A 72,089-nucleotide genomic window follows, 5' to 3' on the forward strand; every position below is an offset into this window, starting at 1 on the left:
CAGAGTGTTGAATTGTGCTGCTAAGCCATTATTGTTACTGCTGCATTGACTGAACCATTGCATTGGAAGATTGGGCCGCTGTTTTGGGCCATTGTTTTAACATCAAGCTGCTGCAAGTGAAATTGAAGGCAGCGCTGGCCTGCTACAATGGTGCTGCAATTGGAAGACTACTGCTGATTGGATAATTGGGCTGCCAATGCTAGTATGGGCTTAAGTGAAACGGTGAGTTTCAATGGAGACAGCTTTTGGGGGTCATTGTAGAGCAGCTCATTTAAGAAAATAACATTCTCTCGAGCACATTCACTTAGAAGAGAGTAGAACCTTCGAGCGAGAGCAGAGAGCGAAGTGAAAAGAGGAGCACGGAGCTCTGACCATAGTTGACCGGAGAAGAAGAGCTGACCGATCCTAACCGAAGAAGGTGATTGGAGGGTTGTGAAGCGAAGTGAAGGTTGGTTGTCTAATCAGAGAGCTCAAAGCGTCACAGCAAGGTTCCCGTCTCCCATTTTTCGTTTCCCCCTTCCTTTTCTATTTTTCTTTCTTCGACCCTATATAAAGGGCTTTCACCATGTACACGAGACACTACTTCATACACTTTTGAGATGCACTTTACTTTTCGCTATAGTTTTACACTCTTTAGGTTAGGGTTCTTTTCTGATTTCGTAGAAGTAGAGTTCTCGACTTTTGGATTTCGTTGAGACAATCGCGAGGGTGACAGGCCGCGAGAGTCTTGGTGACTTCCGGTAGTGTGTAAAATTTTCTTTTCATATTAATAAAGTTCTTTTTCTATTCTCGTTTGTGTTTTGATTGTTCTTCTTCAATGTTTCTGTGTTTTTTTTGTGTTGTTTCATTGAAAATGAATTGGACTCTGATTCTCTGCAATTTTATGATTTCTTTTGAGTTAAATGTCTCCATAGTGAGCATTTCTCATCGAGATGTCTTCTCGAGACAGAGAAAAGTCCAATCCATAAAAAATTGATTCTGTTCTATGCTTCCTTTCATTTGTTTGTGAATTTTAGATTGATAAATAGGTAAATGAACATTGGTTGGACAAATTAGTGGAAAGAGTCATTTCAAGGTTTTGAAATATGAATTGAATACCCTGGATTGGGATTCACTTAACAGGATGTCTTCCTGAGAACTCTAAGCACTCTTTTATTCATATCAATATACATTCACCTATGAAATCAATTCTGTTTGTGAGTTTGTTATTTTGCTTTCAATTAATTAGAATTTAGGTACTGTTTCTTCATAGTTTAGTTTACTGTTATTTGGAAATGTTATGGATTTAGGACTTATTTTCCTTTAGTTTCTGTTTGAGAAAGTTCAATTTGTGAATGATAATAATGATGTTGATAGTGTAGGTTATTGTTTTTACAAGTGCTTAGATTTTTGATTCATGAGTTTCTTCCTTGATTCTTTGCTTTTGATCATTAGTTCTAGATGTTTCTTGTTGATTTTTCTTTACCTTAGATTGTACATATGTGTCTGCAACATTTAAGTTCAGTTACTTCATACATGAGTATATTCGTTTAGGTTTTAGGATTTGTTTAGCTTTTAAATTTCCAATTTGAGTTGCTTGTTTCCAGTTTTAGTTTTAAGTCATATTAGTTGCATGTAATTCTCATATTAGTTTAATTTCTATTTCTGTTTTAGGTAGTTTAGAGTTCCATTTTCTTTTATTTTTCCTTTTAGTTCATATTCTTTCTTTCCTTAACCAAATTTTCTTATTCTTTTTTTTATTTCATTGTTTCATTTTCTATTTCCCCACCTTGTTTCTATAGTTAAATAGTAAATAATTACAAGAATTAACTTTACACTCTTAAACTTAATCATAGTTGAGTCCTTGGATTGATCCTTGGTTATCCCTCTACTACATTAGTGGGGAAACTGAGTTTGTTGGCTTTGATGCGACTAAAAGCGAGTTTAACAGTAACACATTAAAATAACTACAAAGCGAATTGTTTAACCGATTATGAATCCGTTTAATCTGTTAAAATTCGTGAATATGATCAAATACACAGTTTTGATCTTTTAACCATTGAATATCAGTGTACAACCTACAAACACAACTTTCTCAACCATGTTGAGTGTTAGCATAGTGATAAACATTAATAGTTGTACAACAATTATAAGATCCATGAATGATTATGTGTAATGAGCAAGTGACAGTGTAAAATTATATTGCACTCATAACAGTTTTAACCATATAATCACATTCAATCATTCACCAATTGATTTCAATAAATCCAATATCAATCAATCAATCAAATTGCATTCAACCAATAAGCATAAGATATGGATTCAAAAACATAATGTCATTAAAACTGACATTATCCAAACAAGATAGAATAATAAATTGTTCAGAGCAGAAAGGCATTATGGCTAGATTACAACATTTAAACCAAAACAAAAAACTACTCAAATACAATTCTAAGTCATATCCCTAAGTAAAATGTCATCATCACTTTCGTGAGGTACACTCTCCTCTTCATCCTCATTTTCATCATCCTCATTATCCTCTTCTTCATTCTCATCATCATCATCATCATTCAGACTCTGGATTCCCAACTTCTCTTGGGTAGTAGTTATCTCCTTGTTGATCTTTTCAAACTAAGATGTGTAGAGAGAAGATAGAGAATGCATTTAGCTAACCATGTACTTCTCAAATTCTGATTTTGGCCTAAAGAGGCAGATGATGACCCTCTTGAAGCTTGTACTTCATCTTGATTCTCATCTTTGAATGTCTAGTCATTTACTCCATGCTGAAGTCCCATGTGATATAAGGCAACTTCATCCACAACATTCCTTTTGCCATATGTTTCACATGACTCTTCAACGCAGTCAACATGAAAATGATGAAGAATCTTGGGTATGAAAACAACATATGGCAGGCTAGCAGATTCAAGTTGTGTTACCTTGAACATATTATCATAAATAGTTGTTGCCCAATTAGTCTGAATGTTTCCCTTAACGGCACGTATTATGCATAAGTCTTCAATGGTTAACTGTGCATGATTGCTGCCCCTTGGGAGAAGAATCCAGGCAATGAGATAAATGCACAAAGGCGATCATCTCTCTTCATTCTGCCTATTATGTAGATAGAGTAGTCTCTGGGCTGGTTTAGATCCTGGAGAGAGTCTTGGTACACAGAGAATTTGTGCATTCCTTCAATCCCTAGATGACACTTTTCACCCCTTGAGCGAAAACGATCAATGGAAGTCCAAACTTCCTCTATCAGCTTGATGTCAATACCTTTTACTCTATAACATAAAGTTCCATCACTGATTTTCAGGTTAGAATAGAAGACCCTTACCAGGTCTAGATACCATAGTTCAACCATTTTAACAAAATGTTTTCAGTCCTCGTCATTCCAACCACTCTTGAAATGTGAATCCTTTACTCCTGAAGAAACTTAAAGTGGCGTATTTGTGAGGAATTACTTTCCTCATCCTCCAGTGATCAATAAAGTTTGTTTGAGTTTCTTCTTCACTTATCCATCCTTCCAGGTTGGAACCCCTTGCCCTGCTAATGAACAAATCTTTGATCCCCGAAAACGGAGTCAAAAACTTGTTAACCCTCAGCAAGAGTAACCGAATCGTATCAAGTAATAAAACATGGTAAGACCAAGTATTGTTTTCCTAAGAGACTCACGACACTAAACAGTTATGTGATTACTCAACTAATTAAGACTCTAAAGAACATATTTTTGAGATTTTGAATGCAAATGCAATAAAATAAACATGAATGCATGAATGCAATTTGATTAATTGAGGTTAAACACAAGAAAGAATGGATGAAGTTGATGATATTGTTGTTGGGGTTTAGATTTAACCTAATTTACTCTCATGCATTTATGAATTCGTCTTTCTTTTCATTAATGTTAATGCAACTCTCTAAATTACCTTAAACCCGATGTCTCGGTGAAGAAAGCATATCCTTAATTATGAGTTCATACAATTCCTAGCATCCCTAATAATTAATTCCGAAGCACAGAAGCTTAAAGGCAACCAACCCTCACATCCCTATGTCTAGGCAATTCTGCTTTTAGGAGAATTTCCCCAGTTCTAGATTTCCCCGTAGGTGTCCATATCGACAAAATCAATAATCATGACATCGAATAAGTTAAACAATGCATGCTTTGAGCAAAGAGGAAAAACCCTAACAATTAATGAAAGAAAGCATGTATCTTATAAAAGATCTTGAAGAAAAAATTCAATACATTAGAGTTTAAGAAGGTTACATCTTTCCCAACAACAATAAGGTTTAGCCCTCCATCGTCATGGAAGAACTAGATGAATAATGAAATAAAAGAATGAAAGAGATAGAAAAACCCGAGAAAGAGAAGAGGAGAGTCGTCACCATCCCCAAATCTACTCCCAAGGGGTGAAAAATGTGTTTATGTGCTTAAGCAATCAAAAGATACTAACCCTAGGAAGACTAAAGCCTTATATAGTCTTCTAAATATTACAGAAAATTAAGCCCAAGCCCATAGGAATAATAGAAAACGGGTCCAACCCCAAAACAGATCATAAAAATTACAGAAAATTGGCCCAAAGCCCAATAAAGTGGCACTCAGTGGTAATTACCGCTCAGCGATAAGTGCGTTTCTTCTATTTTACCCCTCAGCGGTGCCAACGGGTCCTTGAAAGTGCCGCTGAGCGGTACTTGACGCTGAGCGGTACTTGCGACTTCTCTTCTTTTGCACTTTTTGTGTCCTTTTCTGATTCCATCTCTGTCCCACTTTACTTCTTTCATCAAATTCATCTCAAAAACTTGCAAAAACAAGGAAATTAAGCATAAAACATGTCCAACTCTCTTATTTCCAAAAACATAAGCAAAAGTATGATTCCAAGCTAGTTTCTAGTCATAATGGTTGTTTTTTATATCAATTTTAAGTATAAAAATAACATTTTTTCAACTGTTATCACAACCCCAAACTTAGAACTTTGCTTGTCCTCAAGCAAAACAAAACCTGACTTAAATGAAATAATGATACTATACTGGTCTAGCACACTAAAAAGCATTTTTTCTCTTAGGAAAGGTAAATCACTCATGAATTCTCATCATAGAAAGATTAGTCAAGATATAATGATGCTTTAGCCAATCAAGCTTCAACTATGGTGCTCACATAATTAAGACATACGCAACAGATGCAAGCCTCATCAACAACTAAGCAAGAATGTTATCATAAAGTGCATGGAACTATTCCTCACCAAAGATAGTGTTTCACTCAACTCAAAGGTGTATAGTGAGGTGAGACTCTTACACTCTACTATAACAATGTCACATGAATCAACTTTGCCTTTCATTTAACCACATATCAAATACACTTACAAGCAAGTTATCATCACAAGAGATTTTCAAGGCTTGTATTGAGGCTGGGCTAAGAAGAAAATTGGTTTTTCTAGACAACAAAATTCCTTGAGTTAAAAGAGTGCATAATTCACTTATTCTCATTAAATCTCAACTCTCTTTCTTCTTTTATGTGAGAAACCAATATTCAACTCATTCCCAAACTTTAAATGCATTGAGCTTAACCTTTTCTTTTCTTTCTTTTCTTCTCCTTTGCTTTTTGCTTTCGCTTTTTGCTTTTGCCCAATGCTTTTTTAATGAATTTCACAAAGTTCTTTCCAGTTTCTCACCACCCCAAACTTGAACCATTCTCCATTACCACAAAACATACTCTACTTAACTCAAGGTAAGGATTTCAAAAAGGGTTTTTCCACTTTTCAAATTTATGCTCAAGGTGCAAAGGTTAGAGAAAACATTGATCTTTATTGGGTTCACCTATTGGCATTGGCTCTAAGGGAGAAGAAAACATGGCCTTGATCATATGTAACAAGCAAACAAGTGGTTCAATCATAGAAAATTAGGCAAAATCAATCATGCTTCCAAAGTAATAGCATTCAATCAATCAAAAACTCTGGAGTCCAATATCTCACAGGTTAACTCAAGTTCCACAATTTGATAAACATCCTGCCAAGCATATTAATCACAATCACAAGTCATCATGCATCTGTTTTTAACAAAACTATGAGCAACCACCATCTATGCTTAAAAGCCTCACCAATCATTAACTCAACATGCATCAAAGAACAATAGAGCAAACACAAGAATATTACTCATCATAAATGACATAGCATCAACAAACCATTGCATACAAATAAAGTTTTAAGCCAAGTACATCAAATCCTATACTAAAAACAGAAGCAAACAAAAGATAAGAAAAATCCTACTCTAGTGCTAATAGCATCCATCAGTAGATACTCTTCCACCTAACATCCATCAGTAGATGTAAACCCTTTTCATCAACACTCATCAGTAAGTGTCTGATAGAATAGTATCCTTCAGTAGATACTCAATCACCTAGCATCCATCAGTAGATGTTGTGCTTCTTCTCTTGATGATCTTGTGCTCATAGTATAGATTTTCAATTTTATCCTGCAAACACTAAAGAACACTGCACTAGAACACCTAATTAGCACAAAAGATAAAAATAAAAAATAAAAAGATAAAAGAAAATAAAAAGAAAACAAAAATAAAAAGATAAAAAGATAAAAAGGCAAAAAGAAAAATGAAAAATATAAAAAGAAAATAAAAAGATAAAAAGATAAAAAGATAAAAAGAAAATAAAAAGATAAAAAGAAGAAAAAATAAAAAGAGAAAAAGATAAAAAGAAAAAAATGAAAAGAAAGAAGATAAAAAGATAAAAAGATAAAAAGATAAAAAGATAAAAAGAAGAAAAAATAAACAGATAAGAAGATAGAAAGATGAAAAGATAGAAAGATGAAAAAATAAAATAAAAATAAAAGATAAAGTCTAATCAGTGAAGAATCACACAAATAGAATAGTTATACCAGGAGTCCCGGGCAACGGCGCTAAAAAGTTGATGAACAAATCTTCGATCCCTGAAAACGGAGTCAAAAACTTGTTAACCCTCGGCAAGTGTAACAGAATTGTATCAAGTAATAAAACATGGTAAGACCAAGTATCGTTTTCCCAAGAGACTCACGGCACTAAACAGTTATGTGATTACTCAACTAATTAAGACTCTAAAAAACATATTTTTGGGATTTTGAATGCAAATGCAATAAAATAAACATGAATGCATGAATGCAATTTGATCAATTGAGGTTAAACACAAGAAAGAATGGATGAAGTTGATGATATTGTTGTTGGGGTTTAAATTTAACCTAATTTACTCTCATGCATTTATGAATTTGTCTTTCTTTTCATTAATGTTAATGCAACTCTCTAAATTACCTTAAACCCGATGTCTCGATGAAGAAAGAGTATCCTTAATTATGAAAAATCTAATCGATTTTATAAGTTTTCTAACCGATTAAAACACGACTGATATAAGATTTTAAAGATAGATAAATCACTGAGAAAAGTCTAATCGATTATATTATGTATATAATCAGTTAAAATTTACAAACCAGATTTTTCACACAATTTTCACACCACTCATGCACAAATCATCACAAATATCAAAATGAATGTATAATGTAAGAATGATGCATGTTTTGACAGAACTAGATCCTGTTACCACAGTTGTAGAACTCGAGATATATGTGATTCATCATTTAAGCTTTCCTTGAGCCTTTGCTTCCAAATCATTTCAGTTCCCTACAAAATAGTCATATGGTTTTGTTGGAGGTACCCAAGTGAACTTAGGGTCTTTGTTGTTAGTGACAAGAGTTGGTTCCTTAAGAATCCATTTGAATTTTCCTTTTGGAATCTCAACTTTCCTATAATAACAAGATTTAGAAACATGTCTAATTATATTGCAGTAAAAGCATGATGCAGAAGAAGATTTGCTTAAATCAGAAAATTTCTTAGAATTAATTCTTTCGCTTTTAGCATAATAGTCTATTCCCTGTTTATTTATAACTCTTCTTTGAGATCCTAGCACAACTTCAAGATTAAATCTTCCTAGAGTGAATTTAGACAGTATACTCATTAAGATCTTCTCTAGGTGTGCAAGACACTCATTATATTCTTGAACTATTGTTTTAACTTCAAATTTAACCTTCTTTACAGATTCTAAAGCGGTTTCAAGATTAGTTTTGAGGCATTCATTATCATCTACCACATTATCAATCACATGTTCAAGATCTCTTTTCTCACTCTTTAATCGATTAACCTAGTATTACATTTTCATTGCTTCAGCATGTAATTCTTTAAATGCATCAAGGAGTTGATAATACATGTCCTTTATTGGTTCATCATCAAAGCTACAACCACTTCTTTCAGAACATACAGAGCCAGCCATCAAGCAAAGATTTGTCTCTTCCTCCAAGTTGTGATCATCATTACTTGAGGAGCTATTTGAATTATTGTTCTCCCAAGCTATGTAGGCTTTCTTTTGCCTATTCTTTCTCCTATCTTGGTTGGTTTTTTCATCAAATTTATGTTTCATCTACAAGACCGGACAATTTGGCTTGATGTGGCCTTCTTTTCCACACATAACATGTAGGAATTGCAACTTTGCTCCTCCTTTTGTTGCCTCTTGTATTACCTGCAAAATCAGAACCAGATTTTCTAGATTTCATGATCTTTGAAAATTTCTTTACCATTATATTAATGACTTCCAATTATGGAATTTTTGAGTCTGAATCTGCTTCTTCAGCATGCTTTCTTGAGGCAATTTTGCTCATAGTCTTGAGGGCTATTAAGTGTTTTTGCTCACTTTCTTTTTCTTCCCTTAATTTGTCCAATCCAAGTTCATGCTCTCTCAGCTTTCTAAACAAAGTAGCCATGTTCATTGTTGTAAGATCTCTAGATTTTGAGATAGCATTGACTTTAGGTTGCCAGCTTTTGTTGAGACTTTTTAAACCAGTTATGAAAGTGTAAGATCATAAAATCATGTTGTGGAGGAGAGCAATGCGTCTATTTATAGAATTTTCAAACTCTGACGCAATTTAATCGATTAAGCATATAATGTAATCTATTAAGCTTTTCCTTCTACTTTAAAACTTTTACATCTGTATCAGATTTAACATATTAAAAGCGCATGCAGTCGATTATGGTAAACATACAAGCCAACAATATTCAAAATATGACTGTTATTCATACTTATGGCTTTCCACGAAAATGGTTTTCACAAGTAATGCATTTTAATCGATTAGGAAAATATTATAATCGGTTAAATTTCATACTTAGGAAAATTTGAAAACATTTTTCATTCTAAACACTTCAATGCACTCAGCAAACATTTACTGGCACAACAACATGTTTTAGTCGAGTATACAATTAATGTAATCAGTTTCTGATACTCGAGAATACCAACTAGGGAATTTTATTCTCATAATCCAAAACATTCAACTATAGCATTCAAGAATTTAATGCAGACTATAAATAACTAAATTAAAACCCCCAAAATTTATAACCATAATATCTTATAAAATTGGAAAGATCAAATTAAGATTTCCACCAATTAATTACTAACATTCCTAATACTAATTTGTTAGAATTTATGATAGACAGATTAACAATTAATGAGTAATAAACCCTTTAATCAAATTAGTTCCAAATACCCGAAAGCGTACATGAAGGATTAGACATTGGGAACAATGAATAAGTAACCTGAATTGGTCTCTGATCTTCCTTCTGTAGAGCACCTTAGGTTCCCTCTGGATTTTCTCTTCTGATGGAGATAAAGAGAACGAAAGATGAATGATACAATGTGCTCACAGATAGGGACTATGACCCTTTAAGTAACCTTCTGACGGTTACTTTTCTTTAGTTTCAATAATTATAATTTGGCCCCTTCAACAAATTAAAATTATTGTTGTTCTCTACACAATATACCTTTCATGACAAATATACCATTAGCCATATTTATCTTAATTAGATCACTTTATAAAGTTGGCTAATAAAATATAATGGTTCTAACACATTTAATAATTGTTATATATATAAGTGACCCAAATTGCTAACAAGCTCTACTCACGACCTCCATGGCCATCTTCATCCTCTTCATTCCTTCAACTGCCCTTCAACTACCGTTCATCATCCACCTCCATTGTTCCACCCACATCTAACCATTCCATTCACTCTAGTGGGCACCATGGGCACCATTGATCACCTTCATTCTCCATCTTCATCATTCTCTATCTATCCTCACACACAATGCATCTTTACCTGCATCTTCATCGTTTTTTTCCTACATGAACATACAAAGGAAACAAGGAACAACGCCAACAACATTGGTGAGTTCTCTTGGTCATGTTACAATGGGTTGGTGGGGAAAAAATGTGACAACAATAGGGAGAGACCCATGCCTCATATCATTGGAAGAAGAAGAAGAAAACACTAGGAGAAGAGAGAGTCATTGGTGACACCAACAATGCCTCCAGTCACAGGTGTAGTGGTGAATGACGACGTCGACCAAAGGAAGAAACTAGATGGAAAGGGAAACCTGTGGGGTTGCAGAAAGAAGAAGAGGACTAACACATTTTTTAGTGAGGGAGAATGGAACAATGTTGGTGGTGGTGGAAGAAAGTATGCGGCCACCATGGAAAGGAAGAAAATGTGTTGTGGACATTTGAGGGAGAGCACGCATGGGTGAGGAAAAAGGATGGTGATTCCCATTTGTGCTAGACCCCATAATAACTTGGTGCACCCTGGTTTTTGCTTACTCCACCTCTTTTTTTGTTTTATTATTTTTTGGGAGGGTTCATTTACTATATGTACCTAATGTTTACAATCCCTACATCCCCTATTTTTTTATGTTCTTGGGCATCTTTATTTTTCTGTTTGCACCCCTGTATCTACTACACACTACTTTTTATTGATTGGATGCACCATGCATTTCACTTTTCACACCCCAGTTTCATTACACACTCCCCACGTCCTCTTATTTTATTCTTTTAGGTTGGTTCATTGTTTATTTCCTGCACCACATGCTTATTTCATGCACCCCGCCCATTTTATTCTATTTTTAGGCCTTTACAAATTGCATCATCCTTTACTCATACACCAATATTTTGAGTGTTACTCCTTACACCACTCTAGGTTTCTCCCTACACCCCCATATTTTTTTAAAATTTCAAAATTGTCCATATATTTCAAAAAAACCATACACCCCATTTTTTTTCTTCAACGGATTTCAAAATCCGTTGAACAAAAATTCCTTCAACGAATTTCTAGATCCGTTGAAGGATTTTCTAAGCTTTTAAAGAATTTCGAAGTTCGTTGAAGCTTTCGAAAAATCCTTCAAAGAATTTTGAAATTCGTTGAAGGAATTTTTCTTCAATAGATTTCGACATCCGTTGAAGAATTTTTTTTCATAAATGGATTTCAAAATTTGTTGAAGGATTTTTCGAAAGCTTCAACAGATTTCAAAATCTGTTGAACAAAAATTCCTTCAATGAATTTCGAGATCCGTTGAAGGATTTTCTAAGCTTTTAAAGAATTTCGAAGTGCGTTGAAGCTTTCGAAAAATCCTTCAATGAATTTTGAAATCCGTTGAAGGGATTTTTCTTCAACAGGTTTCGACATCCGTTGAAGAATTTTGTTTCATAAACGGATTTCAAAATCTGTTCAAGGATTTTTCGAAAGCTTCAACAGATTTCAAAATCTGTTGAAGAAGGGTATTTTTGGAATGTGGGGGTGGAGGAAGAAAAGTGGGGAGGTGCAGGAAATAACACTCTAATATTTTCTATTTTTCTTACTTTTTAAAGTTTTAAGTTCTATTCTATAACACTTATTTCACTTTTTATATATCATTCCCTTTTATTATTTGGCACTCAACTTTTTCATATATACACTAATTTTTTTTTAAATATTAAATATAAAAAATTTATTTTTCTTTCTTTTCTCATCCTAATTTTCATTTGGTACCATTTTTTCTAACAAAAAAATACCAAAAATATTAACACAAACAATTATTTTTAAAAACTACAAAAATTCATGATGAAACAAAAAGTTATTTTCGAATAGTTTTTCTAAAATTATGTAAGTCCTTATTTCTTTACTGTGAACTTTTATACATAGAAGCGAGTTGATCAATTGAATCCAAAATTTTCAAAAAAAATTATTTTTGTTTCTTTTTATAGTTTTCTCTTTTAATTTTTGAAAAAAGATAAACAATTATAAAAAATCACATTCTTTTTTCATATTGAATTAAATGTATCATCTTTTGATAGGTGTTATTGGTTGTTAAACCTTTCTTATAAGTAACTGAATCTGGAAACTCAATCATGTTTCACAAATAACGTTCTAATCTTTTTTATTTTTTTTTTGTTGTTTTCTAAAATAAACTATGGTGATGACTCCTCTATGCTTTTTATCTATATTTCATTACATTATTGTGATTTTATTTGCAATATGTTGAGATTGTTGATAAGGGGAGCAAAGGTTCAGCTTAACCCATAATCTGAGTGATATTTGTGTTTTTGATTATGACAACACATAATTAATAATACATGTGTATTCTGTGTTTCATGTTCTATATTTACATGTTATATGTTTTTTATCAATGTGTTAAATCTGTTTAAGCATATATGAGAGCATGATTGTGTTGTTCATTACATATCACTGTGTTACATATGTGTTTTTATATGTGAATGCATGACATATGATGTTGAAAACGAAAACCACAAGCACTTATCTTGAACATTAAATGTGTGGCAAAATAATAGTTTTAAGTCGATTTCATTATGGGATGAATCGATTAAAACTCGTGTCTTTGCACAAACTATTTTCAATTGTGTTGTGAGATTTTTTCAAAGAGAAAGATTTTCAAAACTATGCTTAACATTGTTACTTAGTCGATTGCATGCGTGGTGTATTCGATTAAGTCTGTTATTATTTTGAAATTCTGTTAATGCTTGACATAACTGTCTAACGATCATATTTTTAATTGTGTTGACCGATGACAGTCGACTCCATTAATTGCGCATTCAATTAATTGTCGTGTTTGCTGCTATCTATTATAACAAAATTGTTATATTCGATTACTTTAGTAGCATAGTCGATTAAATTGCGTCTGAGATGTGTTATTCTATAAATTGACGCAAATTTGATTTCTGTAAGAACTTTTGGAAAATCTAATAGTTTGATATCTTTTACAGAAAGTTGTGATCTTACAAGAAGAGAGAAAAAGCTCCAAGAAACAAGAGTGATCATGGTGATCAACTACTTGTGATTTCTTGAAGAGCAAGATTGTTGTGTTTTTCACAAGCTGATCAACTTGCACATTTGGGTGTCATTGAGCGATCAGATTCTACAATATTTTGAAGATTGGTTTGAGGTTCCCTGTTGTGATTACAAGAAGAAGAGCGTGTGGTGTTCTTGACTTTGAGAGTGTCTCAAAGGGTTTAGACGGTAGGAGAGGGGATTCTTGATGCTGGTCTAGTTTGTGTATTGCCTATATTTTGATTAGAGGGTTAGAGAGGTGTTTTACATTTTTGACGTGAGGTATTGTGTAGAAATCTTGTTGTAAAAATCTTGATCGTTATAGTGCATTTGCTTCCTGTGGTTGGAAGGACACTAGATGTAGGCTTGGCCGAACCAGTATAAAAACACAGTGTTTGAATTTTCTGAACCTTACTCTTTTATTCAGTCGATTGCATTGTTTACATATTCGATTAAGTTTTCGCTGCATTGTTATTTGATTATCTTGCAATTCAAGAAAAGTAAAAGCATCAGTTTTTTTGTGAAAATATTTTTAGAGATTGTGTTTTTTACACTTCACCAATTCAACTCCCCCCCCCCTCCCCCCCTCTTGTGAGAAATTGAGTCATTCTATATTAACACAATAGATGACGATTCCAATGGAGACAACTAGAGAGTCAAACCTATTAAATTATGCATGCAATATTTATGTGTTTTTTTTTCTTTCAGCTTTCCTTTTCTATCTATATTCTTGTTTATTTTGATGTTTGAAATAATTGTATTGCTAGATATTAAACACTAGGGTAGACACCATTATTATATTTACTTCAAACTTGTGACTATTTTGTAGGTGAAGGATTTAAGTATGCATCGTTCTCCCTTAACTTGTGCATATCATGAATGAAGCCTTATAACAGGGGATTGTCTAGTAGTGTCACTATGAATGTACTTTCTATGTGGTAGGACCTAAACTAGAGTTTATTCTCTTCATTTGTTCTTCCACATATAGTTGACTCCCAACTGTTGTGGAAAATGTTCTAAAAAAGGTCATAGTTCTAGAGGTCTTGATCCCGAAGTTTAAGTTATCATCATTACGAGAGTGCATGTATTTTTCCTTAGACCTTAAGCATTAAACCCTTGTTAAGGAAACAAAAGAGGAGATTGTTTGCATTCTTTATCCTCTACCTTTTCTTGTTCATATTAATAAATGCATAACATTCTTTACCAACACACCATGTGAAGTTACCTTTAAGGTACAAACATGTATTGTATTCACATTTTGTGTTCATTCATGCATGGTACATGTTCATAGTTTTTCATATTCATAACACCTTGCTTATGCATGTCACATTGCATTATATGTTGTTGTCATCTACATACGAATAGTTTCCAAACTCATCATAACACCTTGAATTCTCATGTCACCTTGCATAATGCATAACATACAACCACATGTCGTCATATACATGAAAATAGGTGATTTTTCAAATTAATAGCATCTTACATTTACATATCATTTTGCAACACATAGCATGTATCAAAATAAAATTTTGAAAAAAAAAGTTACACATGAATTCGAATTTGATTGTTTTTTATTTTGGTTTGTTACCAAACTCATAAAATCGAGAAGACAAGATGAAATATTTTTTGTCAAGTTAGTTAGTTGAATAAGTGAATAATTTTTTTTTAAAAAAAGTATCATACTACTTCTGAAGCATTCAGTTAATTTGCACGACACGAAAAATGTTCAAATATCCATTTCCCTTTTCCATCACTTTTGCACCATGACCATTTTTTCCATGTAACATGTGCATGAAAAGGGACATGTACCTTAGAATGATTGCATATCTGAACACAAAACAAAAGAAACAGAAAGCAAAACGAAAGATGAAAAAAATAGGCTTGCTAGACCAAAAATCCAAGGATAATTTAGGGAAAAAAATAAGACAAAAAAAGAAAAATAATGCTAAAAAGCAAGAACGAAAACAAGGTTTTAAATCAAACTTTTTTCCTATGGATTAAAGGTTTTGCAAAATATAATAATTATGACTTCCAATCATGTGTGTCCATGTTTCTTTATAAAAATAAATAAATTTTTTATCCCTTATTATCTGTTTGGAGCCTTAAAAATCAAAATAACTTTTCTCTCAAATTATCGAGTAATAGAAAAATAAAACCAAAATGGGTGGAAATAAGTCAAATAAATAGTGGGTTGTCGGTACCAAGTTTAGGTAAATAAAATTTGTTTTAAAAAAATTCAAAAATAAAAAGATTAATTAATCTAAAATATGGTAATTGAAAAAGAGATGAAATAATTTTTTTTCAAAAGAAAATTAAAAAAATTAATAAAGAATTAAAAAATAAAAAAATTCTATTAATATATATATATATATATATATATATATATATATATATATATATATATATATATATATATATATATATATGATGAAAAAAATAAATGGATTGAAAAAAAGAAGTCCAACCCAACTTTTAATACATTCACCAACTATTTTTATTTTACACTCATTAATGATGGGCTAATAGTCCAAATTCATTTTCTATCCACAACACACTCTTTTGACATCCCATTTGTAAGTTGGGCTAACAACCCGAGTGCGTTTTGCTATCTACACCACATTGTTTTTCTTTTACATCCCATTTGTAGTGTTGAGCAAATAGCCAAGTTCTTTTTTTAATACCACACCTCATTATTTTTCTTTTGTCACCTCATTTACATGTTAGCTTAATAGTCTAAGACCATTTTTATACCCAAACAACCTAGTTTTCTTTTTACACTTTATTTTTAGACCAATCAATGTTTTTATTAGTTCTACATCTCCTAGATTGTGTTTTTTAGCCCGTTTCGACCTAAGCCCAAGAAGTTTTCTACTCTCACCTCCCCATTTTTGTAATTTCACCTTCTTCCATCATTGCAATTTTGGCCCTGATTTTCTATGTTAAAGACAAAATCGTCTATATGTATAAACATTCTCATGTTTTGAAATTTAATCAAACAATATTAAAACGAGATAATAACTAGAAAACAACTTAGGATGAGAACACAAAACTTAGAGCCTAAACCCCAAACATACACGACCTAGAACCATAGTCCACAAACATAGAAAAACTTAGGTAAACACTTAGGTCTTAGGAAATAAAAAAATATCTAGGTTAAACACCCAAGCACATGACTAATCATTGTTGTGCCTAAAGCGTCTAAGAGAGATTGAGTTAAACGCTCAATGCTTATAATACTTGGAATATGTATTCAGCTTCTCTCGAAAACGAAAAAGGTTAAGACAATGTCTCTGACAAAACATATTAAAAGACATAATTATTAAAATATGAAAGAAAGCTTAAACAAGCTGAACGCTATCTGTCTAAAAAGAGATAAAAGACAAAGAAGCATTTACTTGACTAAACGATGTCATGAGCTTAACAAGTATCTCATCTTATGATGAAGAATACATATACACTTGGTATCTTCAGGAAAGAACTTAATTGCAAAATGCTACCTAATGGTAGAAATTCAAAAAACACTATTATTTTGAGCAAACAGTAAATGCTCAATGTTCAAAAACTAACAAAAGTGATAAGAAAAGATGCATTTGCTACATACACAATTTATTCTAATCTTGCAGATAAGTCATTCTACACGCATCCGTCGTGCTACAGATCAAATATAAAAAAGTGGACATTATTGGGTATTATCTTGTATTATTTTTTCTTAGCTCGCCCTTGCATTTTATGGTTGTGGTTACTACCTGCGATGATCATTTTTATGTGGGAGTAGATGACATTACAGATCATGCTAGTGTTGTGCAGAATGATGCTACGCGTGAGAAAATAATACATAAATTTTTGAGCAAGTAATAGAGTTTATGTTTATGTTTTTTAAACATTATAGGTTATAATTAAATTAATTGTTATTTCCACGTGATTTTAATTATTTTCATGATAATTAAATAAAGTTTTTAATTTTTCATTATTTCGTGATGATATTAGAAGCCGTTTTTTCTTAACTTAATTAATTACAAATTACATCCTAAAATGAGATCTTACAAATGGCAAGGGGTTTTGAATTTTCCTCGGTTTAGTTTGGTTTTGTCTTTGTTTTAGTCCCACATCTCATAGGATGTGATGAGAAAGAGGCTAATGCATCTATTATGTCACCAAGCAATTATCTTCTCTAGCAAGCAAAAGCTTGGTAAGAGATTGCTAAACCTTCATTCTCTACATCTTGGCCAAGATTTTTGTTTGGTAAAAAATGCTTGGTTATTAACCAAGAGTAATTATTTGGTAAAGAATACTGGGTTATTAGTCAAAAGTGGTTGTTGTTAAAAGAATACTATATTATTAGCAAGGAATGTCTGTTGGTCAAAGAATACTCATTTAAATTAGAAGTAAGTAACTAGTGAAAAAATACTTGTTAAAATAATAAATGACTTATTGAAAGAATATTAACGTAATCAATTAAGAGTGAATTGGAAAACAATACTTAATTACATCAAGAATGACTTGGTAAACAAGTAGTTAAGAAGTTAGTCAGAAAGTAACTGTGATAAAATATTCATTTTACTTGGTAACATTAGTTTATTTAATATGAATGAATTAAATGTAATGTATATGATGAAGCAAATTAATATACTTTGTATACTCTATTTATTTTACATATTACTATTGACGTTAACATAAACGTTAGAAAATAAATTTAACCAAATTTTTCTATAAACAAGTAAATTAATTAAATTTCAACTCTTCGTCTAATATATTTCATGCATATTTCTTTAATTAACGTTGTGATATAAATAATGGTCCGAATATAACATCATAGTCAAAAATTGTTAAAAGAAATTAAAAACAAAATTCAACTTTTCCTTTTTTTTTTTAATGTTTCTTCTTATTTCTACAATATGTTATTTATGTAAATATTTGAAACAACGTGATACTAAGAAAATAAAATGGAATATGTGCTATCTAGATCAAAATTTCGATTTTGACCATTAGTTAACCTATCGCGGTTTTGTCCCTCATTTTATCATCTATATATTTTATATATATATCCTTATGCTACCGCATACAAATGGGCGTTGAGTCTATAATCCGTAGAATTGTCTGACCCACTGATAAATACCTCTTAAAGCATCTTTTGCCTATGTTTATAAAATTCATTTTGCTTACAGTAACTAATGAAAATCGGAATACCATAAATTCGGATCTGTATAATATATATACCAAATGTTGCAAATCTGATCAGACACAACGTTGAATGTGTAACCAACCCCAATCCCCATTATTGGGCATAAAGTTGGTATTTGCCTCCTAATGTAAGCTTACATAGAAAAGATATAAAAAATAATTTTTGAAAATATTTTTAATTTTAAGAAAATTGATCAAGAAAACAATTTACTATGGCTCATCTTTAATCCATCAAATTGATAGATTAGACAAAACGAATTAAATCATACTGATAAATTAATAATTCTACCTGATCAATTAAATGTAACAACTTTGCCACCCTATAAAAGAATTAAATTTTGCTAACTCTAAAGCTTTGAATAAATTATAAAAGATTTCGTCCACATTGACAGTAGAAAAAAAGAGAGAGAAGAAAATAGGTAAAAGCTTTGGTGTACATATTAATTATGGCAAGTGGTGAAGTATCGTCGTCATCTTTGCCCTTCAATATCCAACCAACAAATTTAGCTTTAACTACGCCCAACCTGTTTCTTGTGTTTGAACCTACTTACCAACTACCTCTTCTTATTTTGAGCATACTCTTAAATGATACAGCAACTGCCTCTACTCTTCCGGCTCATGAAAACTCACTAATACTTTTCTCAAACCCTTCTAACCATACACTTTTCCACCCAAACACAAACACCAATTGCAAAACACTACAATAATTTCGAATACTGTTTTTGTACTTTTTTATGCTCTTCAATTTTCAAAAACATCTTCTCAAATTTATAATTCAAACTATACACTTTTATTCTATTAAAAAATTTAACAATTCTACTAAATGAAATAATAGAAATAAATGATAAATTTAATCAAGATAAAATTTAATTATGCTTAAAAAATTAATTTGTAAAAATAAGTTTGCACTTAATCTTATATTATAAATTAGTCGATGTTAACTTCTAATTAATATATATATATATATATATATATATATATATATATATATATATATATATATATATATATATATATATGTATTAATTAGTGTTTTTTATTTTAGTTAGGTGCAATAAATTTGTAAACCACTTTAAACCAGAAAATACTATTCTTAATTCTCTATAAAGTTATTATGAACAGTATAGCATTTAAGAATTGTTTTTAGCTACAAAGTTATATTAACTAAATAGAGGTGAAAAAGTATATTTCATTCTTATTAATAATAACATATAAATTTAAAATAAAATTTACGATGTCTTAAACTATATATAAATAGTATACAAACATTACAAAAATTTTATAGATAGAAAAAATTTTGCTGGTAAATATAAATTATGGACACAAATTTATTCTTTTAGTAAAATTTGTCAATAAATTTATGAGTAATACATAATTTATTTATCGAAATTTTTTGTTGTTGTTAATTTGTCAGTAACTTTAAATCTTAAATTTTGTCGGTAAAATTTGTCAATAAAATTTATCGATAATTTAAAATGTTTATTATCAACAAATTTGTCTATTAGTAAATCTATAGATAAAAAGAGTAGATAATTTTTCATCTTTCCATCCAAATAACCCAAATCCAATTTCACGGGAAAGGAAGTATCTTTTTTCTTCATCTCTAAACATAAAAGAGCTTTCTTCATCTTCTCTCATGCGTAACTCACACTAGTAGAATCCAGGGCCTCATCACTATTGTCCATGTTGTCAATCGAGCTCACCTCATTGGAGATTAGACAGTCCACCAAAACTACTGTTGTTGACTCAATTTCGGGACTGAATCTCTTAGGGGTTTAATCGCAAGTTGTAGGATTTGGTTCTCAAACTCAAATTATTCTCCTCGCTGGAAATAATTCACCCAAATGAAAAGTGTGTGTCACGACATTGTGCTCGCTTTGGTGTTGATGGCCTTTGTGTACTTGGTGGAGGTGACGTGATCACTGATCAGGTCCATTAGGCCCCCTCTAGTGGACGAGATCGAATTGAATTATGAGATTTTGAAGGTGATAAAACTATTAAACTCACGCGATCTGCTGCTACAGGTGTTGGCATTAAAGTGCATGTTAGAGACTTGTCGAGCTCACAAAATCATTTGTTTAAGCTCGATCATCTATTTTAAGGTCGACCTTACTATTTTTAAGCTTGACCCTTTTAAACTCAGTCCTACCAATTTTATGTTCGACCATGTACTATTTTTATTTTGGTGATCTTTTCCAAGTTAATATAGCACTATTACAGACACCTTTATGTGAGTTGCATGACAAGGTTTGCAGTGTAATTAGAGGTTGGGGAAGGGCTACCATAGAGAGAGAAAAAGGCTTTTAAACCGAAGGTTCTGGTGAGACTTAAAGAAATTTCTCTTTCTAATGTTGAAGCTATCACCATTGTTATTGAAGTTTTGTTTGGTTCTTCATCATAAACTATTTTCTACAAACACGATAAAGAGTGAAGTAGTGTATGTGCACTCGGTGGAGGAGCTTAGTTTTGGATGAACACGATAGACTGAACTCCATAGTTGAATAGGGCGAGCTCGATAACACGTGCCTAAGTCATGTCATTACCAACAAATATCGCTCCTCAATAATTATTGATCTATACAAATAAATCTATCGTAATTATCGAAAAAAATATTCATCGATAATTATTGAATAACGATATCATTAGTATATTTTACTAACGAATTTTGATATGTCAGTAATTTATCGAAAAATAATAATTATCGACTGACTCATAAAAATTTTAAACATATATTAGCCAACAATAATTTTTTTATAGTAAAACTCTAATATACAAACATTAAAAAATATGTCCTTAATGCATATTCAAACAATCTCTTATATTAGAAAAATCTTACACTTATAGATAACATGTTATTATTTTCTGGTCTTTTAAATGTTAAATAATATGTCAGGGAAATAAAATACACAGAATACTAGTTGTGTAAATACCTTTCTTGTTTTCCAAATTGAGCTTGTTTGCTAACACTTGATTTGTTGACTCGTGCGTACTACAAATAGAATGATTTTCTAGTCTTATAATTCACATTGTACCACATTGCTTCCATTTTCTCTTTTTATTTTTTATTTTTTTTATATATATTCTTTACATGTTTTCATGTCACAATCTTAGCCTCTACTTGTGTACCTAAACAGAGTCCATGGAACAACGTGCATGGAATCGCTATATATTACAACACACCCAATTTATTTTAAACACAAACACAGCCAAAAACATTAGACAGAGACACAAAAATGGGAACTGCTTATGACCACGATTCTCCTCCTCTACTCGAAGACCTTAAGGTGACCATCCACAACTCCTCCATGATTTTCCCATCCAAAGAGACTGAGAAAAAGTCCATGTTCTTGTCCAACATAGACAAGGTCCTCACCTTTGATGTTGAAACGGTTCACTTCTTCGGATCCAACAATGATTTTCCTCCCCATGTTGTCACTGAAATGCTCAAGAATGCCCTAGAGGATGCCCTTGTTGTTTATGACTTCTTGGGTGGAAGATTGAAGGCACACCCTGAAACCCAAAGGTTAGAGATGGATTGTACTCCAGAAGGGGCAGGCTTTGTGGTCGCTTCCAGTCAATACAAACTGGATCAGATAGGGGATTTGGATTATCCAAACACAGCCTTTTCACAATTGGTGCACAAGAACAAGAATTTTCTTAAAGAGGGTGATGATCCTCTCTGTGTTGCCCAGGTACATATACATTATCCATTATTGTCAATGATATTTTTATTCCTAAAATTCTTTTATATTTATTTTACATTATTTTCAGTGTTTTGTCTTTTTTCTTATACATACAAAAATATATTTTGTTTATAATTATTTTCCTCTTACAATGTATTATCAATTATCAAATGAACGTAATTGTTAATTCAACTGTCATGTTACTAATATACTATGCGGCCGTATTCTTTTAAATATAGTTTCTTACTTATTCAAAATTATTAAAGTTGCAAAATGTGATGGATCTCATTTCTATTTTAAAATTTTTATTATCATTTTTAATATTTTTAACTAGTAAATCATGTTAAAAACATATCTGATAAATAGTTATCAATGACCCTCCTTGTTGTTTAATTATTGCCATTTCTTACTCTCTTTTTTTATATTTTTCTATACATATAGTTATTAGAACAGCTTTTTTGTGACGAAGATAAACTTTTTAAATCATGATTCTTGATGATTATATATTATATGTATGATTACTATTACAAAATTAAGTTTTGTTTTGGTTAAAAAGTTTCTGGAATTATTTATATAAGTTTTCTAAATGGAAAAAGATAATGTATTACTTTTATTAAAACCTTTATGTCTTTTTTTTGGTATATTAAATTGATAATAAGAGTAATATTATTATTATTATTATTTTTTTCATTTCAATCAATGTGTTTCGGTTTCTTCATATCCTTTCGTTTCGAATTATAATATTTGTTATTTTCACAAGGTATATTTGACGGCATAGATTATCATTAGAAAGTTCAAAATCGTATATGTCTTAAAATAAAAATAATTAAAATTTTAAAAGGACAATGCTAAATAAGATTTGAGAGATCAAATGTTGAAAATAAACCTTCTGAAAACAAAAAAAAAAGGAGCAAAAACTAATTTTCGTAAAAGAATCAGCTACAAAAAGTGGTTTAATTTTAGGGTAAAGTATCCTAGTTAAATAATTATTGAAACAAAACATTTCGTTTAAAAAAAACATAAAAGGAACTGTTATTGCGTGTTTCCTGTGATTTCTTTATTAGGCTATTTTGGCTTTTAGTTCCAATAATAATAGTAGTGGAAAATTAAAGCCTTCAAATACAGTTAGCCGACTACGCTGTCACATTATGAAGTTCCTGCAATTAAATGAATCTCAATCTCTCAACTTTTATTCAATTTATAATATCAATTATTCCAACTCAATATCTAAAATAGTTATAATGATGATTTACTGATAAAAATTAGAAGAAAAAATGAAAAAAAAAATTCAACTAATAATTTCAAAATATAATTTAATGGATTTGAAAAAAAAAATTATAGATTCAAAAAAGATAAACAACTAACATTACCCATAAAAAAAACACAATATCTACAATGCATATTAACATATTTTATCTCATTCATAATTATCTTTATATTTAAAAAAATGTTTTGCTCTTTAATACTGCACATCTAGACTCAATTATAAATAAAATTACCTATTTTTACATTGATGATATATTATTTGCTACTTTTACTTTCATACAAAATAAAAAAAAAACATGTTTTTTCTTAAATTATCTTTAATTATATTTATTGAAAAGGATGGTAACTTTAAATATAAATATATTTTAAAATAGTTACATGACTTAAATAATTGAAATTTATTTATATTTAAATTTATTAAACATAAATTTGAGTTCAATAGAAAATATAAAACTACGGAAATTACACTTTTTTTTTATGGACAAAGAAAAAGAGAGAAACAAGGCTTCCGTTGTATCATTAAATTTAATTGGCAAACCGATGTTGACATCACGTATTCCTTGATTACAACGTCACAACCATTCAAATCGGTTCTTTATGATATTCAGACAATAAAAAAATTGTATAAACTTTAAGACCAAGATTAATGTGATAGTTACTCACTAACTGCTTTGTACAATTCACTTTCTTTATAGGAATAAAGAAAAGAAATATGAACAACACAATTAAGGTGCAGTACATATTTTTAACTTGATAGTCTTCATATTTTTATTATTATTGGATAAAGTTAATCCCAGTTTTATTCGATGATAGAATTTAGCTTTCTAAAAACTCTTAATGAAAGTTTTGCATGATAGATATATGATATGATCTTTTAACAAAAAATAAAGCTCTATTATATTTGGATGCAGTATTTCAGAATTATTATATTGAACATTATTGCTTCTTAGAATGTTACAGGCATGTTAATTTAATTATTTCTACATTCAGCCGTTTTTTTTTATACTTTTAACATAGATATTACAGAAGTTAAAAAGTATTATCCCTTATATTTATAACTAGATGATATACTTTTTCTCTATAACTTTACATAAGAAACTTTTTTTCTCGAAATATTAAAAATAAACTAATTTTAATTGTATTAATTGTTAAGCATATTATTGATTTATTATAAAGTTTCTATTAACTACAATTACACTTCGAATTAAGAGGGTTGTTGGAAATACATCTAATCACTATTTTAAAACATTTGAATTTATGTGTATATCTTAAAACAATAAATTTATAATATTATTAATTATAGCTACTATAATAAAAAAATTTGTCGGTGATTTGGACTTATGTGTTATATATATATATATATATATATATATATATATATATATATATATATATATATAAATTAACATATAAACGATTCTTGTATTGCTAGTTGTTGCTTCTTTCTCCATACTATGATAAAAAAACTATGTTATTTAGACCACTGAATTTTTATCTATACCATTATATTATATAAAGGAGGTTTAACCTTTTTTACACATCTCAGTTTTTTAATTATACTCTTAATAAGTATTTTTTTTTCAAATCTATACATATTTTGTTTTCCAATTTTATCATACATATTTTTTTAAATTAAAATAATTATTTTATTAACTTTATCTTTTAAATGACTATTTTTCAATTTGACCATTTTTCATTTATTTATGTTTTTAAAACTAAAATAACTATTTATAGTAAAAAAATATTTATAAAATAAATAAAAAATACTTTTTATAATTGTGTATTATATTTTGGTATGATAAAAAGTTGTGAAGCTAGTCTAAAGAAAAGCAATTAATCACTTCTATATTGTTGCACTTTTATAAAGGGGCTCACTTTAAATTATTGTATAGAAATTGTTGTGAGAGTATAGATTAGAGAAAATGTGTGAAAAATATAGACATCATGGATTTGTTTATACATATTTTGCTATAAACACTTTTTATAAGAAGAAAAAGAAGGAAAAATAAGTTTTTTCATGGGTTAAATTTCTTTATAAACAGGCTAAAAATTAAAATTTACGGAACCAAATAATAAATTTTACTTCTTTTAATCTTGAGTAAACATATTAATAATAAAACTTATAAAAAATGTTCTCTCTGACACAGATAACATCCTTCAAATGTGGTGGTTTTGCCATTGGCATTTCCACAAGCCACACTACATTCGACGGCCTCAGTTTCAAGACCTTCCTTGACAACGTCGCTTCCATAGCCGCTAAAAAGCCCTTGGCAGTGACGCCGTGCCATGACAGGCACCTGCTGGCGGCACGATCCCCGCCACGTGTCAACTTCCCACACCCGGAGATGCTGAAGCTGAACGACCTCCCCAAGTCCAACATCTTCGAAGCCTCAACGGAAGAGCTTCACTTCAAGGTCTTCAAAGTAACCTCAAACGACATCACGAAGCTCAAGGAAGAGGCGAGAAATTCAGTTGGTGGTGACAAAACCACACGCATCACAGGCTTTAACGCTATCACCGCCCACATATGGAGATGCAAGGCACTGTCATGCGATGATGATAGGAACCCTAATAGGTCATCGACGATTCTGTATGCTGTGGATATACGTTCGAGGTTGGAGCCTCCTTTGCCGAAATCTTACACGGGTAACGCAGTGTTAACGGCGTATGCCACAGCAACGTGTCGGGAGGTAGAAGAATGGCCGTTCATGAGGTTGGTTGAAGCAGTGCGTGAGGGTGCAACTAGGATGACGAATGAGTACGCAAGGTCGATCATTGACTGGGGAGAGATGAACAAAGGGTTTCCAAATGGGGAGGTTTTGGTGTCATCGTGGTGGAGATTAGGGTTTGAGGAGGTGGAGTTTCCATGGGGGAAGCCTAAGTATTGTTGCCCTGTGGTGTACCATAGGAAGGATATTATTCTGTTGTTTCCTCCTGTTGATGGAGGTGATGGGGTGAGTATTATTGTGGCTCTTCCTCCCAAGGATATGAACAAATTCCATGCACTCTTCAATAAGTTTTTGGGTGTTTGAGATTCTGGGGGATTAATGTGATATCTCTAGCCTTTTACTAGTTGTTATGTAATAAAGTATGTTGTTTTTCTTTATGTGAATGACGCAGTTTTATATAGGAAAATGTTATGTTGACAAACAAGGTCGAGGACAAAATTGAAAGAAAAGTTTTAAACTTTACGAAATTGGTTTCGTGGTTTTCGTTTTCTTATTTTTGCTCTAACCTCTGGAGTTCTTTCATCCCTTCCATCTTCTCTCTCGTTCTATCCTGTATCTTCTCTTTGAAAAACTAGTTGCGTTTTCGCGTGTTGTGAGATTTGGTTTTTCAGTTCTTTCATGTGGTAGTTGCTGTTCTCTTTCTATCTTTTCTGTGGTTAGAAGGCCGGTGCCGTTTTCGGTGTGGTCACATTGTTGTGGACTTCCGTCTCTTCGACGAGGCTGTGGAGCATTGTTTTCTTTCGTTGTTGGTGTGGTGGTGTTTTTGTTGTAAGTCATAATGGTCGAACCCTAACTCTATCTTTTACATTGTCTTTTTGGTGTTTCAGTAACCGTAATTATTTAACGAGTGTGGATTGTTATTTTGTTAGTACAGGTGCAATGGAAGGGCAAAAACGAAGTGTAAGATAAATTATAATTTTCTTTTTATAGATAATTTATTATTATAAAAATTATAGTTATTAATAGTTATGACCATTTTTGTGTAGTGGCGGCTTCTTATCTCGATGGACTCATCAATCATTATTGAAATGAATCGTTCACTAGGAAAGTATCATGTGGAGCGCATTAGGATGACTCCATTTATGTGGTGTTTGAATATTCATAGCCTTGTGGAGGTGAATTTGAAATTATTGAAGGTTATGGTTTGCAGGTGGGTCGGGCATGATAATAGTTTTAGAGTTCGTCAACAGTTGGTGCCCTTTTTAATTATTGATGTGTTCATGAGCATAGGTTTAGAAATAGGTGGTTTAGAGATTCCGTTTGATGAAGTAGTTGTTGGATTGGTTGGTAAAATGTTCAAATCAAAAACTATCACTTTGAAGGAGTTGACGGACATGTTTAATGTCATTGTGCATGATAATAACATTGATGTTGATGTAGTATGTAGGTTATATATATATTAGTTTGTTTGGTTGTTTTTTATTTTCCTAGGAAATCAAGGTATGTTTGTAACATGCCTTTTGCAGTGTTAGATGACTTAGACAGTTTGTGTCTATACGATTGGTGCACCGGTGTACATAAACATATTGTACAGAATTTAAATAAATGTAAGAAGAAAATTATGAGAGGAGGTATCGCGCAGTCACTCACTCTTAGTGGCAATGTGGTAGTGTTGCAGGTAACATGATTTATAGTTTATTATTTTCATGTACTGCAGAACATTGTCAATTAGGTTTGATGAAATAATATTATGATATTGTAGGCTTGGGCGGTTGAAAGACTTTCTTTGCATGGTCATGCTTCACACAGGTTTTTCCCGCGCATAATGCGATGATTCCAGTATAAATCAAGGACCGAAAAAATTGAACATATATTTAAGACCGGAGATGTAAGTGTTTTGATATTCGTTATTTTTGATGTAAAAATTGATTGTCTTATTTGTCAAAATTTGTTGTGTGATAATGATGCAGTTAAATCTGGAGTGGTATGTAAGAAAGGAAGATCGTCATCGCCCGAAAATCCGTGCAGCTTTCCACATGGATGACGGAGGGATGAGTGAAGGATCCTTGGCTGAAGGATCCAAGGTTGAGAAAGATGATGACGAAAGCTCTGATGACGGCACATGGGAAGTAGGTGCCGAGGAGAGATTGAGGAAAAACAATGAAGATCTCAAAGCATTGAATGCCAAGATTGAAGTTATTACTAGGGAGTTATTTGAAATTTGTCAAACTCCAATCTTTACTAAAGAAGATGCATGTGACACTGATGAAGAAGTTGCTGGTAGAGTTGATGAAGCACTTGAACTTGGAGGTGACGAAGAGCCTGAAGTTGGAGGTGACGAAGAGCCTGGAGTTGGTCGTGATTGTGGATTTGAACAACAAGGTGATGGTAATGCAGTTGATGACCCCCTAGGTGCATATACGGAAGTAAGAGGGGAGGATAAAACCGCATATGAAGATGAGATAGTTTCAAGAAGTCATGATAACATTGTTTGCATTGAAATCCATGATGATGGTGATGAAGAAGAATGGGAGGCCGTACCATTGGTTATCCCCCCATTGCGCAGTTTTGTTGGTGATCCAAGCACCACTGTTGATGTAGACCAATTGTACAGAGCAGTCAGCGTCAAAGAGATCACTGTATACAGGTATTTGGTGTGAATTGTAGTTGTGGTTGGCGAATCTCTATTGTTTGTGATGGACTAATATTTATACGTTTAGGGTTGTATGTGAGATAATTGGGCAAACCTTGAGCACGACTTCATTTTACACTTTGGCCCCGATAAAATACGTTGATAACATGGTTAGTATTGTGACATTTCTTTGTGTTTCATGTTGTAGTTTATGGTAGTAATGTGAAAATTTTTTATTGTGTACGTGGTGTTATTTGCTTGTACGATGTTTATGTACTTTGAGGAAAGGTTGTGCGGTGTTGTTAAGAGGATTCATTTTAGTCCATTATACTCGGTAAATAAAATTTGATATTGTATCATATATTTCATTGAAGAAATGATTTTTGATTGATGATTTTGAAATTGTCCACAGCACCATATTCTTACAAATTATAGGAAACGTCCACAGAATCGTCATGTTTGGACGCTTCATAACTATAACAGTTATCTGCGTTGCGATCAGTTTGGACTTGGAGACATTGCCACAGCTGACTTTGTGAGTAACCTTTAATGTGCAATATTTGTCCAGTAGTGGTCGGAAATGTGTTATTGATATTGTTTTTATTGTTTGTAGTTGTTTATGCCATTTGTCCACGATGATCATTGGTGGTGTTATTCAGTGAAATTGAGTCCATTAGAGATATTTGTGATTGACTCATTGGGTAAGGGGATCAGAGACCGGAAAAGGATAGACAGTTGTTGTAAGATTCCATATATTTCATTGTTGATTACCCTGTGATTGTCAGATAACCTTGTATTGTTTAACATTTTTTTGTATTTGTTATCTAGTAGGCTGAAAATATGGCACGATTTTTTTGCCTCTTGATGAATAGACCGGAAGGTAGTATTGGTCCTTTGACTGTTAAACAAGCAAATATCCCATCCCAACCAAACTTGTAAGTTTTTTGAATTGTACTGCTGTATTATATTGTGTTGTGATGAATATATGGTGAAAAGTAATTTTATGTGGTGGGTATATTATTTCAGACATGATTGTGGAATCATAATGTTGAAAGCAATGGAAATTTGGGATGGAGACGATAAATACAACGGAAGAAGCAAGCCTCAATATACAACTGTAAGTAGCAATTGTGTGTTTGTTAAAATTATTTTATGTGTTGGTTTGTAATGGGGAAAATGTTGGTTTCAGGAGGAGCTGCTTGGGATTAGAAAGAAATATGTATGTGAATGAATCCTTGACAATGAGAACATAAGACGAATGGAAGCCCTAGAGCTATATGGCATTCTTTAGGATTGCTTACACATGAACAAATTTGTCTTGTAACACAACATGTTTATATATGTACATAATGTTAGTTGACAATGTAGACATTGTTTTTGTAATAAGATTATTGGTTGGATTTTCAATTTAATTGTTTTGACGTTGTGTTTGTTATCATGAATAAATCTTTTATTGAAAAAATAATGCACCATTATAATAAGTATTTCAAAAGTAGGGGAGGGTTTCATAAGTGAAATTAAGGGTCATTACTGCGAAGGAGTTGAACAAGTTCTGAGTTTGGGCTGGTGAAAAAACTAAATGGTAATCGTTTACAGTGGGTTAGTAAAAGATTACGCGACAATAAGGTGTGTTTTGTACAGAAATTTGAATTGAAACATTGAACCAGGGTGACTTTGGTGACCATTGGCAAAAACTGTTAGTTTGAGTCAGAGTTGCAGTTGTGTTTGGAAGATGTTGGTGTTTTAGTGGTCTTAGAGGGTAGTAGGTGATGTGAGGTGACCCCAAGTAGTGGGGAAGAACCCATTTTCAGTGGGGGAAACAACTTGGGCAAGGCCTGAGCTAGTCTGCTGAAAAACACACATTCGTAATCGTTTACACAGACCTAGTAAACGATTACGCGAGAATATTCCAAGTATTATACAGAAACTTCAACTGTAGTAGTCAGTCAGGGTAACATGGGTGACCATTGTGAAAAACAGTTTGTTGGAGTCACATGTGGACTTGTATTTGGAAGATGTTAGTCATTGACTGTTGGTAGATGGTGCTTGGTGATGTGATGTGACCCCAAGGAGTGGGGAATGAGGCAATGTGAGTGGGGGGAGCAAGTTGTTGAAGGGCTGAGTGAGTCTGCCCAAAACACCCTGTTGTAATTGTTTACAGTGTCTTGGTAAACGATTACGCGAGAGAAATCCATACTTTGTATAGAAACCCCAACCGAAGTAGTCAGTCAGGGCAACATAAGTGACCATTTTCAAAAGATTATGTTTGACTCAAACGTCCACTTGTGTTTGGAAGTTGTTAGTCTTTGACTGTTTGTAGATGGTGCTTGGTGATGTGATGTGACACCAAGGAGTGGGGAGTGACCCATTTTGAGTGGGGGGACCAAGTTGTGGAAGGGCTGACTCAAAGTGGTCAGAAAACCTTGTGGTAATCGTTTACAGTGTCTTCGTAAAAAATTACTCGAGAGAAATCCATATTTTGTACAGAAACTTCAACTGAAGTAGTCAGTCAGGGTAACATGGGTGACCATTGTCAAAAACAGTATGTTTCAGTTACATTTGCACTTGTGTTTGGAAGATGTTGGTCTTTGACTATTTGTAGATGGTGCTTGGTGATGTGATGTGACACCAAGGAGTGGGGAGTGGCCCATTTTGAATGGGGTGACCAACTTGTGGAAGGGATGAATCAAAGTGGTCAGAAAACCCTGTGGTAATCGTTTACAGTGTCTTCGTAAACGATTACCCAAGAGAAATCCATATTTTGTACAGAAACTTCAACTGAAGTAGTCAGTCAGGGTAACATGGGTGACCATTGTCAAAAATAGTATGTTTCAGTCTCATTTGCACTTATGTTTGGAAGATGTTGTTCTTTGACTGTTTGTAGATGGTTCTTGGTGATGTGATGTGACACCAAGGAGTGAGGAGTGACCCATTTTGAGTAGGGGGACCAAGTTGTGGAAGGGCTGACTCAAAGTGGTCAAAAAACCCTGTGGTAATCGTTTACAGTGTCTTCGTAAACGATTACCCGAGAGAAATCCATATTTTGTACAAAAACTTGACCTGAAGTAGTCAGTCAGGGTAACATGGGTGACCATTTTGAGTGGGGGGACCAAGTGCAAGGGATGAATCAGACTGGTAAAAAAACCCTGCTGTAATCGTTTACATAGTTGTGGTAAACGATTACGCGAGAGAAAATCATGTTTTGTACAAAAACTTCAACTGAAGTAGTGAGTTAGGGTAACACGGGTGACCATTGTCAAAACCAGTTGATTTCTTTCACATTTGCACTTGTGTTTGGAAGATGTTGGTGTTTGAGTGTTGGTAGATTGTGGTTGGTGATGTGATGTGACCCTAAGGAGTGTGGAATGACCCATTTTGAGTGGGGGGACCAAGTTGTGCAAGGGATGAATCAGACTGGTCAAAAAACCCTGTGGTAATCGTTTACAGTGTCTTCGTAAACGATTACCCGAGAGAAATCCATATTTTGTATAGAAACATCGACTGAAGTAGTCAGTCAGGGTAACATGGGTGACCATTGTGAAAACCAGTTGATTTCATTCACATTTGCACTTGTGTTTGGAAGATGTTGGTGTTTGACTGTTGGTAGATGGTGCTTGGTCATGTGATGTGACCCCAAGGAGTGTGGAATGACCCATTTTGAGTGGGGGGACCAAGTTGTGGAAGGGATGAATCAGACTGCTCCAAAAACCCTGCTGTAATCGTTTACACAATCCTGGTAAAGGATTACGCGAGAGAAAATCATGTTTTGTACAGAAACTTCACATGAAGTAGTCAGTCAGGGTTACATGGGTGACCATTGTCAAAACCAGTTCATTTCAGGCAGAAGTCCACCTCTAAGTGGATGGGGAGGTAATATTTGGTAAGTGGTGTTGGTGTTTTACTCACAACTGGAATTCTATTAAGTGTATCATAAATTAAACATTACATATTAAATGAAGAAAATTGAGGAACTAGTTTGACAGTAAAGAACTTCATTAAATTAAAGAATTCAAATTATGAAAATAGGAACTGTGATACATAGTTTTTTTATAATGCAGAAAATAAAGCCTAAACAAGCAATTCTAAGTCTAAGGATTGTTTTCAGAACCACTTTGCAAGTGTTGCAGTTGTTCTTCAATGTTCCCAACGCGTGATTGCAACACATCAAACCTTGTATTGATGACCATGTCCATGTTTCCAAATCGAGTTTCAAGGGCATCAAATCGAGTTTCAAAGGCATCAAATCTTGTACCAATGAAGGTCTGAAGATGTTCTATGCGGTTGATGACATTACTTAGTGTTGTAGATGAACTGCCTTGTTTATCATCTTCTCCTTGTTTATCTTGACCTTCTTGTAAGGGGGGATGGGGGGCGTTGCCTTTGGGAACCCATTCTCCATCATCATTTTGCACATAACCAAATGATGCTACAACTTCACTACCCATTTTTTGCTTGAACTTCACTTCTGAAATGGGATCAGTGTTAGTAGGCACTTGAAAGTGTTCCATGAAGATGGTTATCAAATGTGGATATGACAACTTGGCGTTCTCCCTTAATGCTCTTTTCATCTTATATCTAATAAGATGTCCCCAGTTAATGTGAATGGAATTGAAAAATGGCCATAGCAGCATAATATCCTCTTCGGATGCCTGACCAATATTGGTTGCACGAGGAATTAATACTCGAGTGAGAACGTAATGAAGTATCCTTGGTTGAACCTTGATTTGGCCCGCTAGTATTCTGGATTGTATGACTGCACCATCTCTATAGACTAGTTGCCTTGCAGTAACAGAATCGTATTATTCTTTCCACTCATCTACAAGTTTTCCTTCATAACGAACACCATCAGGGGGGAGATTAGTGAGTTGTTGAAAAAGATTAGGGCTCAGCCTAATTTTTACACCTTTTACCTCGCTTCGAATAACCCCAGTATCCGATATTGACATGTTGCTTTAGAACACTCTGACTAATTCTGGGTGGTAATGTCTTCTTAAAGACATAAATTCAGTCAGCCCAGCTTCGGCCAATATGTCATAGAATTGAAAATTTTTTCCTTCGAAGTAACCGTACTCTAGATACTTACTTTCCAATATTTCACGATTGACAAAATGTTGGGCATATTTCTCCTGTTGCTCATCCGAGGAGAAGAGATCATTGTTAGGCGTTGGAGGGGATGAGGATGGTGACGGGGTTGGACTGCGGCGACGTCGACGTCCACCAACGGAAGAAGATGCCTTTTGTTTCTTGGTTGCACGATCACCCATTTAATTTTGTTTAGGGTTTTGCAGTGACAGAAGCGAGGTTTTGTAAACGTTTTTGAGCAAGGACATGATTGGGCGGTTATATACACGATTGCAATTTATAGACGTTGTATATGTACTGATGTAGTGGGTAGTTTTCTGTAATGAACAGTAACGTGTAATAGATTACGACTTACTAGTAATTGATTACAATAGTCAATTTTGGTGTGTTCATATGCATTCCAAACATTCATCAATGGGATTTCATTGACGACCATTATGAATTACAAAAACATATTAAATTCACAAAAAAACAGTCAAGAAGTTGTATTTATCAACTGATATTGTTATCGAAATTGTTATGTATAGCTGACAACAATGACAAAAATCCAAAATGACCCATTTCGGTATCTTGTGATAGTTGGATAGAGATGGCTTGAAACTGAACATGGTCATCACGTTCAACAACATTAGATGCCCTTGCCCCCTGCAACAACAAAATTATTAAGTACAACTAAATTGTTACAAAATAAAGTATTTAATCAATATTTTCAACGTAATTAATGACTCACGCATTGTTCGGTGGGTGGTAAAGTCTTTGTGCATGAAGCCGACTTTCTTCTTTGGGTTCTTTTCTCAATAGTGGACTTCAACCTGTTTGTGCGTTGACGTCCTTTTCGCTTAACAGCTGCAGGACTGTGAACAAGGACATCAGATGTTCCAACTGGACTATGTGGTATTGACGTGCATGCACCAATATCGTATCTTAGTTGGCCTGCATCACTAATGATGTTATTTGTCATGGATGAACTGAACCCAAATTTTTTACCAAGACAATTAATTTCTTTTTCCAATTGAGTACTAGCAACCTCAGACTCACATGCAACTTCAGCAATTTCATAAAAACGTTTGCACAACATTTTGTATCTTTCCATGCGTGGTTCATTAGTGGAATTACTATACGATGCTGTTATTAGTGTGTGTCTTCTTCGGATATTTTTGCTCCAACGCCGCAAAATGTATTGTGAGGGAACACCTTATACATCTTCTTGACCAAATACCAATAGGGAATGCCGACATATAATGCCTCTAAACTCAAATAGTTGGCAAGAGCAAGTGCTTGTCTGTGTTAGGGGATCAAATTGAACTTTTTAAAATTTATCTGGTAAACGATTACCCTCCCACATTCGTTCCTCTTTTATAGTGTAAGTGTTCCATAAGTCGTCCTTTAAGGTGTCTTTGATGAAACAATTCATCCTTGAACGGAACTCTGTTTGGACCTCCTCAAACTTTGCATGTGTGTATTCGACTTGAAATTATCTCTCAATCGGTGACTGAGAGCCACATGCAACAGTGGTGTTCATGGAGGAGAAGTCCGCTTCTATTTCCTTCTGGGCCTTTACCCTAATGGCATTGTCGTATTGAACCACAAATTGTTGAAGTGTGGTTGTGGAATTGATAAATCCATCAAAAAAAGCATTCATTCCCTCACTTCTCTGAGTGGTAGACATGCCAACCCAAAAATATTTTTTCAAGTAACACGGAACCCATTTATGTCTCTCTTCATACAAATTACATAGCCATTCATTTTGCTCCAATCCATGTTTGGTAAGTAGTTCCTCCCAACCATTTTCAAATTCTGTTGGACAACCACAATCATATATAAGCGCATGTAGTTCGCTTTTGATAGCGGGATTATTTCTATAGCCGTGGAATTTTTCAGGAAACTTCTTCAGGATGTGCCATAAACACCACCTGTGCCTCGTATCAGGAAACACTTGTTCAATAGCGTTGGCCATTGCCCTGCATTGGTCAGTAATAATACCTTCAGGACTCTTATTACGCATGCATCTAAGCCAACATTGGAACAACCATACAAATGAGACAGTGTCTTCCGAAGACAACAATCCACAACCGAGTAAAATTGAGTGTCCATGATGGTTAACTCCCACAAAAGGCGCAAATGACATGTCGTACTTATTTGTTAAGTAAGTCGTGTCAAATGAAACAACATCACCAAATTCTTCACATGCAGCACGACTTCTTGCATCAGCCCAAAACACACTACAAATTTTATTCCCTTCATCCAGTGCAATGTCATAGAAGAACTCGTTATTTCTATCTTTCATTGAAGAAAAGTGTCATAGGAGTGCCTGACCATCACCATCCTTACATAAAGATCTTCTGTGTTGGCCAATGTAGTTTCTCGCGTCCCGCTCGACGAAGTCCATGTTTTCATAGCCCCCGGCATCGTTGACAATGCTAAGGAAACTCTTATTTAACCTAACTCCAGCATCATGGTTTACCTCCAAGGTGTGTTTTGCTTGCATGCTTAACTTTCTATTCGCTGCAAATAGGTTGGAGTTATTCGGGCAAAGAGAATGGTTGTGGTCCAGAACAACGGTTCTTATAAACCACTTGTCATCCTTCTTTGCAATGGTTATCCCAGCAGGACATTGGTTAGTTTGACTTGGAAGTGTTTTGACCACTGGTTTGACGGAAGACACATATTTGCCCTCCATTGAACAAACTATTCTCAAGTAGTACGTTGTTGTCTTTATCTTTTTTAGAAGTTCTAGTCCGCACGATAAACCCACATCTAATGGCGTAGTTTGTGTAAAATTTTTTAGCTTCAATCATTGATTCAAAACACATATGCACTGTTGGGTTCATTTCCAATAAACTTTCATTACGGTCATGAACATTGTCATTATACTCATTCACTTCATCCACATTAATTGTGTGCTTCGACATTAGACCCAACTTTAGAGATAAACCAAATGATATTCACTCATCAAACTTATGACAATGACCACTATGAACTAAAAAAAATGTAAAATCAAGTGCCCTTTAATGAAGGTCAAATGGTCCTAACCAACCTCCTCTTCAACATTTACGTCCACCATAAATGAACCTTATGTGGTTGTCACCAAACTTCCGAAGATGCTTGCACCCCTTCTCTTTAATGAAGACCAAAGTAAGTTTTGTGAAAGTGGTTGGTTAATGGAGAAAAATGTTAAAGTTCGACGTTGAGGTAGGTGTTTAGTACCGCCAAAGCTATTATTTTTGCCTTCTGAAGAACTTATTTGCTTACGTTGACAAACCATGCATTAAATGTTGTCAGCATAAAGTTTCTCTCTCTCATAACCCACAATCAATGGTTTTCACTTTTAAAGATTTCCTATCAAATCAGAGATATCCCCAAAATTAATGCAACTTCATTTTAACAAGTTAACGGATTATTTCTTAATCTTTTGTTGAAATAAAGTTTGATCCACGTCCATCAACCAATATCTCGTCATTTATAAAATTTTTTTTTTTTGCATTATAAAATATTGATTTCATGTAATGTGTTTGTCCATGTACTTCTCTTTAAATATCGGGGACAAACCCATTGTGTACACTTGAATCAGGTGACTATATTTCTAACCCATTTACCATTCTTTGAATTGTTAGTGACTTATGTAATGATCTCATTCATGTTGCCTCGTTAACGTGGAATTTTAATTTGGACAGAAAATTTCAGCATGATCATGGATGCATGGCAAGACCTTGTTTATGATGATGATGTCCTTGAATTGTTTTTGAAAAAATGCGATGCGTCGGCATCGCTTATACTTGGTGCTGCAGGTAACATCCAAGCAGCTTTCCTGAATAGAACGGGAACAGAAGAACCCAAATCGGCACAAGAATTTGCTCGTGATGTTGCTGACGCAACTTATGAACGAGATTTCAACTCCAATGCTTGGAAATGGGCACAGATGTTTATTGAACACCACGGTACAACATTATTACGTTCACGAGTTGTAATACATGTTATGGTAGATTAATAACTTATTATATGTTTGAAGGACCCAACTGCCACGATGAAGGCTTCCTTGCACAAGAAAGTTCTTGAAGATCCTCAAATTGCAGACAATATCGGAGTTGGTTCCGTTGTGCTACTCAATCTTGTAACCCATCCATTTTGTACTTAACTACCTTAATGAATTTCTTGGTCTTTCAATGTTCTTCTTCTCACTAATTTGGTTTGTACATTTAGGTCAATCCCTTCACTATTGTTACCAATAAGGAGTATTGGTAAAACCTGAAGATGTGTTTTGATGATGCTGCAACTTATAGATTTTGGATGTAGTAGGAAAATATTTAAAAAAGCAACTTGTAGATTTTGAATGTAGTAGGAAAATGTTAAACATTGTAATTTTTACTAGTATAATCGATTATGGTTAAGCAATAATCGATTATCATAAGTCATACTTGAATAATCGATTATCACTTCATATAATCGATTATCATTTTTTGAAAACTCTGTAATGGACTTGAATAATCGATTATCACTTACAATAATCGATTATTCATGGTAGTTGGGAGCTGACCTTTGGCAAGTTAGCAAGGTACTCTGCCTGGTCTTGTGTAAGGAGAAGCTTGCGAATCGTTGGTCGATTGCCGGAGCGGTTCTCTTTAAGTTGGTAGAGTAGTTCTTTTCGTTTTATTCTTGTTCATTTGATTGTAATCTGTTAAACCATTTTTAGTGGAACTGTTAATCACTATTTATAGTGGTTAACGACTAGACGTAGATTCTGTTGAATCGAACCAGGATAAAAATATCTGTGTGATTTTTCTATTCTCTACACTCATATTATTTTACGTATATCAACTGTTTGATTAATTTTCTGAAAGAAAATTATTTTTACCAAAAGGACCAAATTATTTTTAATTGTGATCGAACACGCTTTCCGCTCTCTGAGTTTTAATTCCGCTGCGCTATACTCTTCGAAAAATAACCCCCTCCGATACCAACAATTGGTATCAGAGCTTGCTTTGATAGTTTTTCAAAAAAAAAATTATTTGCGAAAATGGCCGGTCAAAATCAAAACCATGTATATGTTGAGGGTGCTTCCATTAACAGACCTCCACTGTTTACTGGTGATAACTATGCTTTTTGGAAAGTGAGAATGGAGATTTTTATGGGGTCTGTTGGTAGAGGTATCTGAGAAGCTGTACAAAATGGCCCTTATATTCCTATGAATACTGTTGATGGTGTAGAGACTGAAAAACCTTATTTTAATTGGACTGCTGAAGAAAATAGATGAGCTCAGTTTGATATTAAAGCTCGCAATATAATTTCATCTGCTGTTGTACTTGATGAATTTTATAGAATTTCAGTGTGTAAGACAGCACAGGAAATGTGGGAAGTCCTCAGAGTCACTCATGAAGGAACAGAGGACGTGAAGCGCGCTAGGAAGAACACTCTCATTCAGGAATATGAGATGTTTAGAATGCAACCTGGAGAAACGATCTCTGACGTTCAAAAACGATTCACTCATATTGTGAATCATTTAACAGGGTTGGGTAAGACTTTTGATACTGATGAACTTAATGTGAAAATTCTGAAATCTTTGGACAGGACTTGGCAACCAAAGGTGACTGCCATCTCGGAATCTCAAAATCTTACTCAGATGTCAATGCCAATCTTGTTTGGAAAGCTCCGTGAGCATGAACTTGAGCTGAGGAGATTGACTGCTTAAGAGGATCAAGGCAAAAGGAAAACTCTAGCTTTCAAGTCTGAAATATCTAAAGGAAAAAGCTCTAAGAGGATCGAAGAAGATGATTCTGATGATGAAGAAAACATGAGCTTGATGATAAAGAAATTTGCAAAGTTCATGAAAGCAAAGGGAAAGGACAAGTTTCACAAAGATAGGAAAGAAAGTCCAGAATCTCCATCAAACGTAAAGTGCTTCGGTTGTGGAGAAAGAGGGCACGTAAAATCTGAGTGTCCAAAAAGCAAGAAAAGTGAAGACAAGAAGGAAAGAAAATTTCAAAGGAAAAAGAAAGCATACATAGCTTGGGAAGACAATGCATCTAGCTCAACAAGCTCAAGTGATTCAGATGAAGAAGCCAATATTTGTCTAATGGCTGACTCAGAAGATACTGGAAGCCAAGTAAGTGATTCCAGCTTTGAATATAGTGAATTAGACATGCAAAAGGCCTTCTGTGAATTGTTGATTGAATCTGAAAAACTTGATGCTGCACATAAAAAACTTAAGAAAGAGCACAATGAATTAAAATTGAATTATGAAAAGTTGCTTGATGATGAAGTTGTCTTAAGAAATAAAGTTAGTTCTTTAGAAACAAAATTATCTGATGCAAATGCTACTGTCGAACCTGTTGAATGCTTGTCTTGTAAGAATCATATGTTTGATATTGATATACTTGAAAACTTACTTGCAAAGGAAACCAAGAATAATTCACATGCTAAGATAAACCTTAAGAAAAGCAATGTTGAAAATAGAAATATGCATCAAATAAATAAGTCCAAAGTAAGAAGAACTCGTAGAGTTTGGGTTGAAAAAGGGACTTTTGTTAAAAACAAAGTAAGCAATGCTTGTTGTTTTTACTGTATGAAGCATGGACACACATCAAACAAATGCAACATTAAACATTTTGGTGTTCCAAATGGTAAATATGCATGGGTTAAAGTTGTAAAATGATTTATACTCGCATGAACTAACCTCAAGGACCCATAATTAGATTGGGGACCTAAAACTCTTGCTAATTTGTTTTGTAGGAATCTACTAAGTCAAAGAAGTCATTGTGGTTACTTGACAGTGGTTGCTCAAGACACATGACTGGTGACAAGAAAAGATTCATCTCTTTTGAGAAGAAGAAGCAAGGATTTGTAATGTATGGGGATAACAATAAAGGCAGAATAATGGGTACTGGAAACATTGGAGGAGGAAACACTTTGACAATAAAAGACGTCTTATACGTTGAAGGCCTCAAACATAATCTTCTAAGCATAAGCCAACTATGCGACAAAGGTTTCAAGGTAACTTTTGAGAGTGACAAATGTACTGTTTATTTTAAAAATTCTGCTGAAATTGCTTTGCAAGGTGTTAGGCATAATAACATATATTTGATTGATATTGAGAGTGAATCTAGTCATAGTATAACATGCTTAGTTGCTAAAGAAGAAAATCCATGGCTATGGCACAAAAGAGTTGCACATATTCACATGCAACACTTAAATAAATTAATCTCTAAGGATCTTGTGATTGGTTTGCCTAAACTAAAATTTGAGAAAGATAAACTTTGTTCTGCATGTCAAAAGGGTAAACAAACCAAATCTTCATTTGCATCTAAAAGCATGACATCAAAACCTTTAGAACTTTTGCATATGGACTTGTTTGGTCCATCTAGAATTAAAAGTTTTGGTGGAAACTACTATGCTCTTGTAATTGTTGGTGATTACTCTAGATTTACTTGGACCTTCTTTTTAACTCTGAAAAGTGAAGCTTTCAAAGCATTTAAAACTTTTGCTAAACGTATTCAAAATGAAAAAGATTTGAAAATCAAAACTTTGAGAAGTGATCATGGTGGTGAATTTGAAAATGAATCGTTTGGAAAATTTTGTGAAGAATTTGGCATTGCACATAATTTTTCTGCACCTAGAACTCCCCAACAGAATGGTGTTGTTGAAAGGAAAAATAGATCATTAGAAGAATTAGCTAGAACACTTATGAATGAATCTAATGTGCCAAAATACTTTTGGGCTGATGCAGTAAGTACTGCTTGTTATGTGTTAAATAGGGTGCTTATTAGGCCAATTCTAAAATTAACTCCATATGAACTGTTGAATGGTAGAAAACCAAATATATCTCATTTGAAAATTTTTGGATGCAAATGCTTTGTCTTAAATAATGGAAAAGATAATCTTGGAAAATTTGATGCAAAATCTGATGAAGCAATTTTTCTAGGATACTCTTTGACTAGCAAAGCTTATAGAGTGTTCAATTGAAGAACACTGATAATTGAAGAATCAATGCATGTTGTCTTTGATGAGATTGTAGACCTTGAGGTAAATCCTCTTGAGTCAAATAGACCCATTGCAGGTGATGAGGATTACTTAAAAGAAGCCCTTGAGGAGATGTATCTAAATGAAAATTATCCTCCGGAGCTTCAAGAAACACCCCAAGTCGTTGATTTCAAAAGCTATCAAAAACCAAGAGGACTATCTTTGGACAACATCATAGGAGATATATCAAAAGGGGTAACTACTAGACATAATTTAAATAACTTTTGTTTAACTGTTGCTTTTGTGTCTCAGGTAGAACCCAAAAATATAAAGGAAGCTCTTCAAGATGACAAGTGGTGCATTGCTATGCAAGAAGAGCTAAATCAATTTGAAAGGAATGAAGTTTGGGAACTTATTCCAAAACAAGAAGAATTCCAAGTTATAGGAACAAAATGGGTATTCAGGAACAAGCTTGATGAGGATGGAAACATCACAAAGAATAAAGCAAGGCTAGTTGCTAAGGGACACTGTCAAGAGGAAGGTATAGATTATGATGAAACGTATGCACCGGTAGCCAGGTTAGAAGCAATTAGATTATTACTTGCATATGCATCTTTGATGAAATTTAAACTATATCAAATGGATGTAAAAAGTGCTTTCTTAAATGGTTTTATAAAAGAAGAAGTGTATGTTAGTCAACCTCCTGGCTTTGAAGATTTTAAATTCCCTGATCATGTTTACAAGTTGAAAAAGGCCCTTTATGGTCATAAACAAGCACCTAGGTCTTGGTATGAAAGACTTAGTACCTTTTTAATTGAAAATGAATTTTCTAGAGGAAAGGTTGATTCAACCTTATTCATTAAGAAAGTAGGAAAACAAATTTTAATCGTGGAAGTTTATGTAGATGATATCATTTTTGGGTCAACTGATGATTCTTTGTGTGAAGAGTTTGCAAAAATAATGCAAGGTGAATTTGAGATGTCTATGATGGGTGAGTTAAAATTTTTCTTAGGACTACAGATAAAACAAATGAATGGTGGAACATTCATCTCCCAAACTAAATACTGTAGAGAAATTCTTAGAAAATTTGGTATGGATAGCTGCAAGGAAGCTAGTACACCCATGGGTACTTCATGTTATTTAGATAAGGATGAAATTGGAAAAGGAGTGAATGAAACCATGTTTAGAGGCATGATAGGATCCTTGCTATACTTAACTGCTAGTAGACCAGATATTATGCAGAGTGTTTGTGTTTGTGCTAGATACCAAGCCAATCCTAAAGAATCTCATTTGACTACAGTTAAGAGAATTCTAAAATATCTTAAGGGAACTACTTCATTTGGACTTTGGTATCCCTCTGATGCCTCACCTAGTTTAATAGGATACTCTGATGCAGATTATGGTGGCTGTAAAATTGATAGAAAAAGTACTAGTGGAACCTGTCATTTCTTGGGATGTTCTTTAGTGTCATGGCACTCAAAGAAACAAGCATGTGTAGCTTTGTCTACCACCGAAGCTGAATATATTGCAGTTGGAAACTGTTGTGCTCAAATTTGTTGGATGAAACAACAATTGGAAGACTTTGATATCTTCCTTGACAAAATTCCTCTAAAATGTGACAATACTAGTGCGATAAATTTGACCAAGAACCCCATAATGCATTCAAGAACTAAGCATATAGAAATTAGGCACCATTTCTTAAGAGATCATATTCAAAAGGGGGATTGTCAAATTGAATATGTTAATACCTTACATCAATTAGCTGATATCTTTACCAAGGCTCTACCTAAAGATAGATTTTTTGAGCTTAGAAGAGAGTTAGGAGTGTTAGACATTTCTTAGAATCAAAATCTCTGAAATTTTTTTCATGTTTCGTAAACTTAACGCTTCATAATCGATTATCACTAAATTATAATCGATTATTGATGAGAGGGTCGCACCTCTCACAAAAGTTGTGCATAAAAGAATGCAGTATAGTACTAGGAAGTGACTCCTAGGTCGTCTCTCAAGGACCAATTTTGGTTCAGTCTCAGATCAAACACGTAGTGGGGGGTTTTGTGATTGCAATTTGACTAAAAAAATGAAACCGAAAATTAAAAACAACCGAACATAAAATCATTAAAGTAAGTGAAAATATTAAATTCAACTGTCCTAAAGTGTGTAAACTAATTAAAGCATAAATCAAGTTTGGAAGAAAATGTATTTAACATTATGGAATTCAACGTAGCAGAAGTATAATTCAGCGAATGCGGTTAACCTGTTAAAATGCAACTATTGAACTAAAGAAATGAATTGCTTATTGAATACATAACAACGCATATCATTCACGGACATACCACTTAAAAGTAAATGCATGAACAATAAAGTTAAGACTGAAATGGGCCAACTGCTCCAAATGAAATCATCAATCACCGTGTGCTTCTAAAAAAAAGAAAATGAAATGTGCTTCTGGAATAAACTTCAATCAAAAGAAACGGGTGCCTATTCTAAAGAGAATGACAAATTCTTCTCGGTTACTCCAAATGAATCAGCGGATGCGTTCCATTTTAGTCCGCGTGCACCACTTCTCCCAGCTGGAATTGACGCTACTCTTCAGCAAATAAATGCACAACTCCAGAGTGTTGTTTCCAGGACGTTCTACACAATGCACCATGCTTCCCTAAAGAAAGAAAATCTACATCCTTTGCTACTGAAAATCAACCTAGAGTCCCTGCCTCAGCCGTAGCCTCCATAGCAGAGAAGATATGTTTCTACATGGTTGCGGCTGGAGCATTCCAGAAAAAATTAAAAATCCAGGACCCTACCCGTGCAGCTCCCCCTTTCTGGATAAAAATTCCTCTCTTTTCTAGGTTGCGGCTCTCCTCTCCGTAACCCTTCCATTCTCCAAAGCTGGACTTGTTTTTCTCTGTGTGCACCTTCCATTCTCTCCACGCACCCCTCTATTTTTTTTCTGGACCGTGTACTTGCTTCTGAACCGTGTATTTTCTGCGTGCACCGCTGCTCTCCTTGCTGGACCATGAACGTGGCAGCTGCTTCCAGATGCCACTGGACCTACCGTGTGCACCTCCAAAAGTGCTTACAGCTGCCACTGCACCGTGATGTTTGTTGATGAAAGCTGGACTGCTGGATGCCACCTCCTGGACGCTCCTTCACGTTGTTGTGCACACCCCTGTTGGACCATGCCTTAATCTCCAAGCTGCTGGATGTGTGCAGCCAAGTGTGGGCCGGGTGTGCTGAACGCTAGCTGGGCCGTGGCGTGGACGTGTGCTGCTGTGTGCTGGACACACCCCCAATTAAATGGAATCCGTAAGCTGCTGTGTGGCGTGTGCAGTAATTGCCTTTTGCACATGGGCTGCACCTCATCAAATTATCTCCGTGAATATGTGCTTGACAAAATGAATTGTCATGGGCCCATGTGGTTTCTTTCTTTTCACTAAATGAAGCCCCTTTCATTCACGTGCTGGATGCTCCAAAAGTGCTGCTGGAATAAACGTGTGCTTCCAAAAAGAAAAGTAGATCAGCTTCTTCACTTCTTCCAGCCGTCACACCCCTTTAAGCTTCTCCAAATTAAATCAGCTACACTTTTTCCTAAGCCAAAAGAATGAATTTCCTCTCCTGCCTACTACCTCCTTCCCGTGAGCTTTACTAAGCCAATGTAAAATAATGTGAGTGGTGGCCCCCTCATTCCTTCCACCTTCACGGACTCACACATTTAATTTTCCAAAGAAAAATTCTCCAATGTGGCAGCTTGCACTTTTTCCTCTTAAAGCACAATTATGAGATGTGGAGGCCGTGAGTGCCTCCCAAGCTGTTGGATTCCTTGTTTAAGAGTGTTGGGAGGTTTTAGCACTGTCCAATGATCAATTCCAGCCACCACAATTACTAAACAGCAAGCAAACAATGCAAGAGATTAGAAATCACTCAAACAGTAATTACTGGACTGACATATGAGAGTAAAATAAATACTGGGAACAGCACAGAACGAATTTGAACAAAGTAAAAACTATACGTTAAAATAGACATCCAGACGAAACTATGAAAAAAAATTGCATGGAAAACGGATAAGAATTGAACTCAAACGAAGACACACAAGTTGACACAACATTCACGCGGCAGCCAGCGAAAATAAAAATGGCTAAGATGCATTGGCTCAATTTCCATTTCTCATTTAGCTTTCTAATGTCCCAAAAAGTTATCCAAAATTTTCCCATAATTAATAATGCAAAATAATAAGCTCAGATAATTCAAATTAGTTAAAATAAGAATTTCCGATCAAATTAAGCACAATTAGGAAAAACAGGAAAATACCGGACGTTTAAGCATAATTCCCCGACTAATTCTAGCACATTAAACTAAGTGAAGTGAGGAAAATATTGGTTCATCAATTATTCATGCATAAAATTCAATTTTGGAAAATTTTGAGCAGATAATCGATTATCATTATGCATAATTGATTATTATGCAATTCTGGGCAGCAATTATTGAACTGATAATCGATTATCACGAGCCATAATCGATTATCGCGCTGACAGTTTCAAAAATAGAGCCGTTGGAGCATCCCATAACGGCTATAAACAGCCATAAATGGCTAGGTTTTCCATTTTTCTTATAAATAGCCCCCCATAATCATTATTAGACACTCCTTTGCACCCAAATATTGCTGAAATCAAATCTAGAGCTTAAATCTTCTTCATTTCTCTTCACCTTCTCAAAATCTCATTTTCACATTCTTCCTCCATGGCTGACTCAAGAAGGCACCGTCGCAGAACAGCTGGAGCCTCCTCTTCTTCTCAACCACGTCTTGCAAACATAGATGAATGGATTTCAGATCAAGGGAAACATGCAGACTTTGTTAATTCTTGGCAAGAAAGGAAGATCATGGCGGTAAAGTTTATTCGTCTTGACTTTTTCCGCTTCTATGGTTTTCAATTTCCAAACACTTTTGCTGAGCAGGGGTTAACGCATTTGTTAGAACAAAAAGGATGCATTTATCCTGATCTTATAAGAGTCTTCTACTTCAACTTGCGCTATCGAGATGGGATAATATCTACTAAGGTCAAGGGAGTACACATCATTTTAGATGATGACGTATGGACCAATGTTGCTCAACTTCCCATCTGGGATGATGCTGTCAAAGTCCATTTAGGACTTGAAGATTTCAACAGGATGATGACTTTTCAATCCTTCCTGCGTCATCCTGAATGGCAAACCCATAGAAGGCAATTACTGGTTGGAGGTTTTAAAGTTGAAGAAAGGATGATCCACTACTTGATTGTCTGGATTTTATGTCCTAGAGCAACCAACCATGCTCAATGCTCTGAGCAGGATTTACTTCTGTTGTATGGGATTCTAAATCACATACACATCGACTGGCCTGCTCTCATTGCTGACACAATGGTAAAAGCCAAGAAATCCCATTCATATCAATTTCCCTATGCTCTTCTTATTTCTAGGATTTTAGAATTCAAAGGTGTCCCTGTTGAAGGAGAACTCGTTCAAACTATTGAAGCTGTGGGATCAGAAATTGGAGATACTACCTTTCGTCAAATGGGATTCATTACTAGAGGCAGAGTCCTTATTCACAAAGATGATGAACATCCTGATGTAGATGAAGATGATGACATGGACACTCATATGGCTGACCCAGTAAGTGCTGCTGCTCCGTCTGATGCTGGACCATCCAACATACCCTCCTCTTCCTCAACTTCTATGGAAGAACATTTTGCAAGGTTATCTAAACAGTTGGAGGATATGAGTCTTGCACAAAAGACTCACTTTGAGGAGATTTATGAGTGGCAGCGATATGTTGATGAGTACATGGTTGATCAATTTCTTGATCTTGATGTTCGCCTATCTAACATCGAGGGTCATCTTAATATTCCACCTCCTGAACGTTCTCCTAGTCCTGAATTCTAGGTTTTAGGCCTCTAAGTTTGATTGTTATGTTATTTTCTTTATAGTATTTAGTTTCTTAATCTTTATGAATTTCATGTAATTCCTTTCTGTTCTTAATATAATGAGCTTTTATTTTGTGCTTATATTCTATTTTTGAGGGGGAGCTCATATTAAAGGGGAGGTTATTACGTTATTCTTTTTGCTTATGATAAAAAAAGGGGGAGAAGAAGTATAAGGGGAGGATTAAAAAAAAATAATAGTTTTTAATTGTACAGGTACTGCTAACTCTGTGGTTGTCCATTAGTTTATATATTTTGCAGGTAAACCTGAGTTGCTTTTAAAAAGAGAGTTTTTGATCATCATCAAAAAGGGGGAGATTGTTACCAATAAGGAGTATTGGTAAAACCTGAAGATGTGTTTTGATGATGCTGCAACTTATAGATTTTGGATGTAGTAGGAAAATATTTAAAAAAGCAACTTGTAGATTTTGAATGTAGTAGGAAAATGTTAAACATTGTAATTTTTACTAGTATAATCGATTATGGTTAAGCAATAATCGATTATCACAAGTCATACTTGAATAATCAATTATCACTTCATATAATCGATTATCATTTTTTGAAAACTCTGTAATGGACTTGAGTAATCGATTATCACTTACAATAATCGATTATTCATGGCAGTTGGGAGCTGACCTTTGGCATTTAGTGTACTTGGCTATATAATTTGATTTGGAAAAATCAGAAGGCAACGTTTTTTGAACTGAGAAAGCTTAGAACACTGTGTGTCAGAGGAATGTTCTTAGAGAGCTTTTTGTTCATTGTTCCCTTGCTTGGTCTTGTGAAAGGAGAGGCTCGCGTATCGTGTGTCGATAGTCGAAGCAGACTCTCTTCAAGTTAGCAAGGTACTCTGCCTGGTCTTGTGTAAGGAGAAGCTTGCGAATCGTTGGTCGATTGCCGGAGCGGTTCTCTTCAAGTTGGTAGAGTAGTTCTTTTCGTTTTATTCTTGTTCATTTGATTGTAATCTGTTAAACCATTTTTAGTGGAACTGTTAATCACTATTTATAGTGATTAACGACTGGACGTAGATTCTGTTGAATCGAACCAGGATAAAAATATCGGTGTGATTTTTCTATTCTCTACACTCATATTATTTTACGTATATCAACTGTTTGATTAATTTTCTGAAAGAAAATTATTTTTACCAAAAGGACCAAATTGTTTTTAATTGTGATCGAACACGCTTTCCGCTCTCTGAGTTTTAATTCCGCTGCGCTATACTCTTCGAAAAATACCCCCTCCGATACCAACAACTACATTTCGGCAAAACTACTACCTCAATATTACGCATCGCTCTATAGTCAAGGTTTTTCTAGCTCATGTTTGTCCTCCAACAATTGACCTCGTTAAGGAGACCCCAAAACATGTCATTCGACTCCCCATGTGGGTAGAGAAGAAACTCAATGTGGATGACATCCTCCGGAAATTTGTACCTCCATCTGACCAACCATCAACGTCCAAACAACCAGACAACCAGTAGTGGGTTTTGGATAACTGTAATTTTATATTAAGACCATTATAAGTATGTAATGGATAACTGTAATATTTCAAACCTACAATGTATTATTGTTGTGTATGGTGTGTACCTTAATTTCTATTAATGTTGTGTTATGATGAATTTGATTGTGTTATACAAATGTTTTGAAGTTAATTGTTGGCATGCTTTGTTATCAATTCCCACCCTCTACCACAACTGTAATACCAACATGAACCCCATAGCACTGCATTTGTGCCTAAAATTAAATTTTTTTATCCATACGTTACCTACCAATACATGACTGACTACTTCAGTTGAAGTTTGTGTACAAAATGTCAAATTCTCTCGCGTAATCGTTTACCAGGACTGTGTAAACGATTACAGCAGGGTTTTTGGAGCAGTCAGACCCTTACACAACTTGGCCCCCCCACTCAAAATGGGTCATTCCCAAATCGTTGAGGTCACATCACATCACCAAGCACAAGCTACCAACAGTCAAACACCAACATGTTCCAAAGACAAGTGCAAATGTGAGTCAAACATACTGGTTTTGACAATGGTCACTTATGTTAACCTGACTGACTACTCCAGTTGAAGTTTCTGTACAAAATCTGGATTTCTCTTGCGTAATCGTTTACCACAACTGTGTAAACGATTACAACAGGGTTTCTTTACCAGTTTGATTCATCCCTTGCATAACTTGGTCCCCCCACTCAAAATGGGTCACTCCCCACTCCTTGGTGTCACATCACATCACCAAGCACCATCTACAAACACTCAAAGACCAACATCTTCCAAACACAAGTGCAAATGTGACTGAAACATACTGTTTTTGACAATGGTCACCCATGTTACCCTGACTGACTACTTCAGGTCAAGTTTTTGTACAAAATATGGATTTCCCTCGGGTAATCGTTTACGAAGACACTGTAAACGATTACCACAGGGTTTTTTGACCACTTTGAGTCAGCCCTTCCACAACTTGGTCCCCCCACTCAAAATGGGTCATTCCTCACTCCTTGGGGTCACATCACATCACCAACCACCATCTACCAACACTCAAACACCAACATCTTCCAAAGACAAGTGCAAATGTGACTGAAACATACTGTTTTTGACAATGGTCACCCGTGTTACTCTGACTGACTACTTCAGTTGAGGTTTCTGTACACAACATGATTTTCTCTCGCGTAATCGTTTACCACAACTGTGTAAACGACTACAGCAGGGTTTTTTGACCAGTCTGATTCATCCCTTGCACAACTTGGTCCCCCCACTCAAAATGGGTCATTCCACACTCCTTGGGGTCACATCACATCACCAACCACCATCTACCAACAGTCAAACACCAACATCTTCCAAAGACAAGTGCAAATGTGACTGAAACATACTATTTTTAACAATGGTCACCCGTGTTACCCTGACTGACTACTTCAGGTGAAGTTTCTGTACAAAATATGGATTTCTCTCGGGTAATCGTTTACGAAGACATTGTAAACTATTACCACAGGGTTTTTTGACCAGTCTGATTCATCCCTTGCACAACTTGGTCCCCCCACTCAAAATGGGTCATTCCACACTCCTTGCGGTCACATCACATCACCAACCACCATCTACCAACACTCAAACACCAACATCTTCCAAACACAAGTGCAAATGTGAATGAAATCAACTGGTTTTGACAATGGTCACCCGTGTTACCCTAACTGACTACTTCAGGTGAAGTTTTTGTACAAAACCTGGAATTACAACGCGTAATCCTTTACCGGGAAACTGTAAACGATTACGGCATAGCTTTTTCACACGACTGACTTAGACGTTGCCCAACCTTGTTCCCCCACTGAGAATGGGTTGTTCCCCACTGCTTGGGGTGACATCACATCACCGACTACCCTTTAAGACCACTCAAACACCAACATCTTACAAACACAGCTGCAACATATTGAACACACTTCAGCAGATACTCAAATCCACAAACCCACAAATCATAATAACAATGCTATTGAAAAAATAAAATATGTGACCAAACCAAAAACTCAAATTTTATATTATTCAACTAAATCCGATACATTACACTTTGTTTTCTTAATCTATTTACAATGATCATTTACTTTCCATTGATCAACTCAATACACATATCACTCATTTTTTATTCTAAGCACTACGGTTCCGGTGTATGGAGTCGTAAGTGCTCTTCCCTTGTAACGCCTTCGTGATCCAACCCTAACATACGTCTTCAAAGGTTGTTTATTTGTGTCAATGTTAGTAGGGGATACAAAACCAGTGTTCATGGATCGTTCTGTACGAGGCACACTTTCTCCACCGTGATCTTTATTTTGTCGTCTTGCCTTCTCTTCAGCCAATTGTGCCTCCAAACCTGCAACCCTCCTTTTAGGTTCTTCAATTAGAAATTCTTGGTCCTCTAAGGCACGCATAAAAGTTTCTCTTCGATTTCTTTTTTGTATCTTATTTGGTCTTGCTTGGGCATCCTTTCTTGTTGGTGTTGGTCTGTATTCCTTCTTATCCTTGGTTGAAGCACCAACATAAACATCATCAACAACCTGAAATTTAACCACATATTTCAGACTACACAAGTTTTGTCAATATATCAAAACATAACAAAACTTCGGATAACAAACCACATACCAAACCTGTCTCCATACACCGTTTTACGAACTTTTCTCCAACACTTCTATTCATCCAATGCAATATTCGTGGAAATTTATCAATTGGACCTTCGGGTGGAACAAAAAGCTCAAAAAACCATACCTAAGAAAAATAAATCATCTTAACTTCTAGTAAATAACTAAAATCACAAAACAATAAACAAACAATTTACATTTTACATCAACAAGTAATAATTACCTGCAGCATGTAAACACAACCATCCACGTAAACGTTTGTTGTACCTTTGCCTTTCTTCAAGCCTTCTGAAGCTTTGCACAAACTACGTAACAAAAAACGATAAACTAGACTACCCCAACAATAACTACCCAAACCACTTAAGTTGTCAACAATATTAAACATTACGGGAAACACTTTTCTGCTACGTTTTGGAAATAAAATCTCACATATCCCTACCAATAGGTAAAGGCTACAAAAATGAGAACAAGGGATCTTTTTCTTGTGTTTTCGCATTATAATTTTGTATATCGAATTCAAATCCTTTGTTCCTTTAGCTATGTATTTCACACATTGAATATTTCTCATTTCTTCCTTTAAGTTAATATTTTCACCATCTGTACTCAATCCCAACCCTAAATAAAAATCATTTTCATTTATATTCAAAACTTTATTTCCAACTAAAAAACCACTACTCGAGTCGTCCCACTTACCCAATAACTCACTCAATATATTTCTACCTAGTTTAACATTTACATTCACATCTAAAAACCATGCAAATGGAGTCTTCGCAATCAATGACCGATGCTCGTCTGTCAAGCGTTCGTTCAAAGTACATATATACTTTGTCGAAAAAGAGTGACGAACGGTCAACTGCATCAACCAAAATAAAATAAGCAAAACTACTAAACACAATAACCAAAACAAAACGATACGAACCCCAAACCTAAACCCAAACCAAAAAACCATGGAACGAAATGGAACGAAAAACCACTCACCTTCGTCGTCGGACAATGCTCACCGGACCTTGCCATTGCGCACGATAACATCTACGAAAAACACCACCTTTACGAAAATGGAGGGAGACAACACGACGCACAGAGAAGCAAAATGAAGAGGCAGGGAAACGAGACCTTCATTTCCAATGAAACAGACAGGGGTATTTTTGGATTCTCACTTAAAACAAAACTTACGTACTTCCATTTCCACGGTTTTTAAAACAAATTAATTTCAAATTAAACCAATAAACATGCGACACGTGGCGTTGTAAAAAAAGTGTTAAAAAATCGTTGTTAGAATATCGCGGTCCTTTTATATATATATATAATATTTGAAATTATAGTCATATAGAATTTAAATTTTCGAAATTTGTATCCAATATTAACACTTATAGGATGTATATTTTAAGTTGGGAAAGTTAATAATATCTATATTTCTTCGGAAATGTTCATGTGTGGTAAAATACATACACGTGGACACTTTCTTTCTGCACCTCTATAATGTTTTCTGCACTCTCATAATCTTTTTCCATTTATTCTTTCCGGATTTATAATATAAGGGTTGTTTTACATTTTTCGATTGTTTAATTTGAAAATAACTTTAGAATTTTTCAATTTAGAAATAATTTCTAAAACAGAGTCTTAAATGTATAATCTGGAATAATTTCCAAATTTTGTATTTTAGAAGCCATTTTATTTTTGAAGAAAAATAAATTATAGATTGTATAATTTAGAAATAATTTTATACTCTCGGAATAATATGAAAAAGGTAAAATGGAAAAAAAAAATTGAGAGTGCAGGAAGAAACTGCATTTTGTATGTCTTCCAAAATAAAAATAGGTTTTATATGTGTTTTTTTTTCGAACCAGGATTCTTAGGTCCAACAAATGTGTTCATGAAGTCGGTATTATAGGTGTCTACCATTACCAATATGTTAAATGGACCACACACTAGTGCAGTCAGAGGTTATGGCACCGGTTATTTTAGCCTATAGGCACCGGTTCTTGATCCGAAGCATATACAGACGAGGTAAAAGGTCTGCACTTTTATGCCTCGGCTGTGAACCGAGGCAAAACAATATAGGATTAGAACTCGATTCAAAGGGAACTGAGACAGTATGCTCTTCCTAGTTTCCCCATTAGGACGCCCCCGTCTTTCTCACGCTGCCAAACACCACACGTCGCCAAACACCACACGCTGCCAAACACCACCATCTTTCTCACATCGGACCACCCAAAACACCACTGTAGACCACCTTCGTCCATCATCATCTTCGTCCATCAGAGACAACGCGAAGATGCAGTAAGAACCCAGGAAGACCACGCGACAATGGCGGCAATGCGACGACAACACTATCTTCACCACGCGACGGCAAGGCAGCAGTGGGGAGGCAGCGGCGGTGACGTTGTGGAGCGGATCTGGAGTGGATCTGAAGCGGATCTGGAGCAGCTTGGTGGTGAAGATGAATGGTGGCACGTAGATGGAGGTTGCAAGGCCAATGCCGGAGCTTCGTGAAGATCGCCATGGAAGATAGCGCCAGCGCGATTCTGCTGAGGAACGCGAGCATGGCGGTGATTTGCAGATGAGGTTGATGATGTGGTTGAAGATGCACCCACAATAGCAGCTCAGGCACCCGCACCTACCTCCGCCACTGGAGTTGAAAGCCTTCGAAGAAACCAAAGGCGGTGTTAAGGGTCTCGTCGACGCCGGCATCACCAAAATCCCTCTTATTTTTGTCATGCGCCGGAAGACATTGCTGTCTCTGACGATCGGAGCCATACCCAGTTCGAGATCCCCGTCATTGACCTCAAAGATGTCGCCGGTGAAGGGTGAGTACTACACGAGGGAGAAGCAGAAAAAGGTGAAATATTGGACCAACTTTGAGAGACAGAAAGACGAAAAGTTTTGAGAGAGAAAGACGAAAAGTTTTGGAACATTGTGAAAGGAAACGTCTGAGTAGTGAAAGTTGTATAGGCATCAGTTACAATAAAAATGAGGCATAAATGTTATACGACTTCGATTAATCTGCAACCGGTGCAGTAACTCTCCTCGAAAAAGGAAATATTATTTTTTTAACTGGTCAACACAATTTTCTGCCTCGGTCTTTTAATTAACCGAGACAGTATACCCTTTTAGACACCGGATTTAGAAGAACCGAGGCATATAGTGTTTTTATAATTACATTTCTGCCACCGCATTTTTATACGTCTCGAGTTTTCGAGAACCGAGACATAATAGGCGATTTAAAAATCCTATTTTTTACTAGTGACACCTTGGTCCAATGCCAGTAACAATGTGAAAAATGTTCAACTTTGGTCTACTATATAAAACATATCATACATAAAACCACTTTAATGCGACTAGTTACACAAGAACTCAATATTTTAGGTTAAAGTAAATCGGTAAGGATTTACTTTAATTTACTTTAAACTAGATTAATATTGAGATTAATATTGTTTATGGCAGGTAACAGTACTTGCTTCAGAAGATGAATATAAACTCTTCCACAATTAAGAATTTGAGTTTCTCTTTTTCACTTATATTTGTCAAACAATTTTTATTCACATGCAAGCCCCAATGTTTTAGCTTGATCAATCTTTGAAGCACAACTATGGATTCGCCTCTTAAAACAAAAAACATGTGTTGGAAACCATAGTCCACAAGAATGAGATTGGAAAACAACCAACTCACACTTGAGATTATGTCCCAAACTAATAAAGGAAACAACTTTTTTATAGATTTTTAAATCATTTGATTAGCATGCCACACATCCAAACAATCTTCACTTGACCACAACTAAAGCAAGATTATAACACCCCAATTCAGGATGCAATGAGTTGTGATAAAATCTAAAATATTCTAAACTTTAGTAGTGTAGAATGTTAAGTACACTCACATGTTAAGTCAAGATCGTCTAACACTTTCATGTTTTGAAATTTAACAAACAATGATAAACGAAATGAATATTTGACAAAGTATAATCCTTGTAAAAATAATATCGATTGAATGAAAGATGTTGTATGAAATAAGTTTTATAACATATAAATGAACAAAGAGTAAAGGATCGTAGATTAGTAGACACACTATTAAAGAGTAAATTATACCTTGATGCAAAATATTATTTTCATCCAATGATGAAAACTTTATGAAAAAAAATATTCGATATCTTGTAAAAAATGCTTAAACAATTTACAAAGTTGTTTTGAACACCCAATGCAAGGCATTAAATGCACAACGTTTCAAACAACAAAACTAAGAAGAAAAATGACATATCTATCAACATGTATTTTTACTATACATTGTGCAAATGCCTATTAGAAGTATCCACCTTCTTCATAGTGAATGAGTCAAAAGTGGATGTTAGAAATAAAGAAGACATTAATGAAATGTTCTCTTTGTCAAAAGTCGCGTTGAGGAGATCAAAGAACCTACTTTTGGATAAAGCACTGCAAAAAGTATGTCTACTCTGACACGTTGACATTACCTATGACTACTACCTACAAAAAGGCTACGAAGATCTGAAGTTTGAAGACAAACATTGTCTAACAGATATTTTCCTATAAAGCCTTTAAATAAAAGATCAATTGAAGAGAAGATCAAGAGAATAAGCTCAAGAAAAATGAAAAGAAATATTCATACTCGAGCAAGGACTAGAATTTCGATAATACACTCTCAAACTTCATAGAATCATAAGCTTACATTTGTAAGAAGTGAGAAAATCCTACAAAGTCTAATAGATTGAATTGTATTGTTAAGAATTAGATTGACTGTACATTCTAAATAGAATTCAAACACTTGATGATTAACTCAGTTAAGTTAAATGCTTACTAGATAACGTAATGGTTGTTATCAGGATTGTCTAGTGGAAACCAAAAGTAGGTAAAACTCAACTAGGCAATGTATCAAGTAGATACCAGGATTGTCTAGCGGAATCCAAGAGTAGATAAACTCAACTAGTCAATGTAACAAGTCTTAGTAGGATTGACTAGGTGTAACAATGAGTGATGCTAATATTAAGTTATAATCAGCATAACATGTGTTACGACTAGGTGTAACCAGGAGTGATGCTAATACTTAGTTGTAATATTGTTGAGATTATAGTGGAACCTTCTCAGAGGTCTTAGAGGAGGACTAGACGTAACTTAGATAAGTGAACCAGTATAAAATAATTGTGTGTTCAATGCTTCATCTTTACAAAACATATTATTTATAAACACTATTGTTGCTTGCAAAGTCAACAATTGATAAACACTCTTGTCATGAGACATTATTTTCTTTAACTATTTTCTTTCATAAAATTGTACACCAACTACACACACACACACACGCACACGCACACATGTTAAGATGTCAACATGTGTACCGAATCGTATCAAGTAATATAAAATGGTAAGACCAAGTATCGTTTCCCAAGAGACTCACAGAACTAGACTGTCATGTAATTACTTAACTAATTAAGACTTTTGAAGAACAATTTGGAATTTTGAATGCAAAGCAAGAACGTAAATATGAATGCTCTTTTGACCAATTGAAAGAAAAACACAAATGTGAATGGATGATATTGAATATGAGATGAATATGTTGTTGGGGTTTAGATTTCACCTAGTTTACTCTCATGCATATATGAATTTATCTTCTTCATTCAATTGTTAACATCACTCTCTAAATTACTTAAAACCCGATCCCTCAGCGAAGAAAGCCTATCCTTAATTACTAGACCACAATCCCTTGCATCCGTAATAATTAATTCTGCATTATGATTAGGAGCTTAAGATTACCAAAACTCGTATCCTCATCCCTGAGCAATACTGCTTTTGTGAGCAATCCTCCAGAACATGAATTGTAAGATACCTCCCAGTACTCATGCAAATCATACATCATGCCATGAATGAGTTAAACATAACAAACATTGAGTAAAGAAGAATTACCCTAACAATTGATGAAAGAAGCATATATAATTAAGATCAATTCAAATACATGTGAGTTCACAAGGTTACATCATCCCCCAACAACAAATAATGTTTAGTTCCCCATCGTCATGGAGAAACTAGATGAACAATGGAATGAAAAAGATAGAAAAACCCTAAAAATTGAAGAGGAAAGCTTCCGCATCCACTTCTACCTCCATAGAATTTGAAGAAAATCTGAATTTGTGTTAATTCTGTCAAAAGATACCCTCTCTAGGTCGAGTTAATCCTTAAATAAGGCTGAATTGGGCCATGGGCCAACGTTGCCACCACTCAGCGCCCCTACTTAGGGCGCTCAGGCGGGCTTGCGAGAGAATGGCGCTCAACGTCCAATGGAGGGCGCTCAGGAGTGAAATGTTGTAGGAAAGATGGCGCTCAGCGCCCCAAAAGGGCGCCCAGGCGTGACTGTGAAGCTCCAGCGCTGAGGGTCATGAAAAGGGCGCCCAAGCGTGAGTGCGACCTTCTGCAACCTTTTCTTATGGTGCTTTTTCTGTCCTTTATGAGTTCCAACTTCTTGACAACTTAACTCCTCTTCCAATCATCCCAATTTCCTACAAAATCAAGGAGATTTAGTGATAAAATCTTCAAGCGAACTCTCTTATTTCCCAAAATAAACCAAAATCAAGAGAACAAACAAGTTTCTAAGTCAAAAAGGGTTCATTTCATATTAAAATTTACTCTCAAATAACGGTGAAATCAACTGTTATCAACATGCACACACACACATGCACATGCACACACACACATATAAACTTATTATTTAAACTAGAAGAAATAAAACAAAGTCATAACTATTAAAAAAATTATCTAATTACGTAGTTCTAAAATTTATGAAAATAAACTACTTAAATGAAAAGCCCAAGTCTTCCCCGTCCTTTCTTATCTTTATTCTACATAGGAATATCTACAATGTCATCCACTCCCGTATAGCTAAAGGTCATACGATCATCGCACAAACATAAACACAAACAAATATTGAAGTAAGCTACCATTAAAACAACCACAAAAAAGTCGAAATATAAGAATAGCCATAAACACAACATATTAAACCAACATTAATCATCATCACCATCCTCGATATGTAAGACATTGGTCTATCTCCTACACCGGATAGACATGATTAGGGATAATAATATTTAATTGAGAATGTACTTTGGTTGAAATTACTATGATTTATATACAAACTTCTTGCTTTTAATTGAGAATATACTTTGGTTGATAGTCAGAACACAAAAAAATTAATTGAGAATTTAGATTGATTAATTTGAAATTCTAAAACAATAACTAATTGAACAATAATCTTTAGATAACCAATGATGAATCCTATTTTGAAAAAATAGTGAAATCCATCTATTTTCTTTATCATTGGTTATATCTTTTTAAATATTTTTATAAATTTATTTCTTTCTATCTTTTGTTATTTTATCTAATCGTTTATTTATTTTTATCTTCTTAATTATTTTTATTTTACTAACCCATTTATATAGTTTTTATAAGAACTAGTTTGTTAAGAATGAATTCTGTGTTTGTTAGGAGACAACTTAGGGTTGAATTTATGCTTTCTACTTTTTTGGCTACTATCTTAGAAATGCTAAAGTTACTATAATTTAGTAGTATTAATTTGATCACGTCATCGACAATATTATCACTACCCTTAAAACAACCAATAACATTAGATTATAGGAATGGCAAATAAGAATAGTTACATAACTGTTATTTTGGATTACAATAATTATTCTTCATTCAGCTCCAAAATTAAGATAATAATTGACCATATACAAGATTTGGTAAAGGACTGAATCTTCAGAAGAAATTTCAAAACCAAAGCAATTACATAAGAGCTTACCTATCAAATTCATCTATACAATAGAATCCACCATCTACCAAAACAAGAGCTCCAACTTCCAACATCCATTCCCCTAAAGATTCCTTAATGCAGACTTGCAATTAGTATAACCATCCATGAGTTGCAGAAATCCACGCATGCCAGTTATTTATTCAATTAAATGATAATGTATAGTTTAATTAAATTACCATCGAAATGCTAGATTGTTACTATAACAATCATCATCATTACTGTTGAATACAATACGCGATGAGAAGAGAGTTATAAAATTGAATAAAAAGACATTTGTATAAACAAAAAGTCATCAACAACAAAAATCAATTATTAAGAAAGACAACCTAACAATTATTTCGTGTTGAGGTTCAACAATAATTATAAACAAAATCTAGGACTTCAAGGGTAACTAGAACATGGTTATAACATAGCTTTAACAACAAGTGGCAAATTAAAAAGTAAAAACAAACAACTTGATGGACTTCTTTAATCAAGAAGTCAATAACTCGAAAGATACACACAGAACAAACCCATTCCTCTAAATAACCTCTTCTTATTCAATGAAACCAAGAATACATGTAAACATCCCAAGGAAGCCCGATCTCCCTCCACTTGACTAAGTTCCAATAAACTCATAAAATACAAATTGAATAATCCCCGCCCTTTACAACTAACTCCTTATTTATACTCCCCTTTCCCTCTAACTAACCGCTAACAGAAACTCTCTGCTTCTCGCCTTTATTCTTCCTCACGTATACTTTTAGTCCTCTATCACAAGTACAACAAAGTATGAATGAAATCAAAAGAAATTGTTGCTGTTAAAATTCAGCTTAAAAAACATACCTCCATCCTTCACTACACAGTCAATTGACGCACTCACCAGATCGTTGGAAGCACCAGTCAATTGACGCAACAAAGCAACAAAAAGAATGTGGCAAGCTATCGCACTCACCAGATCGTTGGAAGCACCCATCAACGCCTCCATTGACGTCACTCGCGCAACCACCACCAACCACCACGAGGAACCAAAAAACATTAGAATCAGAAACCCAAAACCCCAATTTGAAACCCTAACCCCAAAACGCATGAACAATCTACAAATGAGCATAAAAAACACACAAAATTCCCCAAATTAGAACCCCCAATCCCAAAATTGCAACTTTAAAAGTCATTCCTTCAATGCTGATACATGAAAGTTGGTTAACATTGTTTCGTCAATGTGTCACTACTGGTGAGTTGTTACTACTAGTGAGCCGCCTAAGTTCGTCGTTGCCGGCTGGATGAAAGATTGGGAAGTAAATCAATGGTGCGAAAATAAGGAGGGAGAGAAATCGCGTGGGAGATGGGGAGGGAGAGAAATGGGAGGGTTGTGTAGCATTGTGAAACCTAAAAGAATTTAAAAAGACAAATATAATTTTTCTTTTTAGGATTAACATCAATTTATGTCTGTTAGAAATTTGAACAGATGCAAAATTTAAGTTTGATTCTCTTTAAAGAAACTTAATCCAAAAATTTAAATCTGTTATCAGATTAACAGACTTAAAGTAGTGTCTTTTATTTACAAAATTTTCTCTGCATACTTTTTATGTTTTTTTTAACCGACTTAAAAGCCTACTTTTGCACACTACAAGAAATATTGGAATTACATACGGATTATTACACATGGATACTGAAAAGGGATTTACATACAAATTTTACATAAGGATTACCTGTATGTAATAATCCCTGTGTAAAATTTGTATATAACGTACGCGCGTGATGGCGGGAAAGTTACCTAAGGAAAGTATTTGTATGTACTTTCTAGAATCTGTATGTAACCAGAAACAATTGTTATCTACCGATATTACATACGAATCTAGAAAATATTTTTTAAAAGAAATTGAATTTAGGTTAAGCCCCTTTTACTGAAACCCTCACTCAAGCTCTCGTCTCTTACAACCCTCATCTCTCGAAGCTTCACTTCACCTCTCCTATCTCGAGCCTAACTCCACCTCTATGCCGTCCATCCTTCAATCCACCTCTCATCTCCCGAACCTTCACTCCACCTCTTCTCTGTCCAACCCTAACTTCACCTTTCTTCTGTCGAACCCTAGCTCCAACGTTGTTCTCTCGAGCCCTAGCTCCAACGCTCTTCTCTCGAACCATCACTCGACCTCTCTTCTCTCGAACCCTCCTCCCTGTTCGAAGGTTTTCCCCATCTTGTCTCTAACACTAAAGAATCTTGTTGACAAAACAATCTCAGTCACCAAACCGTTTCGTTTGACCTCCGTGGTTCTGTGTGAGTCTTTGTTGTGTTGTTTGTTAGGTTGACATTGAGACCTTTAACTGCTAAGTGATACTTTTCTTCCATCATTTTCGTTGTAATGTGTGTGGGTAAAACACTCGAACCCTAATGTGTGTTATTTTTTTTAATTGGCCCATTTTTGGTTCGGTTGGCAAGACGTGTTGGATTGTGACCAGACATTGATTGAGGCTTTATCATATCAGATTGATTCTTTAGACACTTTGGCATTACTTGGTGACCGTCAATGCTTTGCCACCTCTGTTGATTGGCATGGTAAAAATCTTTTGTTTGATATAGTGAGTATTCACCCCATCTAATTAAACAACATCTTTATTTTTTTAGGCAAATGCTAACAAATGCCATTGCCCTTAACGATAAAGTTTTCATATAATGTTTTTATTTGCTCATGATTTATTTCAATTTTTGTTGGGCTGTAGAATATAACTGTTTCTGTGTTTGAGACCACTATCAGGGTTCTCGGAGGATTACTTTCGGCTCATCTTATTGCCTTTGATTATACTACGGTTAGTGTGTCAATTTTTGTACAATACACATAACTGCATTTAAAATTCATGCTTATCTTACATTTTGTAAAATTTTAAAAGTTAATGGTATGGTCACCTTAGGTTGATGTTGTTCTCAGTTGGATGTCATTGATAGGAACCTTCTATAGAAGGGTCTGATGAGGTTATGCTTTGCTTTCTCACCTCTGATTTTAAGTTGGATATCAACTTTGATAAATATTTACTTTGCTCTTCTGATATTGTCAACTGGTTTCAGGATATTTATTTTGATAAAGATTTTTTTATTAGATTGGTCTGGTAATTTTAACCCTAGATTATTAGATTCTTTCTGCTTTCTTGATGTGAAAGTAATTAATTTGTTACTGTTAAGACTCCGACAAGTGTACCAAATCGTATCAAGTAATATAAAATGGTAAGACCAAGTATCGTTTCCCAAAGGACTCACGACACTAAACAATGATGTGATTACTCAACTAATTAAGACTTTTGAAGAACAATTTATGGGTTTTGAATGCAAATGCAATAAAAATAAACATGAATGAAATTTGATCAATTGAGGCTAAACACAAAGATGAATGGATGATATTGAAAATATGAGATTAATATGTTATTAGGGTTTAAATTTCACCTAATCACTCTAATGCATATAAAAATTCATCTTCTTCATTAATGTCAATGCCACTTTCTAAATTACTTAAAACCCGATTCCTCGGCGAAGAAAGCCTATCCTTAATTATAGATCATAGTGTCTTTCATCATCCCTAATAATTAATTCTTACGATCAGAAGCTTAAGACAACCAAAATTCATATCCCCATTCTTGGGCAATACTGCTTTTGGGAATAATTCTCCAAAACCTGAAATGTAAGATACCTTCCGGTACTCATGCAAATCATACATCATGCTAATGAATGAGTTAAACAAAGAAAACATTGAGTGAAGAAGAATTACTGTAATAATTAATGAAAGAAGCATAATTAAATAAGAATCAATTCAATACATGAGAGTTTACAAAGGTTTACATGATTCCCCAAAAACAAATAGAATTTAGTTTCCCATTAACATGGTGAAACTAGATGAACAATGGAATGAAAGAATGAAATAGATTGAAGAACCCTAGAAAGAGAAGAGGAGAGCTGTCACATCCCCAATCTACCCCCAAGGGGTGAAAAGTGTGTTTCTGTGCTCAAGCCATCAAAAGATACAGTCTTTAGGACGTCCAAGTCCTTAAATAAAACTAAAAAATAATCGAAAATAGGTCCAAGCCCACTTCGCTGACGCTCAACGCCCTAAGTGAGGCGCCTCGGCGTGGTACGGGTAAAAACTAGAAGGGCGCCCAAGCGTGGTACAGGAAGAAAATTGGCGCTCAGCCCTGGCGATAACATTCCAAAGCTCACTTTTTTTGCTGTTTTGCTTATTTTTTTGGCTGATTCAGCTCTATACAGCTCTATATATTGTTGGAGATTCTTCCAAGCACATTACAAGCTACAAAATAAAGTATAACCTCTACTCACTTATTCACAAAACTAAAGCAAAAACACGAGTTCAAGCAAGATTCTAAGTCAAAAAGGGTGTGTTTAGTATCAAAATTATATCACAGATAACGGTATTTTCAACCGTTATCAGTTACCTATTAAATATTAATGGATTTTATCATAGAATTTGGAAGCTTGAGGTAAAAGAAGTTTTAACGATAAGTGAGAGTTTCTGGGATTAGTTTGGAGTCATAGGTGGTTTGTATATGTTTGGAGAAGAACTATAGATGCTCTAATAAAAAGAGTAGATCAGATGGAAGATATACATATACGATTAACATTGAGAGGTTTTTGAGGTCATTGGTTTGTTTATAGACATGATTCACGATTGAGAATATTGTTATAGATTTCTATGTAGCTTACCCCATTTGATGGGAATAGGCTTGATTGTTGGTGCTGTAATATTATCCATTTCCTGCATTCTGATTTCGCATCTCATGTCATGACTCATTTTTCCTACTAATTCATATTATAATATATTTGTACATATTACTCTATAGTCATCAACTATTATGTTCACATACGTTGTCTGTAGGGCATGAGAGTTTCATCACATGATAATCAGTTACTAAACTTAGCTAAAGATCTTGCCAGGAGATTGTTACTTGCATTTGATACTCCTATAGGTATTACTCAATCATAGACAATTATGCTTGGCTTTTAGTAACTTTTCTCTCATAATCATCTTTCTCAATACACATCCAAAACCACCTCTTTCTTAGAAACTTATCCAGAACCAACAGTCTTGTAATCAGTCCCATTATTAGAGTTCTGACATCACTTCTAACTCCACATAGTTGTAGTTAAGAAAAATGTTAGTGAAAGGGTAGTCAAATTGAGCACTTAAAAGATAATAAACCATGAAAAAATAGTACACCAATGGAACATTGCACCTCGATAAAAACATGTTATTGTTTATCTAGGTTGTCAAAACTTGCTTGCAAGTTTGTTACAATTATAATACAGGGTAGGAGGCGACAATGAGAATGGAAATAGGAAAGGGGTGTTCCAAATGATATGTTGTGAAGTTGTTATCATGCTTCAACAATTATAATACCTGGTTTTGATCCTCCTCCTCCGCCCTCAGCACAATCAAATAAGGCCAAAGTTAAAAAAAAAATATGTTGTGAAGTTGTTATCACGCTTCAACAATCCAAATGCATCATCCAACCAACCAACTAGCTTAACCTCAACATCAACCTCCACTGGTACCTCCATCCCACCTACATTGGATGTTGATGGATTGGCACCCACAACACCTACTCTTCGAATTGATCAATTGACATCAAATTCAAAGCGTGTTGCTCCAAATCCTTCAACTTCAAATCCTTCAAATCCTTCAATTCCTACAATTCCTACGACGCCTACTGCACCATCCCTTGCTACTGATATGACAGGAACACATTCAAGTTCAGCAGTTAATGAACTTGATGTCCAAGAAGATTCCAACAACCGTCTTTTATTTGACTAGTTGGAGGAGGGTAACAATATACATATGTTTAATTATTATATATTGTCATTTTAATGTTGTAAGATCTTATTATTGTATTTTAATTAATCTTTTAAAAACTCTTTGCTTGTAGGTTCTATCCATAAAAAATTGCCTCCAAGGCCATCACAAGCACCATCAAGCAACAATTTGATGAGCCATGGCTAACATGGGAAGAAATCCCTAAGAGAGACAGAGCTCTTTACTTCGAACGATTTAAGGTATAAAATCAAAAACGTGTCAAATCATTGTAAGGGTATTTTATGATGATTGCAACATTTAAAAGTTCAAACTCATTTAAAGGTGGGTAAATTCAATTATGTTTGACGATGAAAACTTGATCATGTACATTCAACACGAACATATATTTTGTATGAGATTCTACTTCAAATAATGATTATGATTAGATATTGTATTAGATTGAAATGAATGTTGTATACAATGATATCTGAATGCAATGTCTTTTGCTCCTTTGGCATATCAAAGTACTTTATTTCTTTTCATTTCCATACATTTGATTTAAACAATTCCAATTGCAACATTGTAATCATAGAAAAAGGTTTCATGGAGGCCTAAGGATGAGCAAAGAGTTCTAAAAAATTTTTACTCCAAAGCATCTCACAGACTCTCAGAGATGTTTAAAGAGGCATGAAGAGAAGGTAAAAAGCCACATTGGATGGGAGATGTAGTATGGACTGGTTTGTTGGAGAAATGGAACATGTCAACATATCTAGAAAAGTGTGATACATAAAAAAAACCGTGAATCAGAAAAGGAAGGGTGTTTGCATACTGAGGTTCTATTAGCGTGCATGACCACGCTATTCGCTTGGTTAGATTTCTTTATATATATAATATGAATTCCTTTTAAAACAAGTCATACCATTCTTTACTTGACATATTTATTTGTTTGCAGTCATAGAAGCTCGGTCCATCCGTCCATGTTGATGAACTATTTCAACAAACACACATTCGGCGTTCAACTGGAGAATGTGTAGATAATAGATCTAGGCAGACACATGTCAGTTTCTACAACTTTTATTACATTTCACTTGTTAATAATAATTTACTATATCTTATTAATGCAAACATTTATTATTTGAACAGGAAGAATTTCAAAGTAGATTTTCTCAAGCCCTGTCTGAGACTGTATCCATTGGTGTGTCAGAAACTAGCCCCTAAGATCCTATTGAGCAGGAAAAACTAAGGAGTAGATGTTGGTTACAAGCAGCTGGTGGAAGATACAAGGGACGGGTTTATGGGATTGGACATGTGGATTTTCAGGATGAATGTGTCGATAGCTCACTAGTGCAGAATTGGGCTTTAACGTTACCCCGTAGACGTCGGACCACAAAATAACCAACGTAAATTATTGACCGGTGGCATTTTCGTAAATAAGTGGCCATAAAGACATCTGTTAGGAGGGGCCCTGATGTCTATAATATTATAGACGTCGGGGCCCCACCTAACAGACGTCTTAATGCCTGACAGGTAGGTGAAAAGTCATTTTTTCCGCCTTAGATAACGTTCGATCCCGCCACCCCGACGTCTATATTCGATTATAGACGTCGGTGCCCCTCGTAACGGACGTGTATATGTCTGACAGGTAGATGAAAAGTTATTTTTTTCCGCCGTACAAACGTCGGATCACGCCATCTGACGTCTAAATGGCCTGATGAAAAGTTGTTTTGGACGTCATATTAGTGAGGGCCCGATGTCTAGGCCAGAATAGACGTCGGTTGCCCAGGTGAACCGACGTCTAGTTTGCTGTTAAATCAGACATCAAACCCGTTGTTACGAGCACTTCATCGTCTTCCTTCTCGCTTTTTCTTTCCGCGACATTGCTTTTGCAGGTGCATTTTTTTCTCTTTTGAATCGTTTAAACGTACTTATATTCCGATTATATTAGTCTTTGGTTGATTATCTTTCATTTGAACCGATTAAAATGAGTTTCTGTTGTGTTTTGGTGCAATTTTTCTCGTGTCTTTGGGTAGCGTTGTGCCGCATTCTCCCTTTGCTAGTTTCCTCATAAGAAAAGCTTGCGTCTTTTGGATGTCTTATAGCGTTTCAACCCAAAACCGAACTTTGGTCCTTGCGTAGTTCTATTGTCACCGTTCGTTTTCATTGGCGATTTTAATGGAACTAGGCAAGGACCCAGATTCGGTTTTCAGTTGAAATGCCATAAGAGATCCAAAAGAAGCAACCCTTTCTATGACGAAACTAGCAAAGGAAGAAGGTGCTACTACGCTACCTAAATACACGAGCTGCAGTAGACGTCGGTTAATGCAATTTTCGACGTCTATGGAGCCCTTTAGATGTCGGGGTCATGCAGTAACCGACGTCTAGACGTCAGACCTGTTTGAGTTCGACGTTTGATTAACGTCACCCACAAAGACGTCGGTTCTGGAGTTGACGTTTAAAGGTCAAAATAACAGACGTTAAATGCCCTTTCTGCACTAGTGGCTACTTGTAGCAGACACAATAATCTTTTAGTCAACAAGTTAATGTGGAGGAGTTTAATGAACTACAAACCAGACTAGCTTAGAGTGAGTTGCGACTGGCAAATAGTAAGTCGCGACTAACTAGTAGTGAGGAACAAATAAGACATATCACTTCACAATTCCAAAATTTTATTGGTGCAATAATGCAATATCTTCCACCGTCGGCAGCCACGAGTGCACAAAGTATCCTCCCAACGACAAACCAACAAAATCAACCCCAGCATAAACATGAAGACCAGCAAGAAGATCAACTTCAAGATCCAGAAAATCCTTATAAGGATTATTAATATTAGGAATTTTAGACATATGATATTATTAGTAACGTGTTAGATATCTTATATGATGGAAGACTATTATGTATGGATCCAACAAATTATTATGTATGAAGACTAATATTATTCCATCAATATATGAATGTATAAGAGTATTATGCGTCTTTAAAATGTTTGCATTTGTATGATTGAACTGATTTTACAGGTATGTGGGATCTTTGCACCAGGTCATACATTTAAATCTGCCACCACAGTTACATACGAATTTATCTGTATGTAATATCTGTGTGCGCTTACATATGGATTTTCCCATATGTAATATCCGCATGTAACATCCGTATGTAACATCCGTTTGTAATATTCATATGTAACATAAGTATGTAATATCCATATGTAATATCCGTATGTAATATCCATATGTAATATCCGTATGTAATATCCGTATGTAATTACATACAAATTTATCTGTATGTAAAGTTATCTACGACCACATTACATACGGATTTTTGAGCTTACATACGAATTTTGGTTGTATGTAACAACGACTTTTCTAGTAGTGTGCACTAGTGATTAACCAAACATTCATCCTTGTCATTATCAATATGAACATCATTATCATCATCGTCATCCTCATTAACCCGAAGAACATTGGTTTAACTTCTGTACAAAACCTCACACACCTACTTTACCAAGTAAGATGGTTTGAGTGGTCCCACTCACACGGCTAAAGACTAGTTTCCTTTCTCCTCAAAGACTTAGGAGTAAAAACATCGATGCATCGCACACCAAACACTATCACTAGTGTAGCGAAGGAAAACGACAACGATTATTTTGGACAATTGGTAGTGATTTTCAAATCTAGGTATATTTAGGCGAGGTAAAAAAAGAAGAGTATTTCGCATCAGTTAAGAACTAAAGCAAAAAAGGGGGCATTTTTCCTCAATTAAAAAAAAATCCGAAGTAGTAAACAAAAAAGGGGATTTTGCTAGAATCGTTGCTATAGACCCTTAAAAGGAAATATTTATTTAATGTTACACTCTATGACCTCGGTTGGAACCAAAACTGAGGCAATAAATCCCTTTCTGCCTCAATTTTTACCACAATCTTTGCCTAAAGTCTACTTTTTATTTTTAATGATGGTTTTGTTTCTATAACATCCCTTATCACAAAAACAAACCTACATATATAAACAAAGTATCCACAACACATAAATACAATCCAAAATATTATTTTCAATTAAAAATAGAATTTTAACCATAAATAAAATCAATGTACAAATTATTATCACTATAACTGAACTCAATGATAATATGCTAATGTGCGATTTATTATATCTTAATAACTATCTACTATTGTATAGTTGTATTATATATGTTACAAGGGCTGTTCGTATGTAATGAATGGACTTCTCGGGAATTGGAAGAGGAGTCTTGAATCTCTTCATAAGAAACAATGATTTCAATTAGTGTATATGAATTTCCAACGATGAACAAAAAAGTTTCATTAAATCCAAATATTACTGTTTCCCAGTCACTTGTAATATGGGTACGAATATTGATTGTCACCCAATGCATTACATAGTAACTGTAATCATATGAGATGGTTTGTTTATTACACTACAATATATCTTCATAATTATAATAGTTACGGAAGATCGTTGGAATAAAATTATTATAAGAACGTGTGGACCAAAATACCCAATCTTGAGGGCTGACCATACAAATTTTCAGCCATAGAAGTTGATTTCCTTGAAAACACATGTATTGCAATTAAACTATGAAAAAAAATGGCTTTAGGATACACTTATATAAAAAATAAAGTTTAAACATTGAGGTTCTTACCAATATACTACTTGTCAAAGATGTTTGGGAGGAGACTTGTGCAATGAGCAAAACCACATATCAATGTTATCTGGTAGGGAAACAACAAGTAACTTCCAATGGTGCTTGAAATTGATAATAACTTAAATGTTATATATTAAAATCACAGATGAAGCTTTCAAGTTAACAAACTTCACTTACCCAGCTATATAAGGGACAAAATATAGCTTTTTCCCCCTTGCAAAGTAGCTGGTGACGTATATTTGGATATTATAATATTTATTGCTTTCATGAGTGAGTTGGGGGTCCCATAAACATCACTAAACCCCATATTGTTACTCACACCAAACATATACCTGAAAAAAATTTGATTTGATATAAGTAACTTGATAAATTAGTTTTATATAAAGAATTATCCATGAGATCTTGCCTGTGCAAATATAATGCGATATTAAAGTCTCTCCAAATATAGTAGAACCCATGGAACCGTCATCGGCTCAGTTGCAATGATGCAAAAACTGGTTTAATGCATGTGTAAAATGATGTTTTTGGTAAACGCGTTAAAAGACATAAACAACGCTATAAAAACATGTGTTGAATGACACTTCTAAAACATGTTGTTGAACCAAATAGAGATCATTGAACAAAGCGCTAATTAGTAAATGCCTTGTCTAGGCTAAACGATACCTTTTTTCAAAATGACATCTTTATCCAATGATGAAATCTTTATAAACGACTTTGTATCTTTTTATAAATGCTAAAACGATCAAATCTTGTTTGAACAATAGAAAATTTTGAAAAGCATATAGTTTTTCTGAAAACGCATTACAGAGCCTTAAATGAACAACGTCTTAAAAAAGCAAAAGTGATAAGAAAAAAGATATATCTTCCTGCATGCATATCTATTCTATTATTTGTAGTTGCCTATGTTAAGTATCCACCTGCTATACCATATACAGATAAGTAGTGGATGTTACAGATAAAGAAGACATCATGAAATGTTATCTACAATTAAAGTCACACTAAAAAGGTCGTAGAACCTAATTTTGATAAAATACTGAAAAAGCATGCTTTCTCTGACAAGTTGACTTCGACCGACAGATGTTACCTACGAAAAGGCCATGAAAATTGAAAGAAAAAACACAAGAACTATCTCACAGATATTTTCTCACAAAGCCTATAAATTAAAGATGCGTGAAGAGAAGATAAAGAGAATAGACATGCGAAAAACGAAATGAATATAAAAAAGAAGGCAAAACTCATACTAGAAAAGAACACATTCTTTAGCTTCATAGAATCATAATCTTACATTTTTTTAGGAAAGAGAAAATCCTACAAAGTTTATTAGATTAGATTGTATTGTAAACACATTCTCTCTACGAAAGTAAATGTCTAAGGAATTTTAAGCAATCTGATTGATTGCACATTCTAAGAAGAATTCAAACACTTGGTGATTACTCAGTTGGGTTAAACACATAGCTAGAGAATGTAGAAGGAAGGTATTGGGATTGTCTACTAGAAACGAGGAGTGGGAGAAACTTATGTAGACAATGTATCAAGAAGATGCCAGGATTGTCTAGGGATAGTAGCAGTGGTGAAGAATACTACACAATCAAGAGTGAGTAAAACTTAACTAGACAACGTATCAGGAAGATACCAGGATTTTCTAGGGATACCGGGAGTGGTGAAGAATACTCCACAACCAGGAGAGGGTGATACTCGATTCTAGTTAGAGTAACATGGCTTAGTGGGATTGATTAGGTGATACCAAGAGTGGTGCAAATACTGAATTGTAATCTTTGCAAAGCATTTTGCTAACAAACTCTGTAGTTGCTTATTAACACAATTGTTTATAAAATCTCTTGTCACTAAACACTATATTTATTAAAAGTTGTCATTCTTAAAACACTACAATATCTTTGCTAAAATGCTTGAAGAACATTTTATCTCTAAACTTGCCGTTTAAATAATACTTTATAAATTAAGCGTCTAACAATGTATGTAGACCGTTTAATTCTTAACAAAGTTTTTAATGACCTTTTGAAAATAAAGACATGGAAAACGAAGGCTACGCTATTAATGGTCCACCTCTATTTAAAGGAGAGAAGTTCAACGATTGGAAACAAAGAATGATCGCAGTCTTTGAATCCTATTACATTAATATGTTGGATGTAGTCGAGCATGGCAACAACATACCTCTT

The 72,089-nt window shown here is 34.4% G+C and overlaps 2 protein-coding genes and 2 pseudogenes across 4 annotated transcripts; 3 read left to right on the plus strand and 1 right to left on the minus strand.

The window, feature by feature from the left end:
* The first annotated feature begins 10,351 nt into the window (after positions 1-10,351).
* LOC148200447 (uncharacterized) lies at positions 10,352-20,725 on the plus strand (annotated as a pseudogene).
* A 783-nt stretch (positions 20,726-21,508) lies between these two features.
* GLC (HXXXD-type acyl-transferase family protein) lies at positions 21,509-26,507 on the plus strand. Its single transcript, XM_047314865.2, has 2 exons — positions 21,509-22,016; positions 25,421-26,507. Exons 1-2 carry the CDS (start codon positions 21,558-21,560, stop codon positions 26,303-26,305), a joined length of 1,344 nt encoding a protein of 447 aa, XP_047170821.1. The 5' UTR covers positions 21,509-21,557; the 3' UTR covers positions 26,306-26,507.
* Positions 26,508-27,843: 1,336 nt separating this feature from the next.
* On the plus strand, positions 27,844-29,962 carry LOC148200448 (uncharacterized). Of its 3 annotated transcripts, XM_088113975.1 has the most exons (8): positions 27,844-28,589; positions 28,663-28,744; positions 28,987-29,109; positions 29,188-29,308; positions 29,360-29,367; positions 29,406-29,509; positions 29,601-29,691; positions 29,764-29,962. In XM_088113975.1, the coding sequence occupies exons 1-8, from the start codon at positions 27,904-27,906 to the stop codon at positions 29,803-29,805; spliced, it is 1,257 nt and encodes a 418-aa protein (XP_087970101.1). In that variant the 5' UTR covers positions 27,844-27,903; the 3' UTR covers positions 29,806-29,962. The 3 variants fall into 3 exon arrangements, 1 of the variants encoding a protein (XP_087970101.1); XR_015786170.1 differs by lacking the exons at positions 29,360-29,367; positions 29,764-29,962 and having other exon boundaries at positions 29,188-29,314; positions 29,601-29,636; XR_015786169.1 differs by lacking the exons at positions 29,360-29,367; positions 29,764-29,962 and having other exon boundaries at positions 29,188-29,314; positions 29,403-29,509; positions 29,601-29,628.
* A 5,168-nt stretch (positions 29,963-35,130) lies between these two features.
* On the minus strand, positions 35,131-35,943 carry LOC148200449 (protein FAR1-RELATED SEQUENCE 5 pseudogene; annotated as a pseudogene).
* Between the last annotated feature and the right edge of the window lie 36,146 nt (positions 35,944-72,089).

Source organism: Vigna umbellata, chromosome 4 (genome assembly GCF_029865625.1).
Source record: "Vigna umbellata cultivar VRB3 chromosome 4, Vumbellata_1.0, whole genome shotgun sequence".
Lineage (NCBI taxonomy): Eukaryota > Viridiplantae > Streptophyta > Magnoliopsida > Fabales > Fabaceae > Vigna > Vigna umbellata.

What these genes read in the sequence shown, in the direction of transcription:
- GLC (XM_047314865.2), top strand. Translation starts at nt 21,558, where the DNA reads ATGGGAACTGCTTATGACCACGATTCTCCTCCTCTACTCGAAGACCTT. An exon ending in ATCCTCTCTGTGTTGCCCAG is followed by an intron (nt 22,017 to 25,420) that starts GTACATATACAT and finishes TCTCTGACACAG; the next exon opens with ATAACATCCTTCAAATGTGG.
- LOC148200448 (XM_088113975.1), top strand. Translation starts at nt 27,904, where the DNA reads ATGATGCAGTTAAATCTGGAGTGGTATGTAAGAAAGGAAGATCGTCAT. An exon ending in ACATTGCCACAGCTGACTTT is followed by an intron (nt 29,110 to 29,187) that starts GTGAGTAACCTT and finishes TATTGTTTGTAG; the next exon opens with TTGTTTATGCCATTTGTCCA. An exon ending in ATCCCATCCCAACCAAACTT is followed by an intron (nt 29,510 to 29,600) that starts GTAAGTTTTTTG and finishes ATATTATTTCAG; the next exon opens with ACATGATTGTGGAATCATAA.